This window comes from Pseudochaenichthys georgianus, chromosome 6 (assembly GCF_902827115.2).
Source record: "Pseudochaenichthys georgianus chromosome 6, fPseGeo1.2, whole genome shotgun sequence".
Taxonomy (NCBI): Eukaryota; Metazoa; Chordata; class Actinopteri; order Perciformes; family Channichthyidae; genus Pseudochaenichthys; species Pseudochaenichthys georgianus.
Genome location: NC_047508.1, coordinates 36,792,374 through 36,864,462, shown reverse-complemented (window position 1 = coordinate 36,864,462; position 72,089 = coordinate 36,792,374). Strand labels below are relative to the sequence as shown.

Sequence of the window (72,089 nt, the reverse complement as noted above, 5' to 3'; positions counted from 1 at the left end):
CTGGGCTGATAATGGGTGCTCTGTACTGGGCCAGTTTTACAGCCTTTTACTGTCTGGTACCTCAGCGTCACCAGATGTGTTTACACAGCCTTTATTACCTGTCATTAACGAGCTGTCAGCATGTGTGTGTGTGTGTGTGTGTGTGTGTGTGTGTGTGTGTGTGTGTGTGTGTGTGTGTGTGTGTGTGTGTGTGTGTGTGTGTGTGTGTGTGTGTGTGTGTGTGTGTGTGTGTGTGTGTGTGTGTGTGTGTGTGTGTGTGTGTGTGTGTGTGTGTGTGTGTGTGTGTGTGTGTGTGTGTGTGTGTGTGTGTGTGTGTGTGTGTGTGTGTGTGTGTGTGTGTGTGTGTGTGTGTGTGGAAACAATTGAAGGTTTACCTCAGAGACAAATGTGCAGGGGGAGGGGGTTGAATCTGTGAGATTGGATCTGAATAAACGAGAAAATTACTAAAAATGGATTTAGGATTAAAAGTTAATGTTGGCAAATCACATTGTGTACTCCTTTACATTTTGTTAGGGTATAACAAATCACGTTTAGGCAGTTCAGGCACAGGGCATGCGTCACACATTTGACAGGAAGAGTAGAAGCCATCGTGTTTAAACTCAGGAAATTGGGGTTTTAAAAATGGAGTAGCAAGTAATCAAACTAATTACAGCACCTGAGTATGCGTGATGATTAATGTGATTACTTTATTCCAACACTGTTTGTTGGGGGATGTTTCTCCTTAAATGACTGAGACAGAAGACTTATCAATAAGAACGAGAACCAAATGAGAAATGTCAATATAATTGGAAAACACCTCATATCATTTTGGTGTTTTGTACACATGTAACCGTGATTGGTGGATTCATTTAAGGTTGCAAAAACTATCTTTTGTTCCCTTTTCTACACATTCAGCATGTCGCAACATGTGTTTTCTTTGAAAAACATGTTTTTGATATGATCGTTGTTGATGTTTTTCAAACACAGGGATTATAGAGTAGGTGTTGGAAAGAGCATACATACAAAAACAAATATATTTTCAAAGCCAGAAATCTAGGTGTAGTCATGGACTCTGACCTGAGTTTCAACAGTCACATTAAAACAGTTACTAAATCAGCCTGCTATCACCTAAAGAACATATCTAGGATTAAAAGACTAATGTCACAGCAGGATCTGGAGAAACTTGTCCATGCTTTTATCTTCAGTAGACTGGACTACTGCAATGGTGTCTTCACAGGTCTCACTACAACATATATTAGAAAGCTGCAGCTGATTCAGAACGCCGCTGCTCGAGTCCTCACTGACTCTAAGAAAGTGGATCACATCACTCCTGTTCTGAAGTCTTCACACTGGCTTCCTGTGTGTCAAAGAATAGATTTCAAAAATACTGCTGCTGGTTTATAAAGCACTGAATGGTTTAGGCCCAAAATACATTACTGACCTGCTGCTAAATTATGAACCATCCAGATCTCTCAGGTCTTCAGGGACTGGTCAGCTTTCTGTCCCCAGAGTCAGAACTAAACATGGAGAAGCAGCGTTCAGTTATTATGCTCCAAATATCTGGAACAAACTCCCAGAAACCTGCAGGTCCGCTGCAACTCTGACTACTTTTAAATCCAGCAAGAAGACTTTTCTTTTTGTCGCTGCTTTTAATTGAACTATTCACATCTTAAACGGCACTGTAACTTTTATCCATGTATTTTTTCTTTTAATGTTTATTTTATTAGCTTTTCTTTTTAATGACTGATTTTAAATGCCATTTTCTTAATGTCTTTCGTTTTTTGTAAAGCACTTTGAATTGCCTTGTGTTGAAAAGTGCTATATAAATAAACTTGCCTTGCCTTCAAGCGCAACCTTCCATAAATGTCATATTGCAATGTTTTGGAAGCTGCTGGTATGCACACAATCTGTTGTATTCCTTTTTTTTTCACACACACAGAACAAAACAGATAGCTCAATATCTGTATTGTTGTTTTCACCAAATCAATTATCATCTGTCTCTGTAGTGAGGTCAGAGGTCAGGACTGCAGAACATCCAGTTTCTTGCTCTAATATACTTGAGCACAACACAAGAGACACGACGTGTAGGTAATGACAAAGTAAGCTACCGTGAGAAAACAACAACATGGCAAAAACTGAACAATGTTACAAGTGAAAAGTAGTGGTTGGCAATGATAGGCAAGAATATGAAAATAGCACTAAAGGAGGAAGTGAAAGTGTGACTTTGAGTTTATAAAGGAGGAACTTAATGACAGTGCCCCTACCGCTGTCAGTTGAACTCACATTTCTCCTGATTAGTTAGAATACCATAATCATCCTAGTTAATCTGTTAAGTGTTTCTGTTGCACGACATGTCCTTCTCCTGGGATTCCAAACCTTCTCTGCGTATAGTCTGAAAACCAGTCATTAGTACAATTGCAGAGTGACTGTAAGAGACTAAAAGTGTGTGTTTATTTTCGGGCCTCTCCGGAGTTTGTTGTTGTTTCTGCTTGGCTGCACCCTAAGCTTTGGAAAGTCCACAGCTGCAGGCTGTAGTGTGGAATACAGACCTCTGCAATCATAGAGAGCCTGTCTGCCAAGCAAACACCTACAGTGGACACTCCAGGGAGAGCGTGTGTGTGTGTGTGTGTGTGTGTGTGTGTGTGTGTGTGTGTGTGTGTGTGTGTGTGTGTGTGTGTGTGTGTGTGTGTGTGTGTGTGTGTGTGTGTGTGTGTGTGTGTGTGTGTGTGTGTGTGTGTGTGTGTGTGTGTGTGTGTGTGTGTGTGTGTGTGTGTGTGTGTGTGTGTATGTGTGTGTGTATCTGTTCTGTAACATTGTGTGTTTAGTTATGGACAGCTGCCAGTGGAAGGAGAGCGCAGTGAGGGGGGCTGGTTGGATATCAGTGTTTGTTCTGGCTCGGTGCCAAAAGACTCCTCTGTTTTTCTCAGCTGGCGACGATAAATGGAAAGGAGAGAGCCTCAGAGAGGAAAAGAAAGACTGACCATAAAAAATATAGAAAAGAGAGATGGAGTGGGGTGAGGACAATGAGGAAGAAGAGCCAGACAGGCAGAGAAACCTACATTATTTTTAAAATGTAAGGCATAAGAAAAGGCGAACGAAAGAGTGAAAAATAGTCAATAAAGATGAGTTTAATCATTGGTCTGCATGGGAGGTAAGAGCAGCAGGAGGATGAGGGAGTAAAGGGAGCAACAAGACGGTGAAGGAAAGAAAATAGTGGACTGGATAAAGAAGAATAAGACACAGGGAGAAGGGAGGACAAAGGGAACAATAACGGGAAGGAACGGGAGAAGAAGGAAAAGGGAGGGATATGGCAAGGAGCTCAGTGCCCTATCACTACCTGGAACCTTTCAAAAACTTAGCAGGACTTGTGTAAGAAAACGTGTACATACAAGTCACAGTCCACAGTTTAGAAATCTACCTGCCATCCTGCTTCAATCATATCCAGATGCTTTCATTTCCTTCATCAGTGGCAAAATCATGACGAATTGTATTTGCAGTGACCAGACAGACACGATAGCAGCCGTTAGAGGCACCACAACGACCTCCAATCACTGCTCTGCCACCACTTGTACCATTGATATGATAAGTGAGCCACTTTATCGTAAAACGCTCCTGGGCAGCTGCTCAGTGATGAGCAGCAGAGTGTTGTACCGATCCTTCTTTCAGATGGATGCAAAGACGGACTAAATTACTACTCACTTTGCTCAAATAATTTAAATTTTTGTCTGTTCAAACTTACATTTTTATAACTTTCCATAAACTAAATGCAAATAAACGTTCACACACATTGGATTGTAAGGGTTTACGTTTTTTTAAACAGCCTGGTTAGATCTAGAAAACAGGGTCATGTTTTGGGTTAACATGTCTTTGTTTGTTACGCATACAGCACAAGGTCATGTGACTCAGTGACATATCTTCAAAAGTAAAAATAACTTCACTTTTTGTTTCACCCAGGTTAAGAACGTCTTTGTCTTTGTTTGATTCCTGTTTTATGTTTTCCTGCAATGTATACCTTTTAAACATCCTTCAAAGCTCGTCTTTTCTTTTTTAATTAGTGGATTTTATTTCCATGTTGTCTTGAATCTTTTTAATTGTGTGATTTAATGTCGTTTCCGTCGTGAAATGTTGTATCATTAAACAGGATGTTGCTTGAACAGGACATACACAACCAGAGACTGTAAGAAGCAGCCACACACACACACACACACACACACACACACACACACACACACACACACACACACCTACCATGTATACATCACTTCAGGGGACATTACATTGACTTACATGCATTTCCTGGAGACTTATCCTAACCTTAACCATAACCAACACATGCCTAACCCTAACCCTTACCCTTACCCTTAACCTTACCCTTACCCTAATCCTAAACCTAACCAAGTCTTCACCCTAAACTTAATGATTCCCCTTATGGGGACCTCCATTTTGTCCCCATAAGGGAAGCCAGTCCCCACACGTGACTGTAAACAGATGTAGGTCCCCACAAGTATAGTAATGCTAGACCACACACACACACACACACACACACACACACACATTCAGAGTGCGTCAGAAGGTAGCACATTAGCGTCATGTTCGCTCATCAAAATGTACAGCGGTTGCAATTATAAAGAATTACAATGGCGGCAACTTACATTACATGTTCTCCCTCACACACACAGACACACACACACACACACACACACACACACTCACACACACACAAACACAATTTAACACACACACACTGGCAGCACCAGATCTATCATCCCAATTTGAGACTTTGATCGCAGCGACCACAAATCCAGCCCGGGTGGTGTTTATGGTGTGTAGTTGTCGTCTCAGTGAGACTTCAGAGTTGAAGAGGTGGGCGTGGATCCAAGCAACATGACTTCCAACTTCATAAAGAACAGCCAAGCGCTATTAGTTCAGTTTTTTTCCTGTCCGTCCCGCTCCGAACGGGGATGGGTGGGAGGCAGTGAACCCGCCATGCTATAGCTAATTGGGGCCCCACATCTGACAGAGGCCTCTGCACTGATGCCAGATCCCAGCCCAGATGTGACGTTGTGGGCAGATGAAAGACTTTAATAGACATTCGTTTTCTCCGTCCAAGGAGGTTTGCTTCCACGACGTGGGGTTTGTTAGATAAAGAGATAAAAGGTTTGGGAACCCTTTAAAGAATAATGGCCTGATACCGATGTTCTCTTCGTCCTGAAACTGAATCCCAATCCCGACGTGATGAGCGGACGGGAAGGATGCCGATAAAAGAGGCTCTCGGGGTGTGTTTGTTTTGTTGTTGTTGGTTTTGAAGTTTCTGTACCCGCCCTCTGATCATAAGGCCTTAGGATTGAACCACTCAGATGGCGGCTCATTACGGCCATCTGATAAAGAAGAGCAACACAAAAAGACTGATTTGTGTTTTCATAACAAAAGATAAACACACAATATCTCAGTCCCAGAGGCTTTGTTTGCTTGCCTCCCCTCCTGTTTGTGTTGCAAGTGTCTCTTGAGGCTCACACAGTGTCACGCTCGGGGCTTTAAATCTTAACGCTGTCCTTCTTTGTTGGGGTACTTTAATCAAAGGGGCCGCAAATCCTCTTGGATGCAGCAGAAGCAGGGATTGGATGTGTTCCTGAGACGGTCAACAAGCCACTCAGCTACCAAGGAGTCAAAGCTCTTGATCCACGGTGAAAACACATTCATCTCCACCACACTTTCCAGAAGCAAGTACGCCAGTGATTTTCTAACATGGCTGGTTTCTAACTGCAGTGCATCATGCGGTTCATCTCCACTGCTCATCTTCAATTGTTTATCTTCAGCTGTTGGTTCTAAGAAAGTCAATTACAGTACGTTTTTAGAGTTGTTTCTGTTTGTGGCAGCTGCCCACTGCCACAAACAGAACAGTGAAGTTGCAGGACACACAGCTACACAATGAGCTGTAACTTGCTTCAAAGATTTCTAAAGCCGAGTGGAGTTGCAGATTCTAAGAAGGACCTCTTTCAGTGTCACACGTCTTTCAGTTTCCTTTGACTACAACGTTTTGTCCAACCCCATCTGAACATAAACACTCAACGATGGGGTGAAAAGGCTGCTGCCATAGAGAGGGTGCAAACATTTGGACAGTCTCTCCTTGAAGGCTTTAATGGGAGACAACACTGGTCAACAAAACATTGAGACTTTAACATTGGAGGTCGCCTATTATTCATGTGCCAAACCGCCCAACCTCAGTAAAGCAGTCATTTTAACCCAATAAGAAGTATTTATTTCAACTCAAACTATTGGTGTCTCACAATCCAGATAAATCGGTTGGTACACTTCTGTGTAGTACACACTTGATACCCACTTTTTATTTATGTGTGGGTTTTTTGACGGGGTAGGGTTATCTGTGCAGATCACAAGATTTGACCGCTTCAGCTTCTTCAGCTTTTAATGGCATACTCCAACTGGAAGGAGCATTAACACACACATGTTTCCGTTTTAACCGTCACACACATGTGCATGTACACATCTCTGCGCACACAGTAAAAGTGAGTCCCTGCATTTATCCCATCTTAGTATTAGGAGCAGACTGTGAAGTGTCTCCTTGTTTAAGGGCACTTTAAAACCAGTAGGCAAACTGGTACGTCTCAAAGTACACTCTACTCGGTCCAATCTTAAACTTTAACCAACTCAAACCAAGACCCTACAGATTGAGCTACTGCCGCAAAACCACTTAATATATTATGGGGGGAAAACTGATCCAGATGTTTCCATATTGGGCACAGAGGCCTTCACAGTCCCCAAATCTCGACCTAACTAAACATCTGCACCAGGGGTCACCAACTACATTTGTCCAAGGGCCAAAATTAATCCAAGAGACACTTTCGAGGGCCAGAGATTTTTATATATATATATTTATATATAAATCATAATACATTATATATATATAATTGATTAATATGTTCACTTTATTGAAAAAATAATCTTTTTTTTATAAGCCTGTAATAAAACTGAAAGCAGTCCTGATTGGCAGGGAAAGGAATCAACTTTTTTATTAATACCGTGTCCTGATTGGTGGGAGATGGTTGCAGGATATAAGAAAATTGTTTGCCAGGCACGCAAAAATGTCGAAGAGCCTCAAGCGTAGAGTTGACGTGGAAAACCGCAGTTTGAATGAGGAATGGACGGATAAATACGCATTCATCATGCCATCGTTCAACAAGGCTACACCTGTTTGCCTTATCTGCAATGAAACGGTCGCTGTTGCAAAAGAGTACAATCTCATCATATCACAAAGCAACATTCTCACTTTTTAAGTGCGGGCCGCCAGTTGATGGTCACTGATCTACACTATATGAGCTTTCATGCAAGATAGTGTTCTCACCATCGTAAATAATAAATTAGGAGAAAAAACTGTTTTCCATCTCCAGTATTCCATGATTTTCCTACATGCAATTCATTTGGCAGTTCTAGGTGGTCCATTACTTTGTTGTTCTGTATGACACGTGTCACCATTCTGTTTAGGTAACCGAAAAAAATACAGTGCCAACAAAAGCTGAGCATTATTCACATCAACGCAAAAAGATTAAAATGTGATGTTCCTAAAGCAGCGAGAGGTCTTCCGTCCTCCCGTCTCAGCCTTCTACTTCTCTCATCCGTCACATGGGGGCATACTTGAACCGGCAGACTGCTCTTTCTCACCCAATCTGGCCTGTTGTGACACACACACACACACATGCACACACAGATACACACAAACAAGCAGACACGCACGCCCCCTCTCACAGAGGGCCCTGACATTCACTCTCACACAGGGAGACACCCCCTCTCTTTTCAAAATACACAATCACCATTCACTCTGCAAAATCCACACACACCACGGCCTGTCTGCTTGGATACTCTTTATCAACACACACACGCGCTCCTGCACACGCACGCTCAGACACACACTCACACACTTCACAGAGGGCCCCTCGCCCTATTGCCTCTCCATTTAGCTGGTGCCATTTGTTACACACGTTGTGTAGGAGGCTGACGGAAAGCTGCTCAGAGCTGGTGGTGCTGTGAGGCCTCATGATGGAGCTGCTTGTCCTGACCTGTACAAGACTTGTGTCGTGACCCGAGACTTTACTCAGCGTTTCTCTGTTGTACGAGTGGGGCTGTTCAAGTGCCGGGAACTTTGGTTAACCTACTGTTAGAGAAGAGAGGCTGTACGAGATTCAGCTTGCTTTACAATTGGTTACACGAGGGTTTTGAATATGTATCCTACTGTTGCAGATGAGCAGTACGAGAAGTCCTCAATGCAAGTTAAAGAAAACACACTTACTGGTGCATTTTGGTTCTTGGGGTTATAGCTTTTTTTACTCCTAGAGGTGTGTCTGAAGAGCAAATTGTTTGATATAAAGATTGTTCCAGCATTATAACAGCATTTGGAAGCAGTATTTGGTATGTATCCAGTTGATTCGGCTTTCACCTGGTTGAATAAAGGCTACAACAAACATTTACATGACCTCAGAACTAGATCTCAGAGTTGAAAAATGTGGTCTTGCTCCTAAAACACTTTTCTATCCTCAAGTTCCCAGATCCATGTGTTCAGTGCCTACCATAACCAGTATGCAGTGAGCACACTTCTGATGCTCAGGGCCCCTAAAGGTTACACTTTGTTACACAAAGTTTGAAGCCTGATTCGACTAAATACGGTCGAATATCTAAATCCGCCATAACACTGTAAAATGTGTCCTTGTCCATAACGTCGTAATACGAGACAACATTTGAGAATGAGAGTAGACCAAGAAAAAAGGGAGGGGGTTGACTGCTGGTTTAAACAAAAGTGTAAAAAAAAAGTTGGAAAAATGGCTGCTTAAAGGTGGGGTAGGTAAGTTTGAGAAACCGGCTCGAGATCGCTAGAATTTGAAAATACACAACCGGAGAAAATCTGCCACTTCCTTATAGAGCCCCTCCTCCAACACACACGAACGCGCACATGACCAATGAGGGCACGAGATAAGTGTGTGCCCCGATGGAAGGCTGACAGGCAGGTAGGCCATCCAATCAACTTGTACTTTTTACAGCATTACAGCTTCTACAGATGACATTTTGTTATGGATTTTTTGTCAAAGCACTTAAGATATTCATTGCTATCGGGATGTTAAGAGCATTCACAAAAAGCACAAAAAGTGTATCTCGAGCCGGTTTCTAAAACTTACCTACCCCACCTTTAAGATGGATATAAAAAATGTGCATAATTTTGGTACATTTCTGAAACTGATAATAATACTGTCTTACCTTTCATCAGATCTGTCATGCTCTGTCTCTTAGCCAAGATGTTTTGACCCGCTGTAAGTACTCATTGTGGTTTCCACTACAGTGCTGCAAGTGTATTCCTGTTGCCTTATCTCCTCTCTTTTGCTCCCTCTGACTTTCTCTCAATTCACAAGACAGAAAAACCCATCTGATTGTGCTTACACAAACTGGACGGACCACACACCAGCATGCACACGAGCACATGTGGTGAACACACACACACACCTGAACTACACTTGCCTCAGTGGGTGGTGGAGGACTCACCAGCGTTTGCCTCTTTAAACAGTGCAGCAATATGAAGTGGAGAGGGTGTGCTGTTTAGGCTGCGGCCCCACGAGGACGAAAACGGCTAAACGCATAGGATTAACGCAAACGCAATCGCAAACGGCTTCCGTCCACATGCAATAATTATCCGGATAGTGTCTGCCCACACGAGACCGCTCCGTTTAGCTCCAACCGCTGGAGAAGCTGCAGTACATATGCAGGAGCCTCTACGTGGCGCTGTAACTTCCTCCACAAAAGCAGCGAAGAAGCATGGTTGTCATGGTTGCCCTTCTGTTTATTCTCCGCGGTGGGGGCCGAGGGAACCGGGCAGAGTTTTTCGCCAGTCAGCGTGTATTAAAGTTGAAATCTTCCGGACAAAATTATAAAAGTGCCGGTCAAAGGTCTTCTTTGTTATTTATTGAGCTTTAAAACAAATGAATAACGACTCTATATAATATAATGATAAAATACACGGAGCCTCTCTTTTTCCTCCTTCTCTTCGGACAGCGTCAGTGTCTGTCTCATGCAGCAGCTGATCCAGTAATCAGTGACCCGGCCGACTGTAAAAAATAAACATATTTATAACTAGTTTAGGGAGTTTGAGAGGTAATTAAAATAGCTAAGGGTGACGATCTGACTTCAAGTGTGTGTTTTGCTGCAGCGGGAGGAGCTGCAGGTGAGCAGAGCTGCGTGTCTCCGTCCTGTCAGATTAGACTTCACTCGCGAGAGAAAGATAAATAATCTGAATTCAGGATGCAGTTTACTTTGACGTGGGGGTGAGCAGCAGAGGTGGGGAGAGGCGGGGCTATTGCCTCATCATTATTGCTGTAGATGTTGCACAAACAACTGTAGCATGGTCAATAGCGTCCGGAGCACGATAGCAACTCTGCGATCCGCCATTGTTGTTGTTGTTGGTGGCGAAACACTTCAGCACTGGCGCGGGGTAAGCGGAGGTGAGCAGAAGAGGTGGGGAGAGGCGGGGCTATTGCGCAATCACTATCAGTGATCTGAAAATGTCCGTATAGGGCGCACACACGGAGCCGTTTGACCCCCCAGAGAGTGGCGTATGCATTTCTATCCACCTTGGGACCCGTTGTCGTTTCCTCAGTCGTTTAGTGCCGTATTCGGTCGTCCTCGTGTGGCCGAACGGTCTATATGACACTAAACAGTAACGCAAACGACCGAATTCGTCCTCGTGGGGCCGCAGCCTTAATTTGAGGTTTTCAGAGTGAAAGTGTGCCACTGGGATGAAGGCAAAACATTCTGTCGCTTTCATCACCCTTTTACGTTATGTCTCTTTTCCTCTTTAATTGGAGCTCTTACGTCTTTGTTCCTTTCTTGTGTTTCCGACAGCAGAGCTTTCAACTTGTAGCAATAAACAACGCAACCGCCACCATGCCTAGATATTGTAAAATCTTAAAATGTTGATGTAATTTGCAAATCGTGTGACGCAAATGGCATTCATTGGCACCACATTTAAATGATATGGCCACTAAAAACTTTTATTTCCAGTGTGTTTGAAAAGCAGGCGTAAATGCAGGCTTTCTGGAACGCCCCAGTCAGCAAATCATCCGGAGCGATGTGAAGGCTCCTGCGCAGACGCTTGTATAGACTGAACCCAGTGACCCCTGGGTGTACTGTAGCCTGCGCAAACTGTGCAGTCTCTCTTTGTGCTCGAGGGTAGGGAAAGGGGGGCTTGTACATATTTGTGTAAAAAAGGAATGTGTGTTATTCAGTCATTTCTTCGTACAAGACATGTATGCAAAACACGCAAAATAAGCACCACAGATGTAGTTGTTTCACAAATGTGATGTGCATTTTGATGCCGTTTGTTAGTCTCTCCAGTAATGACACTGATTAGTCAGGAATAACAAAATTCCTAAACTAAAAAGTCCCAAACGACGGGAAAATACATCCCTCACAACTTGGTTTAGGATTCCAGCATTTCTTACAGTTTTTCTCGATTGCTAACACACTGAAATTCTACATAAAGCACAATTCTTTTAACTGACACTCAAAGAGCGAAACATCGGCTCAAATCTCCAGAACTCTAAACACGTTTCCAGCTTTTCACACAATTTGCAAATCAACATGCCACTTTGTGCAAACCACTGCACGCGTTTCTCCACGTAAGACACAGGAGTCTGACATGAAGTCACGTGTTAGCAGGTTTAAAACACTGATATTCAAAAGGCCTCACACATGGACCAATGATCAAGAAACACGATCCACCTGACCAAACACCTGGTAGCATCATTGTTGGCTCATCAATCAGGATGTTAGCACTATAAAAAGACCACAGGTGAGTACTTTCTTACAGCAACAATGGAAGCCAACATGGAAGCAAGATCAAGAGGAAGAGGAAGAGCTGGGCTGAGAGTGAGAGGAGGAAGAATGAGAGGTAGAGGTAGAGCTGGAGGGAGAGGACGTGGACAAAGAAGAATACTCTCAAATGAAATGAAATGTTATCAACCATGGTTTGACGATGAGAGGCTGGACGGAGGGTTCAGCCTAATCCAAGCCGATTTACTGTTGCCTCTGTAATCCGGACACTTAGACTTGAAAACAGGTTAGTTACCAGTTTTCAGCTCTGCATAATTCATGATATATCAGTGCTTATATCCGTTGTGTGAAACGTATTTACTTCATTACTGTAATTTAATTGTTGGCATGTTGCATACTATAACTGTACAACAATCCTGCACAATGTACTGTGGTAACACACACTGACCACTATGTCTTTGCTGTTTATCTGAAGGACTGAGAAACAAAGAGGTGGAAGCAATGAGGAAGCAGCAGTTACAAACTGGGTTTTGGCAAACAATGCATCACACTTAGAGAGGTCCGAAGCATAGTAACTATGTGCTGAGATGCATGTTGCACAATGTTATCTTTGAATAGAATGTGATTTTGTTCAACAACTCATTTGTATTTCTTCCTTTACTGTATTTCTGTAAACTCAAGCAATCTTTCTCTGCAGAAACCTCTATGTACAGAGCACAGCCCAGAACAGATGAAAGTGCTTTAGAGTATGCTCAGCAGTGTTTAGTTGGGTGGTCAAACCATCTAGTGTTATGAATGAACTGTGTTATATTTGGTGCTAAAGTTTGCATTTGGTAAGTGTTTATGTAGTTCTGAGTGCAGTTCTTCACTTAGCAGGAGAAATGAGGAGTTTTGCACTTTGGGTGTGTGGTTTTGTGAATTGTGTTTAGTGTTCTGAGAAACTGAGCAATTAAAAAAATAGTGTGTGTTAGCAATCGAGAAAAACTGTAATACTCTTTCTTATCTTTTGTTCTTCTAAATATGCATTTTTCTTAGAATATGACTCTTTTTTTAAATGTCACTTCTGTTTTTTGATTTTGATTTTTTCCAGAATTTGCTTTTCTTTTTAAATGATGTTGTGACATTCTCACTGAAGAGACTTGCAATTATTTGCCCCAGACTTCTGCTTTCAGACATAGTTGATTATGAAGTTATTACCCTATCCGATAATAATCCAATGCAGAGGCAATAATAATATATATTTATATATGTATTTTTATATAGTCTTAAAGTTACAACCGGCCCTTTGAGTGCAGCCATAATGCTGATGTGGCCCGGGATTAAATTGAGTTTGACACCCCTGCTTTAGGGGGTCTTAAGAGTAATCAACACTGTCACAAGAAGATGAAATGGATAAAGAAAATCTTCATAATCATCACCCTCGTCTTTTTTCCCATCTGTTTCTCATGAATTACTTGAATCACCTCTAAACACCCTTACATTTAAGCATGAAAAATAATAATTACAAGTTTTGTATTTTTTTAGGGGAACATGTGGAACCACTGATTTCAGCATTGCTAATAAAATATGTGTTTTTTATACATTTGTATTAAACACATATTATACAGATTATTATTAGATGGAAGTCTATCAGTTGATTAAAAGTAAGCAGACGTCCTGTTTGTTTGAAACAAGTAATTGGCAACATTATCCTGGTGTATGTATTGCCCTAAGCAAATCACATGATGGTGATGCCCCTTCTTCCACCCCAGTGACTCTCTAGGAACGGATCAGGGATCACAAGAAGGTTTTTTTGGGGGTTAAAGGTAAAAAAGGGGGATGCATTTTGGGGACGGACAGGAAAGGGGGTAGCCTACGGTTTTCTGGGAGCAGATGGCCTGCCTCTCCCTCTCCCTCTTTTTTGGTGACATCCACTGGGAATTGGAGAGGCCTTTAAGCATTCCTTTAGAGGCCAGAGACAGATAAGTGAGTTATGCAGTTCACCACCATCTGGGCCCAGACAGCGCCTGGCCTGCAGCTGACAAGCGTGTGTGTGTGTGTGTGTGTGTGTGTGTGTGTGTGTGTGTGTGTGTGTGTGTGTGTGTGTGTGTGTGTGTGTGCGTGTGCGTGTGCGTGTGCGTGTGCGTGTGCGTGTGCGTGTGCGTGTGCGTGTGCGTGTGCGTGTACCATAGTAATAGTAGTAGGGAGGGGTAGTGGTGTGCTTTTAGAGCAAAGGTCCTATTCCTGGAGAGAGGTCTGTACGTACACTGCCCTCCGCCGTGCTGCTGTGTCGTCATTGTTAACTCAGATGCTGACTTTTTTTTATTTGTCTTTCAGTCCCCATCGTCATTGTCAACTAATTTCGTCCCATTCTTGCGCAGCTGACAGTGTCTTTACGGAACATAGCATCTGTTGTGACACAGAGGGAGGGAGCGAGGGATGATGGCAGGGGACCATGTTAGGTTTGCCAATTTCCCTATTCCCATCGTTCAAGGCTTTGTGTGCATTGTGAGACGCTGCGCTGCTCTGCCAATTCCGATCTGCGCTTGACCTGCTGCATATCTGCCTGTTGTTATCTGTGTTTAGGTCTTTTGTTTAACTCACGGGTAACATTGTGCAAATGCATCTGTGCACACAGCTCTGTAACCCTGCTTTTTATTTAGTTGGTGCCATGTTGCTTAAAACTTCTTTCAATAAATGTTATTGCTGCCGTTTTAGTGAAAAAATTAGACAAGTGTACAACTACTACTTCTACTACTACAACTTCCACTGCTGTCAGGCCTTTATGAAACAGTGACAACCTGACATGATAGAGATTGCTAAACAAAAGACAGTCCAAAAAAGAGCAAACAACACAGTTCTGAACAACTTCACTTTACATTGAACTCATCTAGTCTAAAAGACGGTTGGCCGGATAGTCATGTTTCTAATTATTCCAAGATAGCGAAGATAGATGGAGAAATATTGGCAGAACATATAAATAAGGAAACCTAAGGAAGCCTTTTTCAAATGAAAACTCTCAGCCTGTAAAATCAAGACTCCTTCAATATATTTCTTTCATAGGGTATTCCAGCTTTTTAAAGTATGTTCAAGTTTTAAAGATGAAGTATCTTGCAAGAGACGGACTTAAAGGTGGGGTAGGTAAGTTTGAGAAACCGGCTCGAGATCCACTTTTTGTTATATTCCATGGAATGCTCTTAAAATCCATTAAAAAATGTCATCTGTGGAAGCCGTAGTACTGTAAAAAACACGACCAATCATCTGAGCCGGCCCGGCTAAAATAACTGGATGGCCTACCGTAGAAGGAGCTTGTTTTCTAAAATGAAAGACACTATAGGAAAATTGCTCAGTCCCACTCTCTGAATGACCCTGCGATGGATTGAAATGGGAAAGATTCGCCCATTTTCATCTTTGTCTGTCCTCTGTTGGCACTATGGCGCTCTGATGGGGTACAGGGCCAGCCCATGAAGATAAGTTGCTCTTCAGCCCCTCGATACATCGATTTCTATGTCCACAATGGCGGCTGAATACCCACTGAGTAAGTACAAAACCCCAAAACACGCACTGAGACAGTTTCCCTATCCCTTCAGAATCCCTCACTCTGTTTTAAATCTTCTTCAAAGCAACATACCGCCACATCACCTGCTTCTCTGTCCATCTATCCATCCATAAATGTGTGTGTGTGTGTGTGTGTGTGTGTTGTGTGTGTGTGTGTGTGTGTGTGTGTGTGTGTGTGTGTGTGTGTGTGTGTGCGTGCGTGCGAGCGTGCGTGCGTGCGAGCGTGCGTGCGAGCGTGTGCGCCTTTCCGCTGTGTAATTGCAGACTGTGTATCAGCCTAATGGTGAGGCCCTGCATGGCGACTAAAAGATGTTGCTAATCCACCAACAGAATACAACAGGTCAAGCCGCCAGCGGCGGCTGAATTCAACCATGGGACCATAGCCACAAATTAGGACAGCCCGACAAGGCCCTGCGGCATTCTGGGTATTGTTGTGAGCTGCCAACGGGCCTCTAAAGCTTTTGGCTCAATGTGAAGGAACAGCCAAGGAAAGGTGAAGATTAATAGTGGCTTGGTGACCTGGGAGTACGACTATAAATCTATATCGCCACCAGAAGCTCAGCCATAGTGCACGCCTGTCTGTTTGTCACACACAGTCACACACAGTCACACACAGTCACACACACACACAGTCACACACACACCACACACACACACACACACACACACACACACACACACACACAGATTCAGGACCATGTTAAAATATTACCATAAAGACCAAATCAACCTTTCTATAAACAAAAATAAAAAAGGACGGTCATTTCATCCTCTCATATCAACTTTGCAGGTAGTTCTCTTTTTAAAAATAAAGGAACCATTTCCTAGAGATGATAGAGAATGCAGTTGAGAGCTAACGGTATGAACCCTCACTTTCCTTTTCCTCGGTGCTCTGCAGCCTGATGAATGATGGCCCTTTGTTGTGTGCCGTGGCCATCCCTTTTCATGGGACCTGGCAAGCAAAAGTGAGGCGTGAATAGCATTAGTCCGAGTCAGTGCTCCCATAGCAGTGAAGCCAGCCCTGAAAACACAGCCTGCTAGCCCTCCTCCCCAAGTTTTATGAGCCAAGATGATTGAAGGAAAAGAAAACTGCCAATACAGAGGAACAGGGAGGAGAGGAGCGAGGAGGAGAGTCATCAGGGATGGATGGATGGTCGGATAAAACAGAGACAGCAGCCGCTCAACATAGGACTCACATCCCATGCAAGGAGGGATGTGATGGGGAACAGGTTTGGTTCAGGGGGAGTGAAAAGGATCCAGACAAAGGGACAGAGTAGAAGAATGGAGGTGGAGGACTCTGGCTGTCAGGACTGGCGCTGGGATGGAGTTAGATCTCATTTCTCAAGTGTCATCGCGCTATCTGCGTCTCCTCCTCTCTCCTCTCTGTCCAATTACTGTCACAATGAGGCAGGCCCCTTCCTGCAGAGCTGCATATGGCTCTGTGGTTGTAAAGCCATCACTCCAGACTGAAGCTATGCCGTTTTTGATCGGTACAGTGTGTGTGAGACTCAAAGGGCCACAGTGGGTTGTTGTTTGACTGAGCGTGAGCCGCTGCTTTGACAACTTGTCTCAACACGGTTTCCTCTGTATGCTGACACGCGACAAACCCATCACGGACATGCTGCAGTAAAGGATTTAATCCGCCACTTGCCGCATCAAAATCAGCCTTTAAATTGTGGTATTGCTCTGTTTCTCTCATGCCTACAGACTCCCTTTCTTTGTGAACTCACTTACAATACAGACACTGAGAGTTAAAGATCTATTAAGGGATTGGGAAAGGCAGAGTGCTTCCATTGATGATGCTTGAAAACAGCTATAAGGAAGTGTCAGAACACTTTTTTACACACTCAAAGGTAGAGGCTATATTCTAAAATTGCCTTCACTTTCTCTTTCCTCTCATGCATTGATATTTAAATGGTGAAGTTGTAGTGGATGCATGGTCCCTTTATGTTGGTTTTGGAAGTCCCCTGACATCTGGGTCTTAAAGGCAATCAATAATCGCATAACATCACTGATGTGTGTCCTCTGTGGGAATGCTAAAGCAAGCATGCACACACACGGAGACACACACACCATATGTTAATAGTAATCTATTGATGGTGCTACAGAAAGCAGTGCTTGTGTGACTGCAGCTCGGGGTCATACAGGATCAATCAAACACAAATCAGTGTCTTTCTCGAGGACACCCTTGCAGCTCGGACACTTGCTAACATAAATGAGCAGGTCCTTCAACTGATGGTGTTTGTTTAGTGTTGAAGAGTTGGTTAAAAGACATGTATGTTCACTTTAACAAAAAGTGTCCTGTGCGACATGTTGACATGAAAAGTCTTGTATAGTTTATTTAACAAAATCATCCTCATGTATGCTGCAGTCTTGCCATAGTACAGATAGGGATTGAATACATTGCTATTTCAAATAATTGGACACTTATAGTCACAATATGACCGTGGTTTTACTCCACAGAAACATTGAAATTAAGATGTTTTTTATCTCTGACATTCAATTCAAGCCATGTTTTCATCAGTGTAAATTGTAAAAGTCAGGGATGCGAGCACTTCCTAATGTTTCTGTGCTGGAATTAGCATGATGGAATTTAGCGGTGTCATGCAAATCAATAGCATGACCTCTTCACCTTTTCAGGCGGGAAAACTGGCGGTCCTATGGAGAGGAGAGACAACGTTTAATTGATGGCCTTTACACTGAAGAAAATGCCCACCTTAAATGAAGTAGTCAAGTGTTGCTCTAATGTGGGAATGTCGATTCATGTATTTGAGGTGGAAACGTTTCTGATTCCTCCTGTATTAATATATTTCTGACAGAAAATAATCACAAACACAAATCTAATTGACAGTATGCTATAGACACCTGTTTTATCAAAACCGTATACGGTAAAATTGAGATTCACTTTTTTTTTTTTGCAGTGTACACATGCATCGATTGCCTGCAAACCTCTCGGATCCTGCAGGTCAACATCGAATTATTCCACATGCAAATCCTACAGATAGTGCCTTCCTTTACTCTTTCTGAAATAAAAGGAAAGGTTTGGCCTTATTGTTATAAAAACATGCATTTAATCTAGCATCAAGTGTGATAAAACATGTATATAATGAAGTATCATAACATGTATTCAATGATGCACATTTATAATTGCAGAAACTGTTCAAAGCACGTTTTAAAAGGTAGTAAAACACACTTTTACTAATACGTTATCACCGCAACAAGCTCCCTATGTGCGCAGAAGCAGCCCAGACATGAAGCTGCTCGCTCCATCGCGTTGTGAAACATTGTAAAGGATCTGCTTTTCTTCTGGCCAGTGTTAAATCCGATCCCCTTGATGCGTGGGGAGAGCAAAGTGAATTGGAGATTGAGGTGGGAGGCTGATTAACCCCCTCCTCACCCCGTCCAACCGAGACCAAAGTCGCGATGCAAAGAAAAGGAGGAGACAGAAAGAAGATATTTGAAAAGCTGCCACGAGTTCCCTGTCACACCGCCTCCTGCGCGGATTGAGCCGTGCTCTTTGTTGGCCGCAAGCATGAATACTGAGTGGATGTAAAGAGAGAAAGGCCCAGGAGAGAAGAAAAAGAAAAACACCGGGCCATGCGTATAGAGGAACCCAAAACAAAAATACATTGACCTACAAAATACGTATATTGGTTAAAGGGCCTTTTGGAATACTGTTTTTTTTAAGTCACAATAGCTCCGGTTACACCATGATACACGACACACGTGGTGTATATTTCAATGGGAAAATACACAAACTGTTAATACTGAGGATACACCGAAGATCTGCCTCATTCTAGCCGAATTTTTGAAAAGATTACAGTCCTATAATATACACTTTAAACATGAGTTTGTGCCACTAAAAGAATGTGTATTTCTAATTGTTTTATTCCTGATGTATGATTAAATATTTGAGGGAGTCAATTGATACCTTTTACTCAATATAAACTTTTAAGAAGCTCTGTTGTACTTACTGTATTTAGTTTATGTGTGACCATAATATGGTTAATCTCATGCAATATTTCAGTAAGGATTTTTCTTGAGGCTCTTTGGAAACACAACGTCAATTCGTTTCCGAAAAACACCCACCCACCCACCCACCCCCACACACACACACACACACACACACACACACACACACACACACAGCACATCCCTCCTCCGGATACAATCACCTTTTATGCAAACACGTGGGCTTCTGTCTGCCTGCCCACTTCACTAGTGGAGTGAGGGGGGGGGGGGGGTTCACAGGTGTTCAACAATCCCACAAACACACCACCCCCCAGTCCCCACCCCAAAACACCCACTGCACACGCACCTTTGTGTCATTGCAAGTCTGGGCCAGAAAAGAAAGATACAAAAACAGGAATAACGTTTTCATTAAAAGTCTTAATAAATCGGATGTTTCCTCTTTAACTGTATATTAATTGTGCAATATATGCAAGGTGTGTGCAACAATAGCACCTATATGATTATATATACTGTTGGGGCGTAAAGTAGCTCAACAGGCCAGTGTGTGTCAAAGCTGAGCCTGCAACAAAGGATAAGCACCTTTTTTAAGTTTATTTCTGTTCTTGAACGACCTAATGGCAAGAGGAAATAATTACCTTAATTCTGCCTCGTTTCACGTTAATAACTCACCTTAATTGACAAAATATAGGAAATAAACATTGGAAACAGTTTGATTTAAACATCAACATATAATTGAACAGGTTCAATTATAAAAGCAAACCTGCAGGACTTGTTTTCACCTTTCAATCATTGTTTTGATCTGCAGCTCCTAAACACACTCAGAGCTTCATTCGTTGCGCTAAAGGTAAAAAAAAAGAAGTTTTTTTTTGGTGAGGGGGGTAAAGAGGGTCAGGGAGCTTTAACTCGGTGACAAAGCCTCATTTGCAGGTCAATGCGATGGCACACTCGCTCTCCTCTCCATCCAGCTCGCCTTTGTTCCCTGTCGCCTGCGCCGATGCCAGATGGTCATGGAAAATGCTAATTCCCCTTGGCTGATTTTCCTCTTTTCTATATTTAATTGCAGCCTTTGCAGACTGTCCCATTAAGTGTGTGTTTTGAGAGGAACATGCGATTTAAGGGTTTTATTTTCTCTGATATTCTGTTTTCAGCTGTTACATTTGAAGCCTTAGAGCCACCGTGTATTTCAAAGTGGCTGCATCGCAATATTTTGCTACGTCAGACTCATAAAGGAGAAATATTTTTTGGAAGAACCAGTGACGTATTTACGAGAAATTACGATTTTTTTTTTTTGTTGGTATTGAATGTTATTAATTACTCTACTAAAGTTAGATTAAACAGACTCTGCAGAGGCACAGACATGAGACGTATTGCAGTTTGAATTTGATTCATCTTAAAGATCGACCATATTGGTTTATTTACGTCATAACGTCTTTATTTATTAACAACGATCGAATAGACTCGAATTTATTTCGAATTCACCTTTATACATGAGTATGTAACTCTGTATATTAAAATAGGCTATACAATGGATATTGATGTATTCGTTTCTTTTTGGCAATCACATTTTTTATTATTGGTTTCAAATAAATGATACAATAAAAGAGGTCTGTTTTTTATTATTTTGAAAATTGAATGTTTTATAAATCTTGTTAAACATTTAATTTCGATCTAATTAAAATAAAGGAAGTCCAGATGCTTTTAATGAAAAACACACGTTGCTTTTGTTAAAGCCTATTATTGATTCCTCACATTCATCTCCTATTTGCAAGGTGATCACAGAATGTACTTAATTTGTACTTTGTCACTACATAACTCATAAGAAAATATATAACACAGTATTTTTGTATGATTTAATTAACTGATTGAAGCTAATAACATTTGAGGATTTGACACACATGTAACAGTGTGTGTGAGCTAAAGGTCAGATGAGAGACTGAAGAGCTCATGAAGCAGATTCCCTCTCCTGCAGCAGCTGGTTGTTTCATTATATTCTCGAGCAGTGGGTTTGCTAATGAGCTCTGTATGTTAGCTGTCATCTCTTTCCTTTATGAGCATCATATATACAGCAGGACTGAATTAAGATATCATTTGTCATACTCTAAGGAGCTACATTTAAACTGTTTAAATCCATCTGGTCACAAAAGTCAAAGCCTTGGATAGAAGCTCATATTCTGTTGCCATCTCACTTATAATGCATGGACAGTCTGATGAAAATAATGTAAAATACAACTAGATTTGTTTAATTCCTGCAAAGGGAAGATCACTCCAATAATGTCCGGCCTTAACCTATGACCCCTCTTGTATTTGCCAGAATTCAATACCTTTTTTAGAAACCGAATGCGACTTAAACTTCTATTTATTGGGACACATTTGATATAGTTGCACAGCTGTAGAGACAAATAAAGAAAGATGACCCCTTTAACTCTGAGTGGGGACTTGAGCCCTGAATGTGTCCAATCTCCAACATAGAAGGGACTTCATTAAAGTAACACATGAACAGCTGTTGTCTTTAACATGTAAACTATTGAGATTTTAAAACTACACTGAATGGCCTCGCAGCTCCCCGTGGGCATATGGGCGTTAATTAGCTGGATATAGCCATAGATTAATTATAATATTTTTTCCGTCCATTCGTATCAATAGAGCAGCCAGACAAAGTGTCTTTTGTTCTCTGATGCAGGACATTCTGCGGCTGACTGAATGGGTCTTGGCTATGTCTACATGGATTTGCCATATGGCAACAAAAAGGAAAGAATGGAGCCAGAGAGGGCTTTGTGTTGGGAATCAGAACAAGCCCGTCAGAGCTTATGGCTGCATGGAAGCTGACAAAGTCACTCTGGCCATCAAAAGTCTCCATTTTCATCAAAACATTAGTGTCAGATAGTCAAAGCTATTCAAACGAAGGGAGAACTTGATGGAAATTATGAAATGTGCCTTTGTTTTTATGAGGCAGTGCAGGCCCAGTGCGCATCCACACACACACCCACACACTGCTGCATTTGGCTTCTTTCAATTAAGGGTAAACTTGCAAGTATGACCTGGTGAATGGTTTGTTTCAATAGGACAATTACAAAGACTAGTAGTTTTCTTTTTCCAGCTCTAGCAGGTGGCCTCCACGCCCGGTGTATCCACGGCGGAGTAAACAGTGTATATGAGTGGGTCTTTAGAGTGGAGTGCGGGTGGATGTGGGGGTGTCTTCATGGCGGACAAAGCGGGGATCCAAAGGCAGCTGCTGCTTCTTTAGAGAAGGCGAAAGGGCCTTTAAATCCCAGCCTATATCCCGCAGCTGCCATGCGGCCCAGAGCTGCACGTCTCAATGCGTTTTCCCCCCGCAAGGTGTACTACAGCCCAATGCAGACAGATACAGCCGGAGCTCCGAGAACAGAAATATACCTGCAACCCTGGGGAGGAGCAGAGGCATGGACGTGTGCCATAACACTGCCTTGATTATCGGTGGTGTGTATTGGGATTTTTTGCAGTTAAATAGAATGAATCATCTTTAAAAAGGCAGGTCTAGTATAACTCTTAATGGAAATAAGACTAGCATTCAATACATGCACAATAAAGCTGTTTCTAAATGTAGATCACGAGGCAGAAACCAGACAATATAAATGTCTATTTTTCTCAGTTTTAAGATATAGTACGCCGAACTAAATCAAATGGACAAAAATGCACCAACAAATGTATTTAAAGTTGAAGTGAAAAATATTTTATTCTCATATTTTAAAAGACATAATTAGGGCACTTGTACGAAAACAAAAAACGGCTCAGAAACACAAAGAAATAAATTAGAATAGTCTTAATAATAAACATTAACAGAAAATAAACAGTTATAGGCTGTTGTCTCTATAAAGCTGTACACTTTTGGCCAGTGTAGACAATTATTTTAAAGTAATTTAGGATTGCACAGATGTTAAAACATTTAACACTGTCGAGTGGCTGTATACAAAAGCAACATGAATGCTACATTTGGACTGGATAGAAGTCATTCAGCGAAATGTCCTCTTTTTCCTCTCCCTCTCCAAACCGTTCAGTCCTGAGAGTCTGTGCCCGGGTTTGGTGTCGCTCCGCCGGGCGCACCGAGCCGGAGCAGCCGGTCGGATATGCGGCTCCTTTCTCCCGCAAACCGTCCGCTGTTTTCTCCTCTCCAGCGTTTAAGTAGAGGGGGAAAACATTCCCATCTTGATCCTCAAAAATGTGCAGGAAAGTAGTGCAAAACGCCTGAGGAAAGGAAACAAAAACACGGTAAGTTTTCTGAGTATTTCGCAGCAGTCATTCCGAGTAAAGACGCCAGTCAGCTTTTTGAGGAAACGGAAGAAGTAAGCAGGCGTCACCCTTTAGACGAGACTTTTCCCGCCATATCGTGACGCACATCCCCCTCCCCCAACCTCTGGTGTTACTACAGCTACTACTATCACTACTACTGCGATTTCACCACCGCAACTCTCCCCACCCCCCCTCCCCTCCCAGATAAGACTGCCTGGGCTTTTTCTCGCTCACGTAATCATTTTTAATCAATGCCGGAAAAAAAAAAAAAAAAACAGATATCATTTATTTAAAAGGCAGCTATCCGGTTCAACACGACTCTTGATAATAAACAGTTTGATAACCCGAGGTGTAACAAAACAGAAGTGATATAAAACAAGATTTGTCGATTTGAACAGTTTAGAAAAACATGAGAGATCTTCTTACCTTCAACGGATTCTCTTTCGGGGTGTTTGTTCCACAGAGATAGGAGACTTGGAGTGGTGGCAAGCGCTCATTTCACTTGTCTTTTTATCAGCAGACCTTTTTCGTTTCACGAAGAACTCTGAGGAAACGAAAAAATATATATAAATACACATGGATCCACTAGAGCTGAAATTAAGCACGGAGCAGACAGGCAGGGGAAAGTACGGGGTTTAGCCATGAAAACGAAAAGCATAAACATATTATAAAAGAGATGTATTTATTTGTATATTTACCTGTGATGTGTGTGTTGTTGTCAGTGGCGGTCGTGCTCTTCCGTCTGACACACTGTCTGTGCGCCGGCCTCTCTGAGTTGAGCTTGTCTGTGCGGTTCTCCTGGTTGACCTCCACCGGACACGGAGTGCTGCTCTCAGGAACAGCCAAGCGCTCCAGTACATCCATATTATCAGGGCTTTCCGGGAGAACAGAGTCCAAAGAGGGCCTCTTCTTCACGGGTGTCTCGGGCACCCTGGTCCTGTCGTTCTGCACAGAGTCCTGAACAAACACCGGGGTCTTTTCCACGGACACCTCTTCCCACTCGTAATCCCCTTCCAGCGGGGCGTTGGCCTCGAAATTAAAGTTCCATCTCTGCTGGTCCCGTTCATAAATCTCCCGCAGCTTGCTTTTCGTCTCCGTTTCTAGTTCTTCGTGGTCCGCCGGTCCGAACAGGTTGCGGCACACGGTTGTTCGCCTGTAGAGGGGGAAGGTCCTCCTGGCCACCAGCCTCTCCAGCGCGCTTATCGATAACTGGACGTTAGACATCTCCAAAATCTTTCCAAAAAAGCCCCAAAACACAAAATAAGAGGCCCTATTTGGCTGTTGGATCCCTGATGAGACAGTATCAGGTGGTGTTGTTGTTGTCGTGCCGAAAATAAATGTCTCTTTCTCCTCTCTCGTACGACTCTCTCCACCACAGTTCAGTTTAAATGTACCTTCTCAGTAAGATGTTGTATATAACCTCAGAACAACTCCTCTGTCAGAGCAGCCACCTCAGGAGACGTTCTCATTGGTTGCCTTAATAAGTCCAACCCTCTCCAAAAACACGCACAACCCCCACCCTGATTTCCCATCGGCCACTGGTGCCCATTTGGCTGTGCGTCTTGCGGAGCGCAGCGTTTTGGTCTCACGGAGCGTCAACCCTTTCGATAACACTCTGCAGACTTTCCCAGTGTCAGGCTGGTGATAGAGCTGCGTTTTCTGATCGGATTTGCGTGCATAACCAAGCAGCTGGTTGTGCGTCTATTATCGGACTTAATTTTGTTTCCTTCTTCCTCACAATGGCTGCTGTGTTCGATAATGGACTAACATCGATCGTTTCATGTTACACGAAAGCACCAAATGGTTGTTGAACCATTTTTCAAATATAATTCAGTATTTGTTTTCTCCAATATAATAATGAGAAACAACTGTTTATGAAAATGTAACCTTGCTGGTTAAATTCTCTGTCCGATGTTTGACCCCTTAAAGTGTATCGATATAGTACACGCACCCTCGTATCTCAATACTCCCTTTTTTCTCTCTCTCCACAATAACACTGTGAGCTCCTCGGGTCATACAACGTCTTCACTGAGCCGTGTGCACTGAGAGCTGCTTTGGTTTTACGCACGTGAGCAAAGTAAACAACATTAAAGAGCCAAGGCAAGGTCACAGATACAAACACGTTTTGAGCTCAGCTGAGCAGCTTTAAACTATTTAACAAAAGCTGTAATCATGTCAAGTAGTAAATTACAACTGCAAGACATGGCATAGTACACTAAATTAACACAGGTATTCAGTTTCAGTGGAAAAGTAAGGATTTCCACAAAGTTATAAATCACTGCAGCCATGACACAATCAGGCTGTCACCACTAATGTGTGTGCACGCGATAGGATAATTACTGGTTATATATGGTGGAATAGATTATTGGTCATGCATGCAACATTACTCAGTATCTACATTACGTTGATTGAGGGTTAAAATATAACTGTCCTTACATCAGAACAATGCCATTAATAACTTTGAGTGCATACTGTCTGCAGTCTGTTGTACTCAGAACTCAGTCAGGACAGACAGGCAACGCCTTGGGAGTGAATAACAGGTACACAGTGACCCTCAGTGGTTCAAATGTGGTACTGCACCATGACCTTGTTCAAAGATAGATAGATAATTATCCATCCCAAAATGGTAACATTATTTGTCACAGCAGCAGTATTGTCAAACATTACACATGAGTTAAACATATAGGATAGAATAAGATACAAATATAATACAAATAGAAAGTTAACATTTACAGCAAAGTATATGCAAGTTCACAGACGAAAATACATATATCACTATCACAATAATACACAAAACAAAACAAGTGTGCAAAGTTAATAATTTAAAGGCAGCAATTTATATGCTACAACCCCCCATACATATAAGTCAAGAGTGAGTAGCAGATAATTTAAAATGTGTATATTAATACCTTTTCTGTCTTAAGTCTACATTATGGTGCGTTTTTTGAGGAGCCTAGGGTTTTCCTTTTCTACCTATAGCTATTGTGCATTAAACAATAAGGCCTCTAAATCTTTAAATGGTTCTGTAGAAATGTGTGTTTTGTATTCAAATGGAAATATATTGGTCATGATGTAAAAATGATTGCTGCTCTATAAACGCTGTGGCTGTTGTGGGGTTTCAACCTCTTTGTTTACAGGGCATTATCATGATGTCACATGAGAGTCAGGTTGCTGTGGCACATTTGACATGTGACAGTTGCTAAAGAGTCACATGACTTTAAGTGAGAGATCCCTGCCAAAATACAGTAATGAACTTGTTACATACAAGGTAAGATCTCAGGATGTGTTTTTGTTACAGTGCTATAGGACTGATTTAGGTACGAAAGCTTTTATGTGCGCAGCTCCTCGAGCTTGAACTGAAACTGAGCATCTTGGTTCCCCTGCATCATTTTAAAGCACGGCTAGATGCAATGCAATATGATCATCTTGGTACCTGTCAATGTCGATAGGTTTGTAAATTGTACCCCTGTAATTATGTTGTATGATGTCCTTTTGGTTTTCTGTTGTTTTTATGTTTTCATGGGTATCCAACTTTGCAGGTCTCCCTTGAAAAAGAGTTCGTTTGATCTCAATGGGATTTAAAGGCTACAAACAAACAAGGTCAGGTGCGCATAATGTAATGTCCCCTTATCAGATGATGCTTAATCCCTCAGGTTGGTCATGTGATTCAGATATCAGTGATGATAGAAATTAATGTACAGAAGCATATCAATAAGCCACACACACACACACACACACACACACACACACACACACACACACACACACACACACACACACACACACTCTCTTTAAAGTAATTAATAATGAATAATAAAAACACAATAAGACCTTAAGCTATTTGCATTGTTATGCGTTTTGGACAAACACTGCTATACACCTCATCTTAGAGTGTTTTTTTGTCTTTCAAATGCATTTAAAGTATTTTTCTTTGCTTTTCGCGGTTCTTTAAATCATAAAAATACATGATTAAAATATGTGATCTCTTAAATTGAGCTCTGATTAATGCCACACCTAGTTATGATCTCTGCCATCATTTGTACCTTAATCATGATCATCAAGACAGTCAGACATCTCTTTGGGTTGTGTGTTGGCTCCCTCTGGTGGTACAACTCTAACATGGCCTTTAAAGTATTATACTCAGGGGTGCACATAACTTGTTTGCCCTGGTTCTCAAAGGAGCACCTGGAGATGTTGCTTGGTGCGCATCCTTAAAATGAAATAAACCGGACCTTTTGAGGGGTACTTGACTTTATGAGCGGGGGAGGTGCGCTAGCTCATGAACTGTTCGCTGTTCACTGTATGCCTCGCAGCAGGGTTACTGTGCGGAGCGCATAAAGCAGACCCTTCACGCGATAGCGAGGGGTAGAGCGAGGGATCGCAGATGCCGTACGTGGACGGTTAAAAAAAATTAAATCTAAATGGCTGTCGAATTATACTTTGGCGGCCGTTAATATACCTGGGCGGCCCGCCCAAGTAAAGTCTATGTGTGGGAAACCCTGCTGTGCTATCTTCTTATGCAACTCGCAAATCTCTCTCTCATCTCTTAATGTTGGAGCGCAAATGCGCGTTTTTTCAAATGATCCGGTGCTCCTTTTTTGGCGGGGCATGCGCACCAGTTATGTGCAGCCCTGATTGTGTGTATTCATAGAAAGCAAATTGTACCTCATACATTATTAAATAAACTTAAAGTAACCACTTTAATCTTATTTCCTTGTAATCAATGAAGTAGATCACATGCCATCAGCAGAATCTGTGCTTTTGTTTTGACATTCAACTATTCTTGCACAGAAAATTATCTTACTTATACCTGTCTCATCACTCAGTTTCACACTAGTCACTGATTAGCTTTGACAAGCGAACGATGAATTGCTCCTAAAGCCTGCTCTCTGACAGAGGCCATGAAGATGCAAAGAGAAATTCTTTCAGAAGGATAATCTCAGCTTTTTTTGGAGCAGCAGGTCAGTCAACTAAAGTGATGTCCTCTGGCCTGATTACCTCTGACAGATGCAGCCGTTTGATTATCTCATCTTTAAACACACATACATACACACACACACACACACACACACACACACACACACACACACACACCTTGCTCTTTGACAGAAGTTGACACTGAGGTGAGCTTAATGCAAAGTAAAAAGACGATGTTGGGGCAGCGGTTCGTTGAAGGTGATACAGAAACTGTCAAAGATGCAGTAAATCTCTGCAAGACCTTGACCCAAGAACATTTTTATATGCGATGTAAAAGTAAATATAAATTGCACTTTGGCAGTACAACAAATACACAGTATAAAAGGTTTGACATTAAAAATACATTGTTTAATCTTGTATTGCAGTATATATGATACAATTGAACCTTTTCTTAAATGGATAGTAACAAGACCTTTTTGAAACCCTGACCCCGTTGGAGACCAATACCTTGAACAAACTCCTCCCTTTGATGTGACAGGGGGGCTGCAGGCATTCCCGCAGGCCCCTTCAGAAGCAGGATGAAGGGTAATTTGATCCCCAAACCGTATGCTAAACCCATGAAGCAGTTTTGTCTGCGTGCTGCCTTTCAATTGAAGTTGGCCATCGTTTGTCACACCCCACTACAGTGAGTTCCTGGAGGAGTTAGCCACTGTTTCCTACCCAATGATCCACTCCATCGAAATGATGCGTTTCTGTAATCGCATCAGACCCTTTGAAAAACCTTTTAACAGCTGTTACAGCCTGGCTCATAGGCTGCAACAAAGATGGGAGACAAGTTAAGTGTAACAAAAAGCATATTTATTTACAACACCACAAAAACAAAAGGTCTTCAAAGAAACCTAATAAATGTGGAAGTCAGTTATCAGTAATGGTTGCGTGTATGGGTGTGTGAAAATGTGCAGAAACAAAGACGCGGCCGTGTCGAACAGAAGAGTGAGAGGGCAGTATGGGTTGGTGTTGTACGGCCCAGGTGTGGCTCATCAGGTTGATCACCTGAAACACAAACAAGAGCCAGCAAGCAGAACACGAAGACAGAGACCTCTAGTGGAGTGGAGGGGGTCGTAACCCAGCAGTGAGCCCACACGTGATTGTTTCATTAGATATTCCTGTTTAATTTAGTGGTGCAGAGAGAAAACACAGACAGAAAACTGATTGATTTACATTTTAAGCTAATTTATTTAACACAAAATCTGATGTTGACATTTCGGTCCCACTTTACAATAAGACTACCCTTATAAAGGGTTTACGAATAGTTTGTAATTAATTTATTAATTAGGTTGTGAACACTTTCTAAATCATTAATAAGCTTTTATAAGACATGAGATAAACAGGGCGACTGTGACCGGTTGCTTGCCAAATAGTTTTATCTGTACTGCTAAGTACATTTATCTGTACTGCTAAGTCTTATATTGGCTACTTAGCTTACTTCGTGTTCTTCATCAGCCAGCATCCTTGGTATCTGTTGCTCACTGAGTTGATTCTCGCTAAGTAGCCAATATAAGGCTTAGTCATCTTGCCAAATAGTGAGCCTGTGTTGATGTGTTAGAACTGGTTTATAAATGGTTCTTAAGGATTAATAAAGTGTTTATAACCTAATTAAAAACCCTTTATGAACCCTTTATAAGGGTAGTCTTATTGTAAAGTGGTAACGACTTTTCTAATACCTTAAAATCCCATGTATGTCTTTTGATTTAAAGCAATGTTGAACCACAATTTTATTATAGACTTCAGCCAATATTTATGTCATTAGAGTTTCTTGTACCAGCCCTCCGGCTACATCTATGATTTTTTATTAAACCTATGTTTTGATTGTTTAAACTTAGACATGTTGCCATTGTTTTTATTTACTAATGTCATATTTTTCACAACAAAATCAGAAAGCCAGCATCCGTCAGATATATTGTTATGTGACATGCCCCAAAACAGAGCAAATTGTCTTTTTCTTTTTGCAAGGTAGGAAAAAGTGTATTTTGTCTTTCATAGAAAGCATTTAAGAACTCCTTAATCCTCAAGTTAGTCTATTTTCCAGCAGTTATAAAAGTGGTGGATGTTGTGAATCGTAGGGATATGTTTTACAGCCCAAAACTAGCTCTGAAATGCAGTTTAACCATAACACAATTATTCAGACGTTAAACATAACTCTTGGAATGTTTTTGTACTACTTCAGCAGAAGCAAAGACCTACATTAAAAAGAATGATGGATTGCACGCTTTGCACTGTTTGTGCTAGACCAGCGCTGTGCATTTCAAGATAAGACTTTGCTTAACTTTTGTAAAGTGGTGCTGTCCCTTGAATTGGCTCAATCTCTTCTTCCTGTTATTATTAAGAGATGTAAACATATAAAAAACATATATTATTTGTTTTGAAACAATAAATGTCTTCAAAGGAGCAGCATCCCTTTAAGGGTTATTTGTGTTTGAATGCTAAGTGTTTTATATGGCATGCAGTCAAACATTATAAACTGAGTTAGACAAATACTTAAGGCCTTGGGCTATTCCTGTCATCCATTTACCTTTACAATAACTAAACCTCTGCCCTCACAGTTTAGGAGGGTGGCCGTTATGGCTCTCAGTTCTCAGGGTACTCATCCTGACCGCAGAGCATGTTGCCTTTGGCTGTGGGTACTGCACACACACACACACACACACACACACACACACACACACACACACACACACACACACACACCACACACACACACACACACACACACACACACACACCACACACACACACACACACACACACACACACACACACACACACACACACACACACACACACACACACACACACACACACACACACAGAGTTTTGATGCAAAGCTATTTAAACACACACTTTTCTTTCTTTTTCTGTACCTTCTTACAAGATAAACTCAAAGGGTCAGCTATCACTGTGAAGCAATGAGAAAAAACAATCACAAAGTGTAAAAAAACAAGTAAGAAAAACAGGATAGCATTTTCTTTCTGATACTACTTTTTGATGCTCAATTACTGATTAACAAATACATAATAGATATGGACGCTGACTGCATTCGGCAACTTTTATTATAAAATTGTGAATTTCTTTGCTTTAAAAAATATATAGATTTATTTGCTTTATATAGATTTATTTTTTTAAATATTTAAAATATATAAAATATAATATTCATATTTATTTTTAAAATACTGAATAAATCATTAAGTATTTATTTATTAAATGCCATCATTGTTCATCTCTTTGTTTATTATGTAGGATGAACGGAAGTGACGACATACAAATTACCCAAAACATGTTGTGACGGTTTTAGATAAACTATTTTAGCAGTTTAACTCCTTAAACACTTGAATTCGTTGTACGTTACCTATTGTTGGAGCAATATAGCAAAACTTTAACATTAACTCATACACTGCTGAACACAAATCGTATAGAGAGGCGAAGTCCCTCCCTTTCCGGTGGACCTCCATGGGACCTTATTTCGTAAAAATGATGTATTGAAGTCAATGGCGAGAGAAAAGTTATCTTTCGATCCGGTTTGAATTGTACCACCAATTACATGTGAGGTTTTTCAATTCAAAAGATTATTTTGCAAGTTACAAAAAAATGTTTTTGCAGTAAAACTATGAAGTAACACTTTTTTTGTGTGAAACCGCTCAATGAACTACATCTCTGGTCTCGCACAACACCACACGTCACCAAGATGGCCGTCACTAGTCTTGCCAAAAAATCACTATCACCACAATGAAACACTTCCAGAAGAATGTCATGCAAAGCTGCCTGCCTTCCTTCGATTCTCCCTGAACTGCCTGACCTTTTTAATGTTCAATGTTAACCGTTTGTGCAGATAGCATGAAGTAGGAAAAGATCGCTGATGCTAATGTAGCGTTAGCGTTAGCATGTCTCCCCCGGGGGCATCCGGGCTTAAACGGTGTATTATAGAATGATCACACCGGTGTGACAGTACCCTTCAAAGGATTCACGAAATATGACTACTACTCTTACAGCTTAAAATGTTGGGTTACTTAATGTTACTTCATGTTAAGGCTAATACCATAGCCTGAAAGGCTAATACAAATGACAAGGCTAAGGTTGTAATGCTAACTAACGTGCTCATTTACGCGACTCTGGGATTTGTAATCTTTCTAGTTGCGTATTTTTCATAGTCTTATATTTCAACAGTTTTACGAGAAACTGTGACTTTTTTGACATGGAAATAATTTTTTAATATTGACAAACATCATATATGTAATTCATGGCACAATTCAAACGGGATGGAAAGATACATTTACTCTCCCCATTGACTTCAATACATAGGCTGCAGTCGAATAGTCCATTTAGCTTAGGAACCTTCCTAACGGAGTGAAATGACCCGGAAGTCCCTCAGTGGCAGCCATGATAAGTGCCGTTCGAATCTCTAGAATTATAGGAAAGGAGGTTTCAAACTTCCTTTATAACCTCCTTTAGCTTAGGAACTACTGGACCTCCCTAACGCCCCGTCTACACTACAGGCATCGAAAAATGCTTTCAACGCTTCGCCCATTCATTTGAATGGGGTGACGTAGAAGATTTTGAATCTTCGCCGAACTGCATTGTGGGGAGCATGGCATGGCTTTGCAAGCATCGTGAGCATCAAAAGTTGAGCAATGTTCAACTTTTGATGCTCCCGATGCTTTCGAAGCTGGCATCAGCCAATCAAATCCCGTTTATGCAAATCCCGCCAGTACAAGCGCTAGCCAATCAAACCGCGTGCAAGCTGGGAGAGCCAGTTCATTTCCTCATATTCCAAACGAGAAATTACGGTAGCAAATCACCCGGTTCTTTACGACCATAACTATTTACCGGGATACAAACCGGAGGAACCAGGCATGGAGGGAGGTGGCAGAGACAGTGGGTGAAATTGGTAGGTTTTCGCCTGTTTGGGGACTTTATATCCAGTTTACTTCGTTTTAACATTGCTATTGCTTTGTATGCCGGGGGCGGGCGGGAGATTCCTGATTGGTTGTTGGTCGCGAGAAATCGCCAGCTTCAAGATTTTTTGATGCCTGTAGTGTAGACGGGCCGTAACCGAAAGGAGAGGAGAAAATACTGCCCCACAATGCCTTGCAGCCGCAGCATTTGACGTCACACAACAGTCGGCCGTTCACGGAAACAATCGATTAAGACGGAGAAATAATATCATGAAAGTTACGGTGCTTATTAAGCTTTTTAAAACGTATTTGGTAAGTTGCCAAAGTGCTTTGTTTTGAACGTTCATCAATATTATAATCAAAAAGAGAAATATGAACGTTAGTTTTTACTGAAATGATCAAATAAAGTCAATATTTCACTGAGCTGTGTGGGGATTGTTCAACTTTTAAAAGATGTTTGAATGGTGATGTACACAGTGATAGGTGTTAAAGACTAACGTTTATAATAAATACATTTGTATTGATTTTAAGATATTTTCATAGTTCATAGCCTACTGGGATCATGTTTTGTACTAATGTAGACCGGAGGGAGAGGGTGACGACCATAAGTTTCACTTTCCTTTTTTATTTCAATTCCAACTTTGGTCATGAAGAATATGTTTCTCTGTTGTCCACGTTCATAAAGCAAAACACAACAGCATCAGAGCACGCTGCAGAGTCTCTATATGAGTTTACAGTAGTCCCTCGTTCTTATTAAACATCCATGTTGTAGTCCGCTGTATAGAAAACTGTAGTTTCCATAATTTCCCCACAGCAGCAGACGCACAAAATGACATCCGCTGGCGCATCATAAACACGTCGGATAGTGAAAGTGCAGTCGGATTCTCTAAAGCAGTAGTCTCTTCTCCTAAATCCTTTTGAATTCTCCTGTCCACTATCCCTTAACGTTTCACTCAGAGGTCAAGGAATAGGAGATAGGGTTAGAACTTAGGAGCTGATTTTTAAACTATCCGAACGCAACCAAGGTCCCATGTGTCGGAAGTAGATGGGCGGGTACAAAGGATGATCCTCAGTTTAACGTGTAACGTTTAAAGTCAGAACCATCGTCAGAACATCAATTCAACGACATTGTTAAAAGTAACAAGAGTTAGACTTCCGGGTTCAAGATTGTGTTTACATATCAAACCATTTTCAACTCACACCAACGGATTAGCTTTTATTTTGAAAATAATGAACCGGATATGGTTTTGCTGCGGCCGTTAGCTTGACACCGAACACACGCCATGCCCATATGATGTGTGTCTGGAGTGAAGCTAAATCTGGATCGAGTCTGTTGTTGCTTCAGTAAAGCCAGTCTCCAGGCGGAGTATGGGACACAGTTTACTGCGCAATGTGTTTTTCTTTTTACTAACAAAACGGGATTTCAAACGTGTGTATTGATGTAGCGTTAGCAGCTTACGTTGACTCACTGAACTCATCCGGATCAGTCAGTAATCCATTAAATTCAACTGGTAAGTGATGTTAGCTTAAATGTAAAGATTTCTACCACAAAGGCAGTTTCTAACAAAGCATGTGTAAAAAAAAAAAGCCTTGATTAATAATGGTTATATGTTGGTTAATCGTTAAAAAGCTTGTTCTTAACTTAGCTTAGTTAGCAAGGTCACATAGTCAAAAGATAGGTTGCTACATGGAGCTAACGGTTAGCAAAGCTGTCTTACATCAAGGCAGTGCAGGAGGTTCAGAGGCTTAATGTCATATGCACAGTAGATAGTGTACATATGGCAATGGAAGTCCCGGGCTCCTCCAATAATGCAACATAAATATATATAAGACATAAACTATAAACAAATAAATTATGCAAGAAATAACAGAATATAAATGAAATAGTGTAAGAGAATGTTGGAAGACTAATGTGCAAGTAATGCAGGAGAAGTGAAATCTATACATGTGAACGAGAATAATATGAGTAGACATTACTGTGACCTGTTTCATCACCTGAACGCATCAATTAAAACACGTTATGTCAGAAAGTGATCGCCATTGCTGACACATGACAGTCTTACCTCGGTAGTTTTCTGTACACATCCGTGGTTATAATAAGTAGGCGGTGGCAGAGCAGAAGAAGCTAACTCACATGTTGTATGCATACTATACAGGGCGGTGTTCAGCAGGATTTTAAGGTTTTATTCTCTCCTCCCTAGTTTTAGTAACGTTCTCCAAACCTCCCCAGGATGCTGACAGATTCTTGGGTGGGGCTAACGCGGATGACCGTACACTGGAGCCCAGCCCAGGGATAAATCACACTGCACAGACTCAGTTTAAAGCACCGAGGGGCAGTCAAAAGCCATGACCAAGCCCGAGTCGAGGAAAAGCGGCGTGGCTGCCATGAGCTCCACCGGCAAGTGCGCCACATCCGCCACCGCGCAGGTCAACGACGGGGAGCCGGGTTGTCCGGATCACAGCGCACACATCAAGGCTAATGTGATGAAGCAGACTTCCAGGGAGAGCATGAATTGGAGGAACTGTGGAGTGGATTGTGAAGTCTACGACGACGGGACCAACACCTTTTTCTGGTGAGTGCTTTTTATGGCAATGTCAGGAATAGAACATGTCAAATACTGACTGTTGCTGCAGCATCTGAGGTGATGGGGTTTGTTTTGATCAGTGACTACATGAGAGTACTTCTAATTCTCAGTGCATGCCCGTAAAAGGGGTGACATCAGTGGTTTATTATAGCTTTCAAGGTGAACTGAAAGACAGGCCCAGGAGATCTCAGTTAATCCTTACAAATACTGTGACCTTGTCTTAAATATTGTGTTTTTAATAGCATGTCTGTGTTCAAGATGAAATGTGAACTTATTCAAATGATCAAATGAAATTACTAAACATCCACAAGGTGTTAGTTATAAAGGTGTGTGGCCTGCCAGGATGTTATTGATGCTTACATTGCACATCCAAGTACAGAGCTCGTTGTCGACAAGCCAATAGCCAATATCCTAGCCTGCCACTTCAGCAGAAAGATATCCATGACAGATTTGAAGTGGAGACAGGTATTCTGTCAATGCGGCCAACAGGAGGAGTAAGTCCTGTATTCACCCGCACTGACACAAATGCATACACAAGTGCGGGGACATGTGCAGGATGCAGGTGTTACCATGTGTGGGCACGAGGATAGTCTGGAAAAGTGACATACTGTTCGGCAGTCCTGCTGAAAATGCTGCCACCATGGGCCATCAACCTGTCGGGAGAAGAATATATAAGCCTGAGTAAGTGTATGCCTGTCTCATCTGTGCTTTGTGTGTAAAGCCGTGCTTCTGTGTGGAAAGCAAAGGGCAGGAAGAATCTGCAAAGCTACCCAATATCGTTGACAGCACAGGAGACTGGTGTTCCCTGAGAGAAACAATTAGTGAGGATTCCTCATTACTGTGTTACCACCTCTACCTCCTAAGTTTCCTGTTAGCGTCTTACTGGAGGCTTTAACAGGAACAAAGACGCTCAAATACTTTGGTCTATTCGGGATATGAAAGTAGGCCAGCATCCTGCAGTATAGAATGATTACCTGGTGACATTTTCCCTAATGACAGGAAACATGGACAAAGTATTTATTCTAAAGCAACATCATGATGAAATCTTTGGAGGATGGCTGTGTTAAGCAAATGTCACTAAGCAGGGAAATGCTTTGGTGTTACGCATCGGTAAAAGTTGTTCACTGTTTATGGTCAGCTGCTGTGGCAGGCCTCCAAATGTTATTGTGTTTTCAGCCAGCTGACGACCAATAATCCTACTCACCATCACACACACTCTTTCATTATCTTATTATCTATTTCCCAACCACACACTCACTCAACATCATGGGCACAACCAACATACTGATGCCTCAAAGAAGTTATCAATGCATTTTACTTAAAAAAAAAAGTAATCTATAAATTAATAAAACGTGATGCTAAACCAATTGAGGCCTTGCAGGGAACCCCACGTTTCGCTCTATCTCCGTGTCTTTACCAGAGCCTGACCAAGATAGCGCCATCCCTGATTTTGTCAATTTGATTTTAGCTTATGACAGATTTTAAAAATACAGTGTTTCCGCCAGACCAGGGCGCGTGTTCCACTAGCACCCCCCGCCCAGGCTCGCCGGCAGTACAATCTCCGTCACAGGAACACGCTTTGCTGGCGGCGAAAAGAATCCCACCAGACTCCTGTGCCCCACCAACAGAGGGATGTCCTTGTCCTTTTTCCTTTTCGTCATTTCAAGCGATGAAAACTCTCGATCTCGAGCTGAATAATGGCGTCAAATGACGGCAAGACGCCCCCTGGCGGAAACGCTGTTTGACACTATTGTAAACATTACCCTTTTCCGACAAGACACTGACAAGTTGAGTTGGAGAGATGTGTAGCTTAATGAATATGTTTGTTTATACTGTATAGTGGGACCAAACACTAAAGTTCAGCAACAATTTAGAGGGAATGTGCTCTGTACCCGCAACATGCTGCTGCAATCAAAGCCAAATTGCTTTATAATCGTCTTTACATAAAGCAGCACTGGTCGCAATGCTCATTAATGCCCGATACTTGTCATCTCATTATGTTAATTGACACTGCTGGCCGTTGGTTATTTATTGCTCAGTGAGCTTTGTGGTTCATGGGCAGGTCACTGGCTCAATGCTGTTTGGTGTTCGAACTGATATGCATGGAGCGCTTTCAACAGCTGGAGATCCCTGAGCAAACAAACACAGAACAGGCACAAGGTCAAGCGTTCAGAAGGGCTTCAATCGACCCTGAACACAATCTTGGACGCCAATAAATACTGTCCGATCCATCCAAGCATAGTATAAAACATCAATATAACTCCTCCACTGCTCTATTCAGTATTTTGCATGTCCCTGTCAGTCTGCCAAAGAGCATTCAACGGCTTATCACGATTTCTATTTTTGAGAATTCCTGGGGTAGTCCATTACATACTCTATACCAGGGGTGCCCAACCAGTCGATCGCGAGATGTGTCTAAAAATAGAACAACAATATTCTGTTTTATCGAAAATGTCCTATAACATAATCTTCCTGTGCCAGAATAATGCACTTGAACGCATCAAAGCTTTGTGATTGGCCGGCGTGACCCCATGTGTCGGGGCGTGGCTGGTGGGCAGTGCGCTGACGTTGTCCGTGTCAACAGGAGTGACAGTCCGCACACACAAGACCGCAATTATGGCAGAAGCAAAAAAAGCCCAAAATATATCATTTTCACTCTGAGTGGGATGATGATTATTTTTGTATCTATTCCAATTCAAAGTCCATCTGTCTCATCTGCAATGCGAGCGTGGCTTTATCGAAGAAGGGTAATTTAGGAGCGACATTTTAAAACAGTGCACAAACGCTACGAGACGGAATTCCCTCCTAATTCTAGTTTTGGTTTTGTTTGTATGATTTACGGATAATCCAGTGAATGCTGGGAAAACAAGGTGTGTGTGTGTGTGTGTGTGTGTGTGTGTGTGTGTGTGTGTGTGTGTGTGTGTGTGTGTGTGTGTGTGTGTGTGTGTGTGTGTGTGTGTGTGTGTGTGTGTGTGTGTGTGTGTGTGTGTGTGGTGTGTGTGTGTGTGTGTGTGTGTGTGTGTGTGTGTGTGTGTGTGTGTGTGTGTGTGTGTGTGTGTGTGTGTGTGTGTGTGTGTGTGTGTGATATATTATATGATAGTGACGCACGTTCGACAGCATTTAGCACTACATCGAGATTAAGATTAAACTAATTTATTTTGGGAACTCCCGCATATAGGCTACCTATGGAGTTAGCCGGATGTGTGTGAATTACTGTTCATGGTCATTTGAAAACAAATGCCGTGTCGGACAAACACACCGAACACACAGAGCTGAGCAGAGCACATACACACACACATCATACGCCTTAGTGACTGGACATCTCCTTCATAAAACTAATACAAGGGGTAGTAATCGGGCAGTTCGATGTGTGTGTAGAGGTGTGTGTGGAGGTGTGTGTGGTTAACACGTAGCAGCCTGCAGTCACTCTTAAGCTGTTCTGATGAAGGTAAACACAGCGAAGGCGGTGCGTAAAAAGGCACAGCTCTCGGCGCTGGTGCTGCACTTCTCAGAGGCGGAGTTATACGTCCCGCTGCCTCCTGATGCTGCAGCCATTTCATGAAGTGAAGGAGGTTTTCCTTCTATAAACAGCTGCGGGCAGCAGATGCCGTGAGAGTCCCGGACATGAATTCATAGATCAAGGCAGACTGGTTTACTCTCCTGTTTTGCCAATCCGGTGCTTAAACAAATAGCTCTACACCCCTGGCCGACATGTCCTTAAAATGAAGTCTGAGTTTGAAATATATCTCAAATAATGTATGCACTGCCATTTCCCAACATAAACATAACGGTCTGCAATTAAACGGTTGTCTCCTGTGCGCTCCGCTTCCTACTTGGCGCACCGGTAACTTTCTCGTGAGCACGAGAGGCTGAGCCGCCGAATCCCTCGGAACATCATAAAAGCCATTTTCAACGGTTTTCTGGTGAAAGATTAACTAGGCTACTGGATGAAATAATATGACTGGTAGGCTATAGGTGCGAAAATTAAACTGTTAAACTGTTAAACTGTTACGAACTGTTACTGCCCAGTAACAGTTAGTGGACTAATACTAACCTGGGGGGACAGAGTCTTCTCCGTCGCTGCCCCCTCCCTCAGGAACTCACTCCCACAACCCATCAGAGACTGCACTGACCTCACCACCTTCAAAAAACTCACCTCTTCAATCTGGCTTTTAATGTGTGATTGTTTTTGTATTATTTGACTTTAACTATATATTTATTTGTTGTTCCTTTCTTTTCTTTTCACGATATCTGTAAAGCGTCTTTGAGCATCTATAAAAGCGCTAACAAAATTAATCTATTATTAATTCAATGTTATAGCATGTGTTGGAGCTATATATCTCTTTATATTATTTAATAGTTTAACATTTATTCTCTTGCTGTTTATTGTAAATGTATTCTTAGTGTCATAAGTTAAAGTAGTTTCTATGCTTTTATTTTGAAGGCATTGTTGGGCACTGGGTGATTAGAGCACCTGGTTGTATATATTGGAGACAGGTGGTGGTGGTGGTGGGAGCCAGAGCACGAGTAGGCAAACGTTTTTTTTACCAGGGTGTTTCAAGCCACACAAAGGAAAGCCATAGGAAAAGAGATATAGAACACCTGTTCATTGTGCTTTGTTATTGGAATAAAATGCACAAATGGAGGTTCTTGTCTGGACTTGGATGATCATTGCCCTGCGTAAGATCCGCTAACTAGTGCCTCAGCGGCTGTATTATTTTAAGTTAATTATCTGTTTTATTTCTATATGATTTTGGCCGCTACAGCATGTATGTATGATCTGTTATTTTCTGTCGTACGGCTAAGGCTAAGGGTTGTTTCCTGCCGCCGGGTGATATGGGAGATGTACGCTTATGGCCAACGTCATAAAAACTCAAGTTCAAATACAAAAACATTTCGCAAGTTTAACAGACCCTGCTGAAGTCCAGTCTATTGCTCCATCGAAGTGATTGAAAACATTGAGCTGACTCGTAAAATCCATACCTCTTTGTGTATTGTGTTTGCTACACACCCTCTTTGTAACAATTTTCCGCTGAAGTAACCCACTTTCTTACCAGACATCTGTTTTCTCTCATCTCGACTTCCTTCATTATATATTCTTCTGGCTATTAGACACACAGATTTTCCACACTCACGCTAAGGATCTTTACAATCCTTTTTTTTTTAATGATGAACAATCTGTTCTGATTGGTGTCTTAAAGGGGCCTACAATTTATAAAACCTGAAAATCAGCATTATACGTCCTCTTTAATATTGCTATTCGTTTTCCTATGTGACCTCAAATACTGTCAGACAGTATTTTTCTCTCCAGCAGCTTTTTCCTCTTGGCACGTGTTATTAATATCCCTCTGTCTGTCCCTTCTGTGTCTCTGCAGGCGAGCCCACACTGTGACGGTGCTGTTCATCCTGACCTGCGCTCTGGTCTATGTCACGCTGTTGGAGGAGACCCCCCAGGACACGGCCTACAACACTAAGAGGTCAGTGGGCTCGTCACTTCCTAAAAACCCTGCAGGAACCATCCGGCTGCACTCATACAGTCCACCTCACCACCTGAGGTCTTTTGATGGGACTGAAGTTAAACATAATTATTTTTACAACCGTTTATCTTGAAAGGAAACTTTATTAGTGATCAGCATCGAAAATATGTAACTTTAATTGTATTTTTGCCTTTTAAATGTTTAGTCATCCTGGGTTTACATTTGGATTTGTTTCCCTTCCCTGTATTGGGTCGGATTCATCTCAATGTAAATAAATGCACCGATATTTAAAGTTTCATATAAATGTAAAAAACATCCATATACATAAAAATATGTGGATGTGGTTGCATTTATTATTATTATTATCAATATTCATTTCAAACCTTTATTTATTCAGATTGGTCCCATTGAGATCATAGATCTCTTTTTCAAGGGAGACCTGCAGCATATAGATTCCACATGAAACATAAAACAATAAAGGACATTATATATTATATTTACAGGATACATAGTTATAGACATTTACAAGTGCCCATTGTATCAGCAAGCATTTCATTTACCCTAGCTTTAAAAACATGCAGAGGAATGAGATTGCTCAGTTTCAATTCTTGCTGAAGATTGTTCCAAGCAAGTGGAGCTGCGCACATAAAAGCTGTCTTACTGAAGACAGTCCTTGCTCTTGGCACATCTAACAAGACTACATCATGTGACCTCAGACAATAGCTGCTTGCAACTCTCTGTGTTATCAGAGAGCAGATATAATACGGGAGTTTACCCAACAACGCTTTATAGATAAACGTGTACCAATGACTGAGCCTCCGTACAGAGAGTGATGGTAAACCTGCCTTGGTATACAGTGTACAGTGATGTGTAAGCACTTTACAATTTGTGACAAATCTCAGAGCACTGTGATACGCAGCATCCAATTTGCTCAGGTAATTGGCAGGTGCATTCATATACAACAAATCCCCATAGTCCAGCACAGGTAAAAGGTCACAGTGACTAGCCTTTTCCTGGCCTCAAGCGAGAAACAGGACTTGTTCCTGTAGAAGAAACCTAGCCTAACCCTCAGCTTTTTAAGCAGGTTATTGACATGGAGTTTAAAAGAGAGACAATCATCACCCAGATACCCAGGTATTTGTAACAGGCAACAACTTCAAGTTTTGTTCCTTGCGTAGTTACAATATCTAAAACAGGCTCTGGTGTCTTTTTAGCTTTTGAAAAGAGCATTACCTTGGTTTTATCCACATTTAAAAGAAGCTTTAGTTCAGAGAGCTGAGTCTGAATAGTGTTAAAAACAGCCTGTAATTTAACACCAGCCTCCTGAATGGAGGGACCTGCACATTACATCACAGTATCATCCGCATAAAAATGTAAAGTAGCTTCATCCACATTATCACCTACGCTGTTAATATATATGGAGAATAAAAGTGGTCCTAAAACAGAACCTTGTGGTACACCATTAGAAATGTTTAACCATTCAGAAGACAGTCCATCAAAATGAACACATTGGGACCTTTCAGAGAGGTAGTTCACAAACCACCCCACTGCAAGGCTGGATAGGCCAATACTGAGTAGCCTCTGCTTTAAAATGCGATGATCAACGGTGTCAAACGCTTTGGAAAGGTCAATAAACAGAGCTGCACAACTCTGCTTATTATCTAAAATAGTAGTAATGTCATTCACCACTTTCATCGTGGCAGTGATGGTGCTGTGTTTCTTTCTGAATCCTGACTGATGTTTAGACAGGATGTCATTTATACATAAAAACTCCTTTACTTGTTCACTCACAAGTCGTTCAAGAACCTTAGCCAGAACTGACAATTTAGAGATGGGCCTATAGTTATTTAAAATAGTTGCCTCCCCTCCTTTCAGTAAAGGCAGGACATAAGCTGACTTCCATACTTTTGGAATTGTGTTCGTGCTGAGGGAGAGGTTAAAAAGAGAAGTAAGAGGTGGAGCAATAAAATCTGCAGCTATCTTTAAAAAGAAAGGTTCTAAGTTGTCCGGGCCAGCCGGTTTCCTAGGATCTAACTTGGATAATGCTTCATGAACAATACCAACAGTTAAAGGAGTAAAACTGAAAGGGTTTTCCAGACCACATTGTTCAGAGTCACGGATTGGAGCGTTCACAGGAGCCACACAGCCAAACAGAGAGCCACAAGACACAAAATGCTCATTAAAACAATTTAGCATAGTAGCCCTGTCTGATATAGTGCCAGATGCTGTGGTAAGGCACGGAGGTAGCTCATTTGGGATATCACCAGTGGAAATCGATTTTATGGCTTTCCAAAATTTCCTAGGGTTATTCAGGTTTTCTGTGGTAACTGACAAATAGTACTTTGATTTAGCACTTTTTATTTGGGATGTGAAGCTATTTCTTAGCTGCCTAAAACGTAGCCATTCTACCTCTGAGCCTGATTTCCTAGCCTTTGCCCAGGCCTTGTTTCTCTCATGAAGGAGACTAGACAGCTCAGCAGAAAACCAGGGATTGTTTCGTCCCTTCACTCTAAATTTACGCAGAGGTGCATGTCTATCTATAATTTTCATAAAACCAAGATAAAAATAAGACCATGCAGTTTCTACATCAGCACACAAATTGATTCTACCCCAATCAAAATCAAACAGATCATGCACAAAACCCTGCTCCACAAAGTGTTTTTTGTCTCTCTTTGTGATGACACATGGTTTAACCTTTTGGACCTTAGTGTCCCTAATTGTGGCTACAACACAGTGGTCACTCACATCATTAGCAAATACTCCCACAGATGAGTATTTATGTGGAACATTTGTTAAAATTAGATCAATTAAGGAGGATTTGTTTGGGGACTTAATATTTGGGCGAGTAGGACTGTCTATAATCTGGGTAAAATTCAAAGAGGTACACAGGTTTTTAAAATCCTCTGACACAGAAGTTAACCAGTCCCAATTAAAATCACCAAGCAGCACTATTTCCTTGTAGGAAAGTTGCGATAACAGTTTTGCCAAAGACGATAAAGAGTCCTTGACAGCCGAAGGAGCCCTGTAGCAGCCCACCACCATGAGCTGTTGACCCTTTGTTACCTCAATATTCACGGCTAAAAATTCTAGCTGTTTACCAACAGATTTGGAAACCATATTAGTTACACAAAACTTATTTTTCACATAAATGTCAACGCCACCACCTTTTTTAGGCCGGTCAGTACGATATACACTGTAACCATTTATGTAAATGTCAGAGGCCAAAATGGATGTATCTAGCCACGTTTCTGATAAGACAATGACATCAGCATCAGTCGAACTCGCCCAAATACGGACAAAATCTAATTTAGGTAACAGACTACGCACATTTAAATGAATTAAACCTAGCCCAGATCTAGATATAAAATCAGCAGGAGTAGCTATTTGACTAATACTGCTAGGTGGACCTGGATTTGGCTGTACATTTCCAGATAGTAACAACAATAAAAATACCAGGCACCTTTTCCTCTTAATCAACACACATACATTGTCAGTTGATCTAGAGTCACCAGCAAACTTCGCGAAAGTGAGATTAGAGTTTAAAAAACAATTCTGAAGGACCATCGTGGCAGGCATGTGAGAAAGACAAACATTTTCCGAAATAAATGTCCGCGACAGTGCAACCAGCAATTGTTTGTGCAACACCTCCGAAACTGTACAGGGGATGTCCACTGCGGGCGACAGAACATACCCGAATCCAGTAGATTGTTCAGGACGACTAGCGATCTTCTCCTTGTCCAGTACAGCCAAGAAAAGGCACAGCAGAAACACGACACCCGCCATTCTCCCAGTCCAGCACAACAGTATCCACGCTGTTCCCGGAGCAAGGTGGAGCAGGCCTCAGCTACAGCAGCACAGCAGAGTCGAGAAGGTAATCCCACCGCGTTACACCGGCTGTTTAATCCACTTTACATCTCCGCCGGGAGCACAGGCGCGGAGAGGAGCAGCGATACGCGGTGTGAGGAGCGGCAAGAGGAGCAGCAAGAGGAGCGGCAAGAGGAGCGGCGATACGCGGTGTGAGGAGCGGCGATACGCGGTGTGAGGAGCGGCGATACGCGGTGTGAGGAGCGGCGAGAAGGGCAGCGAGAGGAGAGCCGGGACCACACTTCCGACTCTTTATCTCTGCAAGAGTTGCTCCCTCTCGTGCTAAATCCACTCAGCGGGCAAAAGTAGGATCCCAGAAGTGATTCGCCCAGTGTGGAGTGGCTCCTGAAACCCTTCCCGACGAGCCTTTAGTGGAACTCGGGTCCGCTGTAGTGGATGAGGTTGAACGTGGCTCACATCCGGAACTCAGCAAAGGTGGATCACGTCTCAGCGCTGACGGCGTGTAACCTGTTCCTCAGGTGAACAAGCAGCGAGCAGCTGTGAACGAGCAGCGAGCAGCTCGTTAAATATAACTTTATTGATTAAGGACCAGGCATACAAATCCATTAATCTAAATAAAGAAAATGTGTTTGTCAGATTATAGCCTTAACCTAATCGCCATCTGCATTTTGTAATATTTCAGTCAGACATTGACCACCACTCCTTTTTTCTTATTTGAAATAACTGTATGTTGGTATAAAGGCAACAGTTTGTGTGTTACTCAATCTTTTGTGGATCATGTCCCTGATGAATAGGTCCCATAACAAACCAGCCAATAAGAACCACAATGTTAATCTCACGTTTAGCACCGTTTGGCATGAAGCCAGAGCCACACCAACGTGGGTGGGGTGCAGAATGAACCACTCGCCTCCCCCGAAGCTCTCCCCTTGAACCCAGCTGGCTCTCTTTCAAGGCCACATTTTTTCACAGAAAAACAAAACCCTGGTGGCCATGGAAAGGAATATCAGAGATATCAGGTCACTGTTTCTTTAAACTAACTTAGGTATTGCACTGTCTACCCTTCAGTGTGTCAGAAGTAAAAAAGAGCAAAGTGGCTGGTTTTGTTTGTGACGTTATGAAATGAAGAGGAAAACTGTACTGCTGTTGCTTCTCATTCTACTACGCAGTGTTTTATAAATTAGCTATTATTAGCTGGCTGTTTTTTTGTTTTGAACATGCTTTTTCTCTCTGTTCCCTCCACCCTCAAGTTGTTGTGCAATTGGTTACAGACTCTATTCTTCTAGAAAATAACAGCATGGCGTTCAAATGAAAAGTAGAAGTGGCTATAGTGTTGTAATACCACTCATTGTGAATCTTTTTGGAGTGGTATTGATAACATCCCACATACATGTGAACATAAAGAAACTTTTTTTTAACTGATTGAATTTGTTTACTTTCGGCAGCTCACCTTCATCATGTCGGTCACACGAGTTTACATATTTTTCACGCTGGTCTGATAACAGCCTTCAGAGTTTCTCACACACACAACTTGGCTCTGATAAGAGTTTTGGTTGATGCAAGAAAAAGCTATCTTTGTTTAATGACCTCAAGTGAACTAAAAGAAAGAACAAGTTGCTTGAAATGAACAGCTTTCAGATTAAAAAAAAATGTGCTTTTAAGCAAAAGCTTCTCTTTGTGTGGGCATTTATTTATAAGTATAAGCAGGGGTGAACATAACTTGTTTGCCCTGGTTCTCAAAGGAGCACCTGGAGATGTTGCTCGGTGCGCATCCTTAAAATGAAATAAATCGGACCTTTTGAGGGGTACTTGACTTTATGAATGGGGGGGGGGGCTCATGAACTGTTCGCTGTTCACTGTATGTCTCGCAGCAGGGTTACTGTGCGGAGCACATAAAGCAGATAGCGATAGCGAGGGGTAGAGCAAGGGATCGCAGATGCCGTCGTGCTCGCGGACGGATGAAATAAATTAAACCTAAATGGCTCGCGGTGCTCCTTTTTTGTCAGGGGGTGCGCATGCGCACCAGTTATGTGCAGCCCTGAGTATATGGCATGAAAAGCACAAGCAAACTGCATACAAAGTGTGTTTCTGACAGTTTGTTGTTTGTTTTTATGTTGGTGTTATTGAGGGTTTATGGGATGGTTCTTAACAGGATTTGCTGCTGTCAGCCCAGTCCAGCTTGTCAGGATAAATACCCGAGAGCTTCTTCATTACAGAAAGACATCTGTTCAACAGATCCCATAGAACTAGTTGTACAGTACGTTGACAAAATAGTCATTATAATCCCTTACATTCATTTTTATTATCTACAACTTTTAATGCAAATGTAGTTTAGCTCAAACAGAAAGCTGGGTTCCTTTAATAGTTTGTGCTGTTATCAGCTGCTCCAACATCACTTTTAGGGTAAATATAAAGTAGAAGCCACCATCCACTGTTCTGCAATATATTTGTTATCTTCTTGAATCTCTTATTGTATTAAATCTTCATTGCCACTTTTCCAGCATATCTCTGGCTAGCTTAGTTCTATGTTTCCTGTACATTTACAGTGTTGTGTTTTTCCTATATTCATTACACATTGTATTTATTTTTACTATAATGTAAAGCTGGGAGATAAATCAATTAAATGAATAAAATAAAATCTATGGTTTTTGATCATTACAGTAGGGAAACGCATCAATTGTAGTTATAGGAAAGACAGGTTTTTCTCAGTGTTCTAGTTAATCAGTTGCTGGTTTTGTTCATAGTAATATAGTATTGTATAACACAACTTTAAATTGCATGTTTTTGTGTTTCTTTGTTTTGGCCGTGAAGAGGAATTGTGGCAAGCATCCTGGTGTTTCTTTGTTTTGGAGTGACGCAAGCGAAAGATGGGCCCTTCACCAGACCACATCCAGGTGAGAATTATTTAACCTTTATTTAACCAAATCTAATTTACAATGCTGACCTGGCCAAGAAGGCAGCAACGTTACACATAACACATAAGACAAACATATAAAATACAGAGAACATAACTAAGAAAACAAAAGATGAAAAAGCAGTCACTACATTGTGCACATTTGGACAGTAAGAAAGGTGCACTACTTATTACTGCAAGAGCAGCTGGTGGTAAGGACTTCAGACAACTTCAATTTAAAACAGGCTATTGAGACAAGTGCCCTCAGTTTGAGGCGTGATTGAAGGTCATTCCAAGACCAAGGCCCATAATAAAAAAGACTCCTTTTTCCAGTCCCAGTCCGCACAGCAGGAACCTGGAACCGTATCCAGGCACTGGATCTGAGGTTGTAAGAGTTACAAACTGGAACAAATCTGGCACATATGTAGAGTGGAAGCTTACCTAAAATGGCTTTATACATTAATATAAACCAATGCTGCATCCTACGCATAGTAAGTGAGGACCATCCAGTTATGCTATACAGTGTGCAATGATGAGTCATATAGGGTGCATTTAATATAGAACACAGTGCAGCATGGTAGAGTGGGCCAAGTTTGGCCAAAACAGTGGGACAGGCAAATCTATAAATGGTATCACCGTAGTCCAGCTGGGACAGGAATAAGCCAGAGACCAACCTTTTACGGGATGAAGTTGAAAAACAACATTTAAGTCTGAAAAGGAAGCCAAGAGTGAATTTCAATTTCTTTGTTAGAACTTCAATATGGTGTTTGAAGTTCAGATTACTGTCCAACCAAAAGCCCAGATATTTGTAGGTATCGACAAACTCGACAGAGATGCCATCAAGGGTGTCAATGGAAAGGCAAGAGGATGCTGACTTGGGAGCCAAAAGCATTGCTTTGGTTTTCTTACTGTTCAATAGCAGTTTTGAATCAATAAGCGCATGCTGCAGCGTGATAAAATCTGATTTTATATTGGAAACGGCCATATCCAGAGAAGAAGCACATGAATATACAATAGTATACATATGATAGGTACAAAATTGCATCTGATTACAAATATTGTTTAAATATAATAAAAAGAGCAAGGGCCCCAAAATAGAGCCCTGTGGAACTCCCTTCTCCAAGGTGACAGGGTCAGAGACGGTACTACCCAGCCTGACGCATTGAGTGCGGTCGGTTAGATAAGTCTGAAACCAGCAAATGGCATTATGACAGAAACGAGACACCAACATAACATTAGACATAATGTTGTGATCTACAGTGTCAAATGCTTTGGCTAGGTCAATAAACAATGCAACACAAACAGATTTTTTTATCCAAAGCAGCCTAAATATCTTCTAAGACTTTCAGACTGGCAGTCACAGTACTGTGCTTTGTTCTGAATCCAGATTGCATAGGGTTAAGGATGTTGTGTGAATTAAAAAATGTTTAGCTGAGTAGAAACTAGGGACTCAAGAATCTTTGTGGACAGGGAGAGATTAAAAATATCAGTTACTGGTTGTGCTATATATATATATATATATATATATATATATATATATATATAATTATAATCTGAGCTGCACATTTTTTTAAAGAACAGGTCGAGGCCGTCAGGCCCGGCAGACTTTTTAGGATCAATTGAGTGCAAACCCTGTAAGACTTCAGAAACCGAGAAATAAGCGAAATCAAAAACAGGGGAGTTCATTTCTTGACTAGGGCTGTGAGTACGACCAAGCAGAGAGTCATGACTTTGCTCATCAAAGATGTGACCAGCCTTTTTGAAGTGAGCATTGAAAGCATTTGACATACCATCTGAATATGAAATAAAAGATGTATCTCAGTTACACCAATGCAATATTCTTCAGTTTTAAACAGCATACAGAACGGTGCAAGGCATGCCAAGATTAAGAATGAATTACATAATGGGAAAGGTCAAAACCCATCTATTAACAGCCTCTTAACTTTAAAACACACATTTACAAACTGACATTGAAAATACATCTGCCATTACAGTAATAAACAAGCACTGTACACTATACAGCATGCTGTTACCAAAAGAAGCCCCTCTGATGTCGGACATTATGATGTGTATTATCGATAACTCCATTACCTTCCTGTGTAGAGGGGTACCTAAGAGCAGTTGCCTCTAAATAAATCAATACCAACAATTCAGAGTCTCATGTTGGCTGATAAGATCCTCTGAGTGCTGGGAATCAATACACACTATGGCTTGTGATTGTCAGCATTAAGGAGACATATGAGTAAATGCAAGAAAGGGGGGGTGTTTTCCTGGCATAGGATAGGTCCGAATCCCCTAGAGAAGAAATTAAACACACTTGATGAACATCTTCATCACATTTTGTTGACGTCCCTCCTGGCTTAGAGCAGTAATATAAGTCAAGGACAATCAATCTTTTTTAACATGGTGTTAATGGAGCATTCTCACACTTACTAAACACTTACTCCAAGAGTTCAGTGAACTGCTTTTTAATGCAGAAAGAGGGACACGAAACTACAATTTACAAGGTATTTCAGCTGATTTTAACTTTGTTTTGAGAGCATCAATGTTGTTTTAAAGTTTTCGTGAATATTGGTGGTGACATGGATAATGTGTCAAAGCATTTTTTGGATTGGAGAGTAGTTTTTCAAACTGTGACACTATATACCTCTTTTTTTAATCTGCTAAACTATAAAGGGATGCTTCTATTTATACAAGTGTAGTTCACGAGAGTAGTTTGTTATTTAGGTCATCAACATGTTTCCCAATAGCTCCAGAGGGAAAATAAGGAAAGAAGATAGCAGGGTGTGGAAGTCAGATGGAGGTGCACTCTGAATGTTGTTCGTTGAAGTAGCCCGGCAAGAATCTGGGCTGTTGCCTTACCTCTGCCCTCGTCTCCCCTCCCTTTTGGTGAACAGAAGGGTTTTTTGTTTCTGTGTGTGTGGAGAGACTGCGTCATGCTCCCTGACCTGCGAGCCAGCCAAGTAGTTTGAGTTGTTTTTCACCTCTGTGCTGTTCTGCTGAAGCTCCACAGCTTTTTATCATGGGAAAAGCTCCAGAGGGACTTTTAGATTTACACCCTGCAACTCCGGGTGGATCACCTGCTGGGAGTGTAACAGCCCACACATCGATACACAAGAAACGACTACTGTAGAATAATGACATTGTAATTTAATCCTTTTGTAGGTTATTTAAGGGTTGGCTATGATAGCTGTGGGCTTTAATTACATCCATTAATAGTCCTTTCACAAGTGAACTTTAAAGGAAGCCAGATTCTCTGTTGCAATCCCTCTGACTGTGGTACTTGAATGTTATTGGATTCAACTGTCTCCTTGGGGATAGAAGAAACACTCTGTGAATTATTTATTCGGAACAAAATGAAGCTATTATTCAGGATTTTAATAATGCAGAAGTATTTAAATCAGCACATCTTAGAATCACAAGTTAATTTGGCACTTATACACACAGCCATGTGTGGGAGAGAAACTCTCTCTGCAGGGAACTTTGGGATTTTAGCCTTTGCAGACCATTTGATGCACAAAAACCTTTACAACACACTACAGGAAAGGGAAAACCCCCAAAAGCACAATAAGGCCCCTTTTTAAATGCATCTCTCAGATAACATTCAGACTATAACATTAATATAACGTTAATAATATTTTATCTGCCACCCTAAATCTTCAGAGAAACTCAAACTTAAGTTATCAATTCACAGATGACATCCAACATGTTTAATTGTTACATTGTTGTGATTAGCTTGCTGAAACTCTCACCCCTTTTATTTCTCTCTGTAGCATACTGGAGGTTCTGGCTGTGTGTCTCTGTCGTCTACGAGCTGTTCCTCATCTTCATCCTCTTCCAGGTTGGTGTGCTGGTGATATTAAAGCTGAAACCTATTCTCAGAATGTACACGTTCTACTGGACCTTATTTGTGACGTAGTGTCTGCCCCCAGAACAAGTTATTTTATTTTAACTTTGTGGGCATTCACATTTAAAGGGGACCTATCATGCAAAATGCACTTGTTGATGTCTTTTATACATAAATATGTGTCCCCGGTGTGTCAGGGAACTCACGCAGCGTCTGAAAATAAAACCCTCTCTCTTTTCCTCCGTACCCAAATCTCTAAAAACGGGGCTACAACGGAGCTGATCCAGATTTGCATCCGATTTGACGTAATATCGGAAATGTAGGCTGGCTTTACACCCACGGCCCTATCAGAAACGTTGCTATCAGAAACAATGCCAGACTGTTTTGGACGTAATATGGTCGGTGCATGTTACATTAGCATCGCTAACACTCAGAGCTAACCTGTACTGCACAGAGCATGTGTGTGAAGAAGCAGGAAATAAAAAAGAACTCACCTTGTGGTATAACCGGCAAGAGAGAAAGCCTTTGAGCTCCATACTTCATTGTTTCAGAAACAATCCTTGATAATCCATGATATGGCGTTTCATCACGGCAGTATTTAGTTTAGACAGTAGCTGCCGGGTCCCGCATGAGCTCAGCCCCCTCCTTTTTTATTTATCAATTTAAAAAAAAATGTTTTAAAGCTTTATACCTCAAATCAGCACTTTTGAAACAGGAAGTGAAATCGAGGGATATGAGGCATGGTTAGAATGGGTGATCTGTTCGGTATTTTGAGCAAAACACTTCATAGACATGTTTTTTATATATCTGAGACCGATGCTATTGCCTAAAAATAGCATGATAGGTCCACTTTAACTTTCGTTTTTTAAATCAAGCATTTGTGACTGTCCACTAGCCAAAGAGAAGATGCTCATTCCTGCTCTTATGAGGCAGAGTTCATTATACTGTATATCTTTAAGCCAGGACTTCACACTGGCCCAGATAGAGGATTTGGTTCAAAGTTCTTCTCCAATGTGCTACTTTTTCTGCTGGCGTCATCCCACATGTGGAAGCCTCTTTGCACTTTTCCAGTTAAATTAAAATGTCACTGAGCCAGAACCTTAACATGGTAATACTTAAAAGAAGTGTGTGTCTGGATATTGTTAAAACTGTTAATATATTCAAGCCATCTACTTTCTTCACTCATGCTAGGGAAATTAAAAGTCTAGCATTATGAAATCCTCTTGTAAAAACTGTAATGATGTACCACAAAGAAGTATCATTTATTAAAGCATTTATTTAAAAGGACATGTTGTGTCGATTTCAATTGAAGCACTTTGAAGAGGGATGTTTAATAATGTTTTCCAGTTTTGTACAACACTGTAGAAGCCTCTTCCTGCAGTGAAAACTTCTTCTATAGTTTTGTAGTAACCTTGCTAAATTATGTTTTACTTGTTTCAGTAGACCTTAAGCTACTAACACTATACTTGTTTCTTTAATATTCTCAATATTTCAGTGTTCTTTATAATATTCAATGATGGCAAGTTGGCTCTGTTTTTATGAAAGCTAAGTTTCAGGTAACATAATTGCTGACACTTTCCATAATCCTCCTCACATTGTCCCCCAGACGGTGCACGATGGACGACATTTCATGAAGTACATCGACCCCAAGCTGGGGGTCCCGCTGCCGGAGCGCGACTATGGAGGAAACTGCCTCATGTACGACCCGGGCAACACCACCGACCCCTTCCACAACATCTGGGTAAGACTGTTTAAATGTAAATGTAACATTTATTTTCCAGGGAAGACCTTAAGGTAATTTTAAATGTATGTAACCAATGCACCCGATATCTTTTTTTCAGTAATAAAGATGGTGTGACTCATGTGTGCGTGAACATGTGGGTAAAAGCTTTCTGTTTGACACATATTTAAAGGTCACCTATTATGCAAAATCCACTTCTTCATGTCTCTTCTACATCAACATGTGTCCCCTCTGTGGAAAGAGATTCTGAACGTTTCAGGAAAAAAGATTCTCTCTCTCTTTTTGTCCTGATCCATTTCTATAAAAACCTGTCTGAAAATGAGCTGATCAGATTTTGGCCACTTTATGTCATAATGATTTTTTTTGGCTTGTGTAACCATTAGCCAATCAGCAACCAAGGTAACCCCCCCCCCCACAACTTATCACCTGAATCTCCTCTCGAGCACCATTGTGTTCTTTTTAACCAAATATCTCAGAGGGGCGTGGGGAGGGGCTCCTTATTTTCATCTAAAGAGAATCAGCACTTTTGAAACAGGGCTGAAGCAGAGGGGATTATGGGTAATGCTGCAATGATCTGTTTGGTATTTGGAGCCAAACACTTCAGAGACATGTTTTTTATATATCTAAGACCTATAATATATTGATGAAAAACCGTATAATAGGGGACCTTTAACATTTGCAGTGCCATTAATGAGTATTAAAAACTCTAACAGGCCACTTAATTGGATTGGTCTTGTTATATATATATTTAGCTACTTTTTGCCCTTTACTCATAAGGAAATGACCTTGATGACCTCCCGTAGTGAGGCAGCCTAAACTAGTCTGTTTCTTTCCCTCATCCCTTCACACACTCATCCTCCTCCTCCTCCTCTTCTTCCCGTCTGACACTAGTTCTCCCCCCTGTCTCTTTCTCCTTTTGCTTTCTCCCTGTTTCTCTCATACACACATGCACAAACCCATAGTTATTGTGCTGGCTGGCTCCAGAGGCTTGTGTCTGGTGCAGATTATAGACCCAGGCCTTCTTCCCCCCTGGGGGCCGCTGCCACGATGACCCCCCACCCCCGCCTCTACTGTTGGCCTGATTTCAGTCCTTGAGAGTGGGTCAAACTCACCACATCCTGCACTGAATTACAGCCAGCTTATGTCAATAACCTTTTAAAACTGTCGAATTATGACTACGTTATTTTGAATAAACTTAATTTATTTTTAATATTAGACACATTTGGACTGATGGGTTAAGAACAACTATGGACAGCATTTCTCTCTGCACAGTAATTCAATGTAGTTGAGCTATGCTGTTTAAAAACACATTGCTTTTGGAGGCATTCTATTCTATTTCTGTGCTTTACGATGCCCAGCCAAGGTGTGAGCTGCTCACTGACCCAGAACTCACTGGGCTCATGTCTGGTTGCTACCAATGTGACCTAGATGTCCTACTCATTATAACGGAGAGAGAGGAGGACTCCAACTAATGATTACTGTTGTTATTAGTTGATCTGTTGTTTTAATGATCAATTGTTTGCGCTATAAATTATCAGATCACAGTGAAACATGTTTTATTGATTCTCAGGACAGATTTGAACATGATAAAAGTAGTTGACACTTTTGGTGAGGAGAACTTGTTAAAGAAACTGTTGGTTTGTCTCTCCAGGACAAGATAGATGGCTTCGTTCCAGCTCACTTCCTGGGATGGTATATCAAGGTGTGTGTGTGGAGAAGACTCATCTCAAATGTACTGTTATTGTCCAAAGATCACCATCTTCAACTGATGAAGCTCAACAACATTAGAAGAGCTTGATTTGAGTTTTTTTAGCAAGGGAATGGAAATTATTTCTTAGCAGAAAATACATTAAAATACATTTAAAGCAAGTGATTTTCATAAATCTGACTTGCTAAAATAATGATCGCTTAAATACCAACACATTTGTTACATTTAAAAAATCTTAGTATTATAAGAATCAGTTTGATTGCCAAGTAGGGTTACAAATACAAGGATTTTGCTTTGGTGTATAATGGTGCATACGTAAACAGAGTTAGAGAGAAAATATAAGAAAACAACCTGTAAAACTATTATACAATAAAAAAATAAATAAATGTTAACAATAAATATTAATATCTATAAAAAAAAAGTACAATATCAATATGACAAAAATATATATATATACAGATTTGTTCTATATGTTAAAAAGAAAATCTACTTCGCTACTCGGATCAGTGTTTTCTTTATCCTGCTCTTGTGTGTCAGGCTGACAGCACTGGTATGCTGTTTTGCATTTGCAGCAAGGAATAATGTTATTTTTAAGGTATCACGCTGACCTCCTCCTCCCACTGCCCACCATTCACCTCCTCCCACTAACTTCCTCCTCTCTCCCTCAGACTCTGGTGATCCGGGACTGGTGGATGTGTATGATAATCAGTGTCATGTTTGAGTTCCTGGAATACAGCCTGGAGCACCAGCTGCCGAACTTCTCAGAGTGCTGGTGGGATCATGCAAGTATAAATATTACAGCTCTTCCTCTATGCATACCTAAGAGTCTACAGGTGTGCCTCTGCATGGAGTTGACTGTGAATACACTGAGTCTACATTAGATGGAGGTCACAGTGAGAAAAGACGAGGCTTGTGGGTGTGAACAGACTTATGCAAAATGTAGCATAACTGTAGTTGAGTTAACGACAAAAACCTGCTCGCATGAAATTGATTTGCAGTGGAAACACTTCCTCTGTCTGCAACCATGTTTGTGTTTTCTCACTCACCAATAGGGATGGGTATCGTTAAGGTTTTAACGGTACTACTACTTTTATCGATACCGCTTATCGGTCCGGTCTTTTAACATTACTCTTATCGGTTCTTTTGGAGAAAAAAATAAGGTAAACTAACTAAACAAATTGTGAACAAAACTAACATTGCTTTTTATTTAAATTAAATACATAATATTTCACATCAAAAGAAACAACGTTTTAACAAATCGTATTAATAATCTCATGACAGAACTGTAAACAGAATAGCTGAAAATGTAACAAAATAAATAACTCCGTTACCTCTAATCCTTAACCCATGTTTGTATAATTGTGTTAACTGCGTGTGTTGCTGACGTGGAAACGTTACTCGTGGATGGGGGGGGCTACAGAGCTGCTAGAAAGACAGTCGAACCCGGTGCATTCCTCCGTCTGAATGTGGAGCACTTCTGCTAAAACACATTTCTCGTGTTACCGCCCTTACATGCTAAACTCTTATTGCACTTTAGGCAACGAGCATCGAGACGGGTAAAGTTTAACCACACCTCGGAGCGCGTTCTCTCCGTGTCTGTGTGTGTGTTGCTGCATGTAGCAGCTGCGTGTGTGTAAACTGCCCCGCCCCCTCGCACACAGACGGGAGAGAGAGATCGAAAATACTAAAAATCCATTTTGCAGTCTTTTTGCGTATTAGAAACGGAGTTGGCGACACTAAAACTGCAATATAATGTTTGTGTAGCAATAATACACATGACATATATTTTTTGCATGTCTCCAGTACCGATAAAAAGACCGCTAACGTCGGAGCTTAACGGTACCACAGTCTTTAATAATTCAGCCCGGGGCCCGTTTAATACCGGGGCTCGGTACCCATCCCTACTCCAAACACTATAGTGTTTAAGGAACGCTAAAGTATCATTTTACCGTCCTAGCTCAGAACTAAATGGGAGAGTCAGGCAGATCTATAAACACCAACACAGTCCTCAGATAATATCGGATCCAACAAACTCGTGTAGGTGGAATACATTGGAGTGTTACTAGACCTGTCAGCCATCTGCCAAGACCAGAGGCGTTTCAATTTGTTCAAGGCCAACTTACCCTCACAGAACACAGCTCTCGGCAATAACTCAATAATGTATAGGCTTCACGTGACAACTTCATAAAAATGTCTGATAGGATAAATGACAAAGTGATGACAATACGACCGTTGGTGGAAGAGTAGAGCTGCAAGGTGGTAATTCTGGTTTGACCCTTTTATTTATTGTTTTGTTTATCTCTCTCTAGTGGATCATGGACGTGTTGGTGTGTAACGGCCTGGGGATCTACTGCGGCATGAAGACCCTCGGGTGGCTGTCCATGAAGCCGTACCAGTGGCAGGGGCTGTGGAATATCCCCACATACAAGTACGAATAAACACTGACAACGGTTGACTCTCTGAAGCAAAATGTGGTTTATTCCAGGGTGATTAACCCACTACCTACCACTAACTTTACTCTTATAGAAGAAATGTTAATGTCTTTAACCCTCCTCACTTGTTGTGGGACAGATATGTGGCATGTGGTTCAATATTTAAAGATATTGATGTTGTTTTTGACAGGGTTGTCAAGTAGTTTTAATTACAGTTAGTGCCAATATTGCTGTGTTAAAAATGTGTCTGTGTTGTAACTAGATCTACGGTTTCTCTCTAAGGGGAAAGATAAAGCGCATAGCTTTCCAGTTCACTCCGTACAGCTGGGTGAAGTTTGAGTGGAAGCCTGCTTCAAACCTTCGTCGCTGGCTCGCCGTGTTGGGAATTATCTTTATGGTAAGAATTATCCTTATCAAAATAAACAATGGTACTTTTTGTCAAAATGGAAACCAATGATAATAAAACGTTGATGTAGAATAAGCTATACAATATGCTTTTAGCGACATCAGCTAGCTTAGCTTCACGCATTCTGCATTTGTCATGACTGTTTTCTTTTTTAGAAAGTATGAGTTGATGCACTTATGATGTCCGGTGTGGGGGAAACCTCTGAAGCAATAGGAGTCAGGACTCAAAGAGAGACACGATGGAGAGCTGGAGCTTTGATGGCAAAACACTTTTTTTCAAACACAGACCGTTTATTTGGAGCTTTGGCCGGAGAATTCATACGTCACGGGCCACGGGTTGACCGCAGGGTAGAGATGCCACAATCAATTCTGAAGAACTCTCCTGCAGCTCGAGGTTTTAACTAGTTCAGAGTGTAATAATCAATATTCTTCATCTTCCGGCGCAGACTGAAAACTCATCTCTTTCGACTCCACTTCGAGCGATAGAATTACTAACAAAGCACTTAACAAAGGACTGGCTGATCTATAGCCAGTTGAGTAGCACTTGAAAGGTTTTGGCTCTATGAAGCCTGATGTACTTATATGATTCTGTTTTCTTCAAGGTTGTATCTTCTTGGTCGAATGCACTTATTGTAAGTCGCTTTGGATAAAAGCGTCAGCTAAATGTAATGTAGTCAGCGAGACTAAACAAATATGGACCCTGAATCTAACTAGAGCTGTCGTCCATAGAAAATAATGTGAAGGGCTTCTAGGTGTCCCTGAACAATAAACTATCTCATGTCAGCTTGTGCTCGGTCATAAGCTGCAACAACAATGCGCCCCTCCTTAAGAGAGATAGCAGCATTACCCAAGGCCGTAGACCTATGCCGTGGGAAAGGAGACAGTGAAAAGAGGAACATGATGAACTGTGTCAAAGGTTGAATACCTAAGCAAATTATTCCCCAACATCAGGCATAGTCATTAACGTTTTTGAATATATCAAAACATGAGTCACTACCCACAAATGTAGAGATAATCTACGCAGGGCATGCGTGGTGTCCTACTAGCTTCTCTTGTATTATCCTCTTGTCAGTGATCCTAAATGTAGACGCATCATTTTATCTCCTCTCTCCCAGTTCCTCCTGGCGGAGCTGAACACTTTCTACCTGAAGTTCGTGCTGTGGATGCCTCCGGAGCACTACCTGGTGCTGCTCCGCCTCGTCTTTTTCGTCAACGTAGGAGGAGTAGCCATGAGGGAGATCTACGACTTCATGGATGACCCGTGAGTAGCAGTTGAAGGGTTTGATTACGTTCATCGGTTGATCACATACATTCCCAACCAAGGGGCAATTCTGCATTTCTCTATGTTTAATGCAAAGTAGCTCAACTCAAACCCTCGTATAGAAGACAAGAGTACAATCATAAAGGGTCCGCATTACTGATTCATAATAAGGTCTGTTGCGTAAGGAAAACTTGCTGGCTTTCACTTTTAATAAGTGGATGAATAGTTTAAGATTTTTAATAAAAGTGCAGATCCTTCTCATGAAGTGTCCTGTCAAGTCAATGTTCACACTTACTGTTAGCTTCACTGTAGGCCAGGGGTGCCCAACCAGTCGATCGCGATCGAGAATCCCAGTCGATCGCGAGATGTGTCTAAAAATAGAACAACAATATTCTGTTTTATCGTTAATGTCCTGTAACATAATGTTCCTGTGCCAGAATAATGCACTTGAACGCATTAAAGCTTTGAGATTGGCCGGCGTGACCCCATGTGTCGGGGCGTGGCTGGTGGGCAGTGCACTAGTTCGCTGACGTTGTCCGTGTCAACAGGAGTGACAGTCCGCACACACACAAAACCGCAATTACGGCAGAAGCAAAAAAGCCCAAAATATATAATTTTCACTCAGAGTGGGAGGATGATTATTTTTGTATCTATTCCAATTCAAAGTCCATCTGTCTCATCTGCAATGCGAGCGTGGCTTTATCGAAGAAGGGTCTTTTAGGAGCGGCATTTCAAAACAGTGCACACACGCTACGAGACGGAATTCCCTCCTAATTCTGCCCTACGCTCCCAAAAGGGGAGGGGCCTGAAAGGACAGCTAAATGCACAGCAGTCCATTTTCACCAGGCCCAACAAAGGCTGCTACCATAGCATCTTATCGTGTCAGTCACGTTCTTGCGAAACACATGAAGTCTTTCAAAGACGGCGAAGCTGTCAAAGAAGCTTTCCTGGAGGCTGCGCCGACGCGCTTTTGGGGGCCAGTAAAAATAACAGTAGCATTTCAACAGGTTTTTGATATAATAAAAACTCAAGTTAGATACCGTTATTAATCAGCTGTAAGTTTTAGTTTGTTTGAACTTATTCATTATAATTATTGTACAAAATGGTGTACGAATGCAAACATTAAGATCTGTTCTGTTTAAATTGATTATAGTCTATTATCAATTCAGGTTAAGAAACTAGTGTTGCTATTTTAAAAAATAATTTCTTTTTATAATCTACTAAAATGCTACAAAAAAGGGTTTAATTTTTATTAATTTTGTCTCTTTTATTGCACTTTGGCAGCAGATTCCTGAGTAGCTTCAGATCTGAGTTGTCTTATTAGTAAGCCTAATTTATACTTTTGAAGCAACACTATTTTTATATAATGGCAAAGAAAGGATTCAGAGTCTTTTCTTTGTTCCTGTGTCATGTGGCAGCACTGTTCAATGTGTCTTGAAAACATTACCCACTGTAGTGACGTGTGAATACACTCCAACTCTGTATCAACAACACTGTTGTGTAACTTCAGTTAAATACTTGTATGTGTGTAGATTAGAAAGAGGTAAGATAAAGGATCTGCAGTATTTTATGAATTATTAATCGTACAAAGGTCAGTTCTATACAAGTAGAAGTGTGTATTTACCTGGTAGTAGGCTGTCAGTAATGGCTACGCCTCTCTATTTGGATTGGTAGATCTCGGCAGACTGGCAACTTTAAAAGTAGCTCTCGGTTCATAAAAGGTTGGGGATCTCAATGGGACAATCTGGTTGAATAAAGGTTTAAGAAAAAATATTATTAAAAAAAAAAATTGCGGTAGATTTTGTCAGTCTCACGACGGTATCGAGACATTTATTTATTGCGATATTCGATATATCGTTACATCCCTAGAAAGTACATTATTTTAAATGCTCACTGCTTAGTTATTTTTAAAGGACTAACTATGCATGCAACCTTTAGTTTAATAACAATATTAAAGTTGGATACTATTATTTTATCAGGTTTATAATGATAATAATAATAATAATTCCTTACATTTATTATAGCGCTTTTACAATGACTCAAAGCGCTTTACATATACACACATTACATACATGCAATGGTCAGAAATGATGTAATTTTATGAGCTAAACTATAAAGATATAATGCTTTTAGGCAACTTCTCGGAGTATAGTAGCTATTTATGTTCCATGTGTATAGTTTATTGTGTGTAGAAAGCTCTTTATGCAGGTGTCTTTTTTCATACTCACTACGATGTAATCTCAATATGTGACCCGCTCTATCGAAATCAGTCGGAAGTCGCAACGGCTCGTTTAAAAAAAAAAAAAATATATATATATATATATATAGTGTTTCGGGGTTCGGGTGTTTGATTTTGAATAAACGAAGTCTTGGCTTTCAGAATATAAAACTTTTATTTCCAAAATCACACGATAAATACATTTTTGAAGCTTGTAAAGGGAAGATGACAGCTCTCACTCGCACCCTGCTGTTCCGCAGCGCCGCTCCCCCTCCCTCCGGTTGAAATGAGTAAGTAAAGGCGTATAGTATCATAGATAACACGGCAGGGTCCGTTACAGTTTGTTTTCATCTGATTTCAAATAAACAAAGTCTATGCTTTCAGAATATTAAACTTATTTCGGCAAATTGAGAAACCAGACCAGTAATCCAAACAAAAATATCTTCCCTCCTTCTCAAAATGATGACTCGGTGACAGTCATTATATAATGTGACATATTTTGCTTAATATTTCGAGTACAAAAACAAAGCTATGAATGTCCTCTTGCCAACAGTGTATACAACTCAAAATGCGTCTTCGGGTCAATGCCACTGATTTCGATGGAGCAGGTCACATATGTGTATTTGGTGTGGTTTATATCACAAGCTTACCGATAAACAGTTAAAACACCGGTCTGTTTTGTCCCCACAGGAAGTTCCATAGGAAGCTGGGGCAGCAGGCGTGGCTGGTGGCGGCCATCACAGTCACGGAGTTCCTCATCGTGGTCAAATACGACCCCAACACCATCATGCTGCCCATCCCCTTCTTCATCACGCAGTGCTGGTTCCTGGGGATCCTCCTCATCTTCACCTGGACCCTGTGGAGGTTTTTCTTCCGGTAAGAAGTGGGGGGTGTTACAGGGCAGGGGGCAAGGAGGCACAAAGATACTTTAAAGACATAAGAAAGGGGAATACTATTTTATTAAAATCTTTCACACAAATAAGATTAGAGACATTTCAAATACAGCAATAGTGCAACAAGAAATTGTTCTCACTGTTGCTTTACAAAGGGTACAATTGAATCACAATAAACCGATTAATCTCTTCCTATGAGAATGTTCATACTCATGACCTCATGCAGCGACAATTTGAGGTTACTCTTGGTTCGATTCTCCTTCTGTTGATTATTCATCCTCCTGTCATTAGGGTAGCATTGCCCCCAGCAAGTTCAGCTTCTCATCTGTTTTCGCCCCCTTCCTGCCTCCCCCTTCCTCCCTTCCTGCTCATGCTCAGAAATAATGTTGAGTTCCAGTGAGGTAGGTATAGGAGAGAGTCTCTACCTCCAAGGGCAGTGTTGTATTTTATGTTATTCCCTGTTTAATACACAATATTTCATAAATATTAAGAGGAAAATCTATAAAACACAAATATTACTCCACATGAGTCCTTTTGCCGCATGACACTCTTATGGCGCTTTTCCACGGCAGGACCTCGCACGGCTTAGTATGGTTAGGCCTTGGTAGGCCAGGCTCACTTTATGCTGCGTTTCCATTACAGTTTAGGAACTGGGGTAGTAACGCAGTGTAGGCGGAGCAATCGGCTGTTCGGCGGGCGGTGCGACGCTGCGTAAAACTGCCGTGACGTCATCTTCAATGCGAACCACAACATCAGCCGTTAGCAGTTAGCACTCAGAGCTCACAGCTCCTCATATCTGTTCAGAATAGTGTTGCACGGTGTACCGATACTTGAAAAGTACCGCGATACCCTGCCGTTAAAAACGTTACGATTCCTCCGTTTCATTAGTATCGGTACTGTAAGAATGATGGGGGAAAATAATCGGAATCGCAATTCTTGACTTGGTATCGGTATCGAAACCAAAATGTTGGTATCGTGACAACACTAGCTCAGAAACTAGACAAAAGTTAAACAAGTACAAACCACAGACTGTCTGTGTCATGGCGAATACAGTCGCTGGTTTATTTACGTCTGTAGGCCGTTGTTGTGAGTGTGGACGGAGCATATAACGTTAGCTTAGCCTGATCGATCCGATCTCCATTCAGAAAACACGCATTTTAAAAGGTTTTTCGCCTGCCGTCTTGTCTGCAAACCGGTATCAGTATGTTGTTACTTCGGCATCATTTTAAAACGTGTATTACAATTAAATCGGGGTAAAATATGTTCATTTTGTTGTAGTTGTAGCCCCCTTGCCAGCGATTCTCTCTGACCATTCAGCAGTCGAGTGTTAAGTCACTAGATTAGCATATTCAGCCCGGTTGTTGGCCCGGTAAGAACCTCGATTTTGGAGGGCCAGAAAAAAGGTGAAAAAGTAGCCCTGAGCCGGAACTACCCGTAGTGGAAAAGCAAAAAAAAAAACGTGCTACGTGCTGCAGTGGAAATGCGCCATTAAAGTACTTTTTTTTTTGTTCTGAATTTTATCATTTTCATTTTTTGCATTTGTTTTACATCCTTTTATTCTCAGCTGCAGTTCAATCAGTAATAGGGAATTGTAGACAGGAGACACAAAGGCTCATTGAATGAAAAGAAGAAAAAAAGTGTTTGCACAGCACACACACACACACACACACACACACACACACACACACACACACACACACACACACACACACACACACACACACACACACACACACACACACACAGTACCAGCCTATCAGTACAGTGCATCACGACCACAGACACTAAAGCATGCTGTGTTCAAGTTACTCAGACTTGGGTGAAATTGTATTTGCAAATACATTTAATGCTTTGTTTTACCTCTTTTATATATAGATAGCAATTGTTTATCATTACCTTAGAATAAAGTAAACTTAGCCGCAGCATCAGAGCACCGTTTCAACAAATAACATGTTCTTTGCATATTTATTAGTGGTTATCAAATAACAACGATGGGTAAAGTTCATTATCATCTTGAATCTTTATTTAAGTAAATGAATCTGCAGTTTGGCCCACATCCTGTTACGCCAACCAACCCAACTCCTGTTTCAAAGGAAATGAAATGCCTTATATCAACAAAACAAATTGCTACACTTATCAGCCTTTCGTGGCATTTTAATAACACCTGAAAATCCTTTTTGTCGATGGGGGTTATTACAGCATATAAGGACTGAAACACACTGAAAACAGATTCCTCCCCTGCAGAAAGTTCCAAAATATAGGTATCATCGTGTAAGTGTTGTTGTGGTAAGGTTTAAAACATATTATTCCCCCACACGATGGATGGGTACCTATTTAGAAAACCACAGAAACTTTTTTAAATGGCCTTCTATATAAAATAGTGTTTTAGTAACACTTAAAGACTTTGTTATGGAACGCAAAGCAGAGTAGGGGGCTAGTACACCCTCCAATTGTGGATGTCATGCGAGCAAAACATGGTGAACACAATCAGTCTAAATTAACAATCGGGACGGAAATGTTCGGATTTCCAAAGGGAGGTTCTGTGAATAAATAAAAAAATCAAGAACCGAAAGAATGGAACTATTCATATCTTAGACTGCACTGTAACTTTGATCTTTTAATGTTTATTTTATTAGCTTTTCTTTTTAATGACTGATTTTAAATGTTTTTTGTTTTTCTTTTAATGTTTCTTTTATTATCTTTTACTGTTTTTAAATGCCTTTCTCTGAATGTGTTTCATTTTTGCAAAGCACCTTGAATTGCCTGGTGCTGAAAGGTGCTATATAAATGAACTTGCCTTGCCTTCTATGAGAAAACGCATTGAGACGTTGTTTTTCCTCATCGCCTCTTTCCTTCCATCTTCTCAGTGACATCACGCTCCGTTACAAAGAGACCCGCCGACGCAAACAGGAATCCCCCTCGGACCGAGACCGCTCCCTCGGCAACGGCAACCCCTCCACCCCTTCTGGACGCAGCAAACTGAACGGCAGCTCGGAGACGGTGCGGCAGAGAAAATCCTGAAGCGGTGGAGGGGGGACGGATGGGGGGGGGGACGGGCCGAGTCCTGAGCGTCGGTCAGCAGCAACTGAAGGAGAACGTTGGAGGTTTGGTGGGAGAGAGAAACGAGAAAACTGAAGCAGACGCAAAGAAACATGTCGAGGCAAACTGGACACGTGCTGAGTAGACTTTATTTGTGCCTACATGAACCAAGCAGTCATTCAACGGGGGGGGGGGTGCCAGCTCGGTAAACACTGACAAAATGTTCTCTTTATTTTTTGGTTTCAAGTTATCTTTCTGAAGGTGTTGGTCTCCTGATGCATCGTTTACACGAGGGAGACATCTTTTCACCTTTACTCATTCCTGGAAACAGAGCCTCGAGGTGCTTGTGAACGCGGGGCGATCCTCGCTCAGTCTGACGAGAGAGGAGAGAGAACTGGCCGAAGCCTTCTTTAATAGAATATAACAAATACAATCAAGATGTACCATATTGTAGTTATTTAACTGCTGATTATACATGATTTATGGGGTATAGTTTGAGTATTTTTGTAGTTCCTTTGTTATCACTACCATAACAGATTCCTTATTGAAGTTCCTTGTTTTAAAGAAATGCAGCACTCTAAATAAACAAATCCATGACAATCACACCGATAGGAAGCATAAATCCTGTCTGATGGACTCATGTTGGCTCGGCACACACGGCAGAGGTCTCTCCACTGTTACAAGACTGTAACGCTCGTTCAGGCCCATCAGAACGTACACTTAACATCTGATTAGGTTAATGCCAAATGGATTTTTAATGATCCCTTCATTTAGAGCATGTGCGGTTGTGGCTGAAACTAAATGAAAGCGATTAAGCTGTGTATTGTGTACAAGCCAAAGCTTAGATCCTGTTCTTGCTAAAGCCATAAATGCCACTCAGACCCACTTGAACAGCTGATGAACCTCTTTCAGATTCCTCTACATTTCAACTAAAGCAGTCCCAGAGCTGTGATCCTGTCAGACATTAAAAAAGGAACCTTCTAGTGGTCAGACCATTCAAAAAAACATATTTACTTTTTGTCAAAATTGGAACTTAAACTGTCTGAAAATGTGTATTTGTCTCAGTATTTGTTGATTTCTTTGTAAGTTACATAGAACACGAGGAGGTATTAGTCGACTGTATATGAATCTTATTTTCACGGTGGATTGTTTCTGTGATTTATTTTCAAGCAAAAAGCCAAGCATTCTTCTTTAGCTGCTTCTCTTAAGTGAACTGAGTATCTTTGTGTATTGGTCAAACAAAACCATGATTTAGAAACAGAAAATACCAATATAATGTTGTTTCCGTCATTTTTCTTCTGCCCATCTATAGGAAGAAGAAAAGAAAATCTGTTGGCGAAAAATAAAACCAACAGATTAATTAAAATAGTTGGATGATGAGTCAGATGATCTGAGCTTTTCGTAATGCTATGAAAAAAGACACTGTAGTCAAAATATTGTTCCCAATACAGTATGTCACTCAGAAAGCTTTAGTCTTTGTCAAGTTCAGAGAATCAGCTGTAAATGTCAAGGTGTGTCACTCGTCCTGTCCCAGTGGCTTCAAAGCTACAGACAAAGCATTGACGATCGCCTCAAATGGTCCTCCTGTAAACTGGACTGATGTTTAATGACCCTGAAGTCATTTTCTTTTGAATGTAACCCAGCTGAATCTGCTTTCCAAATGAGACCTTATCATATTTCAGTTTTATTTCGTCATAAACACTTAACTAACAGTTCTTCATTCTCATCACGTCTGTAAATGTTTCCCCTCTTTCTTTTGAATACAGAGATTGCTGTGCAAATGTGAAACTCTAAAAACAATGTCTAGCTGGAAAGTCAAAGTCTGTCCTCCCGTACTGTGCTGATTCAGTTGCTTGTGAACTTTGTAGAAGTTTACTTTATTCCCCTTTCTTCCTTTAAATGACATGGGTTCAATGTCAGTGTCCATGCCTTGGATTGGTAGATGTTTTTAATTGAAATCTCTACCAACCCAATCATTTGCACATCACAAATGATTGATTTCAGAATCTGAATTGCATTTGAGTTATCGAACTGAATATAAACTGGTTTCCCCACCCCTCCAAAAGGACCCTTTTCCTTGAATGTCTTTTAGGGTTCCGTGTAGTTCCACCTGCAGCCACGCGGGGGCGGTACGTCCTTTGTTACTGCTCTGACTTCAATGTGTTCTTCTGTCCATTGTAACGATCATTCGCTACTTGCTGTAAAAGAAATGTTTTCAACTTGGTTTGTGTACATTTGAACATGTTAACTGTCATAATAACTGACAATATGCTGCTGCACCACATACTTTTATAATGTTTTCAATAAAATCCACTGAAAACCTGCATGGATTTACCTTGTTTTCTTAAAAATCACAAAGAAGGAAATGTCAGTTTACAGCCGCGTGGCCGAACGTTTAGAGATTCAGAGAAAGACTGCTTCTGTGTTTTTAGATATTTCTGTCAGATTTTACTATGGTATACTGAAGTATAATTTTAAGCATTTCGCACAAGTGTCAAAGGGTTTTATTGACAGTTTCATTGTGTTTCTGATTCTGAACGGCGTGTAAAAGGCTTCCTACTAAGTCATGTTTATTTGTGTCTTATAGAGCGTCTGCTATTGAAATAGCATGCGGTTCGTTGGTCTAGGGGTATGATTCTCGCTTAGGGTGCGAGAGGTCCCGGGTTCAAATCCCGGACGAGCCCATCTTTATTTAGGTTGAATTCCTCACAGCATTAATTTAGTAAAAAAAAAGCATATAAATGCAATCGCTCATATCAGAATAGCAGAGTATCATCAAATCTTCCATCTCAGACTGATAACCCACCTTTTTATCCTGCACCTCTATCAGGGCTGCCAACCCTCACGCATTGAGCGTGAGAGTCACGCAATTAACCCATATCTCACGCACTCACGCCACACATGCCTTTCCTCTCGCTAAGTTTTCGTCCAAAAATAAATGTATATACAAATAAAGTGAAGGAACAGCAAACCGAGCGGTCTACGAAATGAGACGGTCTTCTGGCTTAGTTCAGTAAAGTTGGAACGATATTGGGAGACTCGGATCAATAACTCATGAACAAAACGTTATTCAGACACAAATGACGTCTCCTAAGTACCGTGGTAAGGTTGACAACGAACTACAATCACATTTTGATCAAAAAAGCCAATACGCACCGTCCTCCAAGCTGGACACATTACATTAGTCTCTATCCGCAGCCGGAGAAGAAACGAGTGCTCAGGGACCGTCTGCAAAGTACAACTCCGAAAAAAGATAATACAATCATATTCAATCACTATTATACAGCTTATTACTACCAAACTCAATACACACATCAATAGAGTGGCGAAGTCACGCCCATCTACTTCCGCCCCATGGGACCTTATTTCTGAAAAATTATGTATTGAAGTCAATGGAGAGAGAAAACTTATCTTTCGATCCCGTTTGAATTGTGCCATGAATTACACATATGATGTTTGTCAATCTTAAAAAATCATTTCCATGTCAAAAAAGTCACAGTTTGTCTTAAAACTGTTGAAATATAAGACTATGAAAAATACGCAACTAGAAAGACTACAAATCCCAGAATCCCGGTCCGGCATGCTGGCTCTTACGAACCGACTAACTCCCCTTTTGTGTATGTACAGTTCTCAACATGCCCAGATTTGTAGTGATGTTCACCTCTTGTAATACTTTTCACTTCATTCTGAAAGAAAGAGGTGAAATGTGCCAACGTGTCGTGACGGCCGTCTTGCTGTGTCCTGCGAGACGGGAGATGTTGTTCATTGAGCGCTTCACACCAAAAAATGTGTTACTTCACAGTTTTACGACACATTTCTATTTTTTTGACTTGCAAAATTATCTTTTAAATTGACAAACATATGTGTTGCACAATTCAAACGGGATCGAAAGATAATGGAGGTCCCCCGGAAGGGGAGGGACTTCGCCACTCTATAGAGAGGCGAAGTCACGCCCATCTACTTCCGGCCCATGGGACCCCGGAAGCGAAAAATTAACATTGAATTCAATGGAGAGAGAAAACGTATCTTTTGATCCCGTTTGAATTGTGCCACGAACTACACATATGATGTTTGTCAATCTTAAACAATAAGTTCCATGTCAAAAAAGTCACATTTTGTCGTAAAACTGTTGAAATATAAGACTATGAAAAATACGCGACTACAAAGACTACAAATCCCAAATCCCATTCTGGCTCGCGTAAGTGATGTCACAGGCGATAATGCTCCAAGTGGTTGCGACTCGTAATTAAAGCGAAGAAGAAGATCTCATAACTGATTTATTCCCTCCAATAAATAAGAGATTGCTAAAATAAGTTCACTTTTACAAGATGCCTGTGTGCTTTGTACCAGGTTGTAATCACATAAGTGATCATACTTATAGATCATAGCTCGTTCTATCGCTTCCCGTCTGATGAAAGGACCAGGAGTCGCTGGATCAGAGATCTCAGGTAATACACATGTTGTGCATGGAACACAGTCAAGCTAGCTACATAGCTAGTAGCGAGCACGTTAGTTAGCATCACATTACTTAGCCTTGTCATTTGTATTAGCCTTAACATGAAGTGAACCCAAATGTTAAACAGTAAGAGTAGTCATGATGTTAAGTATTTTGTGAAACATTTGAAGAGGAGCCTATCGCCAGGTGCTAAGGGGGCGGGAGGTAGGCTAACGGCAGATTAGCATCTGCGATCTTTTCTACTTAATGCTATCTGCTCAAATGGTTAACATTGAACATTAAAAGATCAGGCAGTTCAGGGAGAGTCGAAGGCAGGCAGGAAGGAAGGAAGGCAGGCAGGCAGCTTTGCATGACATGTATTTATTTATAGAAGGACCATGCATACACAAACATTAATCTCAGCAAAGAGAAGAGATGCAATATGCCAGATTATAGCTAATAGCTAATTTCCATCTGTGGTCCATTCTTCTGGACGTGTTTCATTGTGATGATAGTGAGTCAATCTGTTTGTTGGAAAGACAGTAGTTGAGTGATTACTGAGAGAACATTATTAAAAGAGATAATTATTCAAAGTGTTGTTACTTTAAAGTGTTGTTACTGACCTTTTTCTCTTTTATTTCCTTTCCCTCACCTGTAGCTGCTGAGACCCTGAGGAACATGCACACTGACCTGCTCTGGCAACCTGATTTCCACTGTACGTAATAGTATGTGGTTATGGTATATTATTTATATACATCAAAGGCACAATGCACCCCCCAGAGACACACATGTATTGAGTGTGATATTGTGCATAGGTCAAGTGAAATCATCTTTACACACTATAAAACTGTAGGAGCGGCAACTTGTTTTGAAATTGAATTTTTTTTATCCGATAATAAAGTTGATCTGTTTTCTTTATTCTTCTCTCTTCCCAGCTCCATCCATCACCGTGCTCTGTTCCTGCAGGTCCTGCTTGCTAATCAATGCTCATATGTTTTCACACAATTACAAATAAAGTCAATGTATTGTATGACATGAAGTTGTGCTTCATTCTGAGTCAATAATAAATCCATTCTGCCTTCAACTGCACACTGACTGTGGACTGCACCGACATCCATGTAGCTGCCCCCCCAGTAAGATGAACCAAGCAAAGAGGGTCGCCATCATGCCCAAGGACATCCAGCTGGCCCGCTGCATCCGCGAGAGGGCTTAGACTGACCTGAGACCAGCACACCCAAACACAACGGCTCTTTTAAGAGCCACCTACAGTTTCAAAGAGTTGCAATCCTACGTTAGTATAATGATTAAACTGGTTCATGTGTCACTTAGTTTACTGAACCGTGATGAATGAAAGAAATGAGTGAGGTCGTGGTTTAAAGAAGTTACAAAGACATTAATATATGAGTGACAGGTCAGTGTAAACACAAGCTTCTGTCAATTATGGATCACTCAAACTATTTATATAAAAATATGTAATAAAGTTCTAAAACAAGTATTCGGTATATTCCTTGATAGCTTTTGGAGAAGGTTGTTTTTAAGTTTACTAAAATCTATCGTTTCAACTGTTTCACTTTATAAAAAGGAACAGGTGAGTAGAGCATCATTGAGTTTCTTATTCTGTCAGTAAATTATCCAAATGAAATGTTTATCATTATTTAATTCAACCCTAAACAAATTGATTGTACCTTTTTAATAATGACCTTACATGGTCGCCAAAGTTAAATTAACTTCAGAAAATCAAATCTGTTCTGAGAAAAAACTAATAAATGTTTAAAGATAGGAACTTGCCATCCCACTGAAGAACAGTCCGTAGAGATTTAAAGGCGTTGTAGTTCAGTCCAACGTTTCATTTGGATTCATTTCGCCAACAGTCAACTATTTTCATAA

General features: G+C 41.2%; 2 protein-coding genes, 2 long non-coding RNA genes and 1 other non-coding gene across 6 annotated transcripts; 3 read left to right on the top strand and 2 right to left on the bottom strand.

The window, feature by feature from the left end:
- Positions 1 to 1,250: 1,250 nt before the first annotated feature.
- Positions 1,251 to 3,468, bottom strand: LOC139434016 (uncharacterized). The gene is made up of 3 exons (XR_011643419.1): positions 3,398 to 3,468; positions 1,421 to 1,496; positions 1,251 to 1,336 (listed from the first exon to the last, which is right to left on the bottom strand). It is a non-coding gene; the product is annotated as an uncharacterized lncRNA (long non-coding RNA).
- A 19,532-nt stretch (positions 3,469 to 23,000) lies between these two features.
- Positions 23,001 to 24,985, bottom strand: LOC117448054 (cyclin-dependent kinase inhibitor 1C-like). Its single transcript, XM_034085142.2, has 3 exons — positions 24,279 to 24,985; positions 24,007 to 24,124; positions 23,001 to 23,535 (listed from the first exon to the last, which is right to left on the bottom strand). The coding sequence occupies exons 1-2, from the start codon at positions 24,802 to 24,804 to the stop codon at positions 24,009 to 24,011; spliced, it is 642 nt and encodes a 213-aa protein (XP_033941033.1). The 5' UTR covers positions 24,805 to 24,985; the 3' UTR covers positions 23,001 to 23,535; positions 24,007 to 24,008.
- Positions 24,986 to 34,720: 9,735 nt separating this feature from the next.
- Positions 34,721 to 68,091, top strand: ptdss2 (phosphatidylserine synthase 2). Of its 2 annotated transcripts, none has more exons than XM_034084975.2 (13): positions 34,721 to 34,957; positions 35,677 to 36,019; positions 41,407 to 41,508; positions 48,142 to 48,224; positions 51,997 to 52,064; positions 53,677 to 53,811; positions 55,463 to 55,513; positions 56,188 to 56,301; positions 57,829 to 57,947; positions 58,234 to 58,348; positions 59,472 to 59,617; positions 62,526 to 62,711; positions 65,596 to 68,091. In XM_034084975.2, exons 2-13 carry the CDS (start codon positions 35,793 to 35,795, stop codon positions 65,747 to 65,749), a joined length of 1,500 nt encoding a protein of 499 aa, XP_033940866.1. In that variant the 5' UTR covers positions 34,721 to 34,957; positions 35,677 to 35,792; the 3' UTR covers positions 65,750 to 68,091. The 2 variants fall into 2 exon arrangements, with proteins under 2 accessions (XP_033940866.1, XP_033940865.1); XM_034084974.2 differs by having other exon boundaries at positions 35,648 to 36,019.
- A 288-nt stretch (positions 68,092 to 68,379) lies between these two features.
- On the top strand, positions 68,380 to 68,451 carry trnap-agg (transfer RNA proline (anticodon AGG)). Its single transcript has one exon. It is a non-coding gene; the product is annotated as a tRNA-Pro (tRNA).
- A 1,652-nt stretch (positions 68,452 to 70,103) lies between these two features.
- LOC139434015 (uncharacterized) lies at positions 70,104 to 71,232 on the top strand. Its single transcript, XR_011643418.1, has 3 exons — positions 70,104 to 70,215; positions 70,861 to 70,917; positions 71,138 to 71,232. It is a non-coding gene; the product is annotated as an uncharacterized lncRNA (long non-coding RNA).
- Positions 71,233 to 72,089: the final 857 nt, after the last annotated feature.

Excerpts from the sequence above, each read along its gene's own strand:
- LOC117448054 (XM_034085142.2), bottom strand. The coding sequence starts at position 24,804 with ATGTCTAACGTCCAGTTATCGATAAGCGCGCTGGAGAGGCTGGTGGCC. Across the intron at positions 24,125-24,278 it reads CAACAACACACACATCACAG|AGTTCTTCGTGAAACGAAAA; the intron begins GTAAATATACAA and ends TCGTTTCCTCAG.
- ptdss2 (XM_034084975.2), top strand. The coding sequence starts at position 35,793 with ATGACCAAGCCCGAGTCGAGGAAAAGCGGCGTGGCTGCCATGAGCTCC. Across the intron at positions 41,509-48,141 it reads ACGGCCTACAACACTAAGAG|AGGAATTGTGGCAAGCATCC; the intron begins GTCAGTGGGCTC and ends TTGGCCGTGAAG. Across the intron at positions 56,302-57,828 it reads CAGAGTGCTGGTGGGATCAT|TGGATCATGGACGTGTTGGT; the intron begins GCAAGTATAAAT and ends ATCTCTCTCTAG.